The following is a 72,089-nucleotide window of genomic DNA, read 5'->3' on the forward strand; positions in this document are numbered from 1 at the left end:
TTTTTAAAATAAAAGTCATACTTCTTTTAATATCCGACGTCTATAATTAACTGATGGTGTAAAATCGTTTTACACTGACAGTGTATTTCAATTAATCTCTATTTTGAATATATAAATATTTAATATTTATCTGACTTTAAGTTATACATTTAACATGATTATGTTATTTGAGTTTATTATTATTAAGTTTTATACAATAATATTTTTTTTAATCATACAATTTATCTAAATTCATAAAATTTATGTTTTGTTATGAATTTATTCTCACACTAAGGACTTTCAAGAAATATTGTTATTATTATTAAATAACATCCTAAATGAATACGACCTACATTTGTTGGTAGTGTCTTGTAAATTTAAGACTATTTTCATTGAATTTATTAAAATATCTAGTAACTTTGATTGAGTTGATTGAAGCAACATGTTGTAAAAATAACATCTATTGTGTAAATTTGATTCAATTGAAATTATAAAAGATATAATGTGTAATTGTTCATGCGAACTGTTATTGTCGGTCAAAAGGAAGACATTGTTTGGTCGAACAATTACATATATGTGATGGTAAATATGTACTCATTATTAATTTTATCCATGTGTGTAATGATTGATGTCAAAAACATCTATTATCTGACCAAACTTATTACTAATGTTTGATAATTGCGTAAGAGTACCGTTTACATTTAATTTTTGCAATCAAAGATTATGAATTAATGGTGTATTGTTGGAAAAAACCAGAAATGGAGTGGTGAAAAACAGTGTGTTTGGGAAAGATGAAGATGATAATGTGAATAGAGAGAGATAGAGAAATAGAGAAAGATTGAGAGAATTGAATCATATGGCATTAACCTTTCAACTATGACATACAATGTCTATTTATAGGGTACAAATTGGAACCCCAAACAGGCCCAAGAATAACAGAAAAAAACAGAATTGCAAAAACAGCTTATTTCCAAAACAACTTATCCAATAAGTTGTTTTCACTGCAGTGCTTTTTAAAGCTTCTATCAAGCATTTGAATTATTAAGGACTTCCAATACACCACCTTAATTCAAATGTTCCACACTCATCATGCTTAACTTCTTCACAAGTCTCTTGAACACATCACTTGTCACGCCTTTCGTTAACAAGTCCGCGACTTGTTCTTCGCTTCTGCAGTATCCTAAACGCAACTGTCCGGAGCTCACTAATTCTCTCAAATAGTGGAATCGCATTTCAATATGCTTGCTCCTCCCATGTGCTATGGGATTCTTAGCAAGGTTTATCACTAAAATGTTGCCCACAAGTAGCAAAACAGCCCCATTTCTACTGCTGTCCAACTCCTTACATAGATTCACCAGCCACACAGCTTGGCATGCACACATCGACGCTGCTATATACTCGGCCTTGCAAGAAGAGAGGGCTACAACTGGTTCCTTTTTCGAACACCAAGAGATTGGTGACTTACCGAACATAAAGAGATACCCCGCCGTAGACTTTCGATCATCCTTATCTCCGCACCAATTGGAATCGGTGTATCCGAGTAACTCATAACTTCTGCCCATGTCGCTTGCCGAAAACAAAATTCCACAACCAAGAGTACCTTTCACATATCTAAGGATCCTCTTAACTGCTGCCAAGTGTGATACCTTCGGCCTCTCCATGAATTTACTCGCAATACCGGCACTAAACGCCAAATCTGGCAGCGTATTGCACAAGTAACACAATGATCCTATCAATCTCCGGTATTGAGTAGGATCCACATCTTGTTCTTCTTCATTCTTGGACAGCTGTAATTGTGTCTCGGCTGGTGTTGTGGCAGCATTGCAATGCTCCATATCACACCTCTTCAGAATTTCCATGGCATACCTTCTTTGGTGCATGAGCAGTCCCAATTTTGTCCTTTGGAACTCTATGCCTAAGAAGTATTTCATGATACCAAGATCACTCATTTCAAATTCCTTCATAAGCTCTCCTTTGAACTTTGAAATGTTCTTTTCACAGTTGCCGGTAATCAATAAATTGTCCACATAAAGACAAAGAATGATTACTCCCTCACTTGCATCCAGTTTCACATAAACTCCATGTTCGGATACGCATTTCTTGAAACCAACATCGCTAAGAAATCCATCTATGCGTTTGTTCCAAGCTCTTGGAGCTTGTTTCAAACCATAGAGTGTCTTCCTCAACTTATAGACCTTTGCCTCTTGATTTTTGATCACAAAACCAGGTGGTTGTCTCACATATACCTCCTCATCAAGTGGACCATTCAAAAACGCAGATTTGACGTTCATTTGATACAACGGCCAGCTGTTGTTATTTGCCATCGCAACAACTAACCGAATGGTTTCATGCCTTGCAACTGGAGCAAACACTTCATCGAAGTCTATCCCTTCCTTTTGCAAAAATCCCTTCGCTACTAATCGAGCTTTATGCTTGATTATCTCGCCTTTCGGATTCGCTTTCACTTTGTAGACCCACTTCACACCTATCGCCTTTTTACCTTTCGGTAAATCAACCAACATCCAAGTACTGTTCTTCTCAATCGAATTCAGTTCTTCTTTCATCGCACACATCCACTTTGGATCGCTTAATGCCTCCTCCGTATTCACCGGTTCGGATTCGGCCATTAGAGCGAAGTGAATAAGATCACCCTCATTGTTGATCTCGCTATCTCGGAATAATTCACAATCACTGAGTCTTTGAGGCAATCCTCTTTGCCTTGTTGGTCGTCTACTTGATTCACCTGTTTCGGTTACAAAAGGTTGTTGTACAGTACCTTCAGCAGGCTGAGAATTCAAATCTTCCTGCATGAAATTGATTTCACCTTGAGGCAAATCGATTTCAACCTCACTAGAACCAGTTCCAGCAGCTCCAGAATGCTGATTTTCCTGCATGAAATCGATTTCATCTTGAGGCAAATCGATTTCCTGAACTGATATGGCAGATTTTCTGCTGTCAAACTTCCGAAACTCGTCCACGATCACATCTCGACTTATCACAATCTTCTTGTTACTCATATCAACCAGCTTGTAGCCTCCGGTAGGATGATAACCAACCAACAACATCATTTCACCTTTGTCATCTAATTTCTTTCGAATCTGACCCGGAATATGTCGAAACGCTACCGAATTGAAAACACGCAAGTGACTCAAACTTGGCTTGTGTCCACACCATACCTCTTCTGGAGTAACCTTGTCCAGCTTCTTTGTAGGACACCTGTTTATCAAATAGGCAGCAGTAGAAACAACTTCTCCCCACAACTCTTTCGGAAGATTTTTCGCTTTCAACATGCTACGCACCATGTTCATAATCGTCCGATTTTTTCTCTCGGCAACACCATTTTGCTGAGGCGTATAGGGTGGTACAACCTCACGCACAATACCCTCATCGTCATAATAACTCCCAAATTCCCTCGAAGTAAATTCTCCTCCTCCATCGGTTTTGAGAATTTTGAGTTTGTGACTACTTTGTCGCTCAACCATGGATTTAAATCATTTGAACATATCAAACACCTCATCCTTAGATAAATCCACAGCTTCCTACTGAAATCATCAATAAACGTGACAAAGTATTGGTTACCTCCATACGAATTGACTTGCATCGGCCCACACACGTCCGAATACACCACCTCAAGAAGATGCTTGGTCCTATGACCTGTATCCTTGCTGAAAACACTCTTGTGTTGCTTCCCTTGAACACATTCAACACACAACTCAGCTGGAACCACGATTCTTGGCAGCCCGGTCACCATACCATGTCTATGCAACGCGTCGAGGTCTCGAAAATTGAGATGACCAAGACGGTAATGCCATAACCACTCCTCACGACTTGCCGCTGTAGCTAAACATCGATGCTCCATTACTTTCAATGCTATCTTGAAAGTTCGATTGGCAGCCATCGGTACTTTAAGTACCAAAACTCCCTTTCGGTCCAAAACACGCAATACCTTGTTTTCCATGCGAATAATGTAATCTTTCTCGAGTAGTTGGCCAATGCTCAAGAGATTACATTTGATTCCTGGAATGTACAGCACATCCTTGATCAATGAACGACCACCATCTTTCTTCACGATCAAGACATCTCCAACGCCATCGGCGGATAACGTCGTATCATCGGCAAATCTCACTTTGTTCTTCGTGGCTTGATTGATCTTGACAAACCAATCCTTTCTTCCCGTCATATGAGTCGAACAACCAGAATCCAAGTACCGCTCATCGCTACTTTGAATTCCATCTCGAACCGTTACCATTGCGTTTTTCTCCGAACGCGTTTCTGCAGAATTGTCTGCACTGCTGCCACTGTTGTCCAGCCCTTATCTCATGCCATAATTCTCTTCCGTAATCATCACAAGAAGCGTATTATCATCATTCGCTTCTTCCCTAGCAAACTTCGCCTCATCCGCGCGATTTTCTCTTCGTTTCGCGTGGCAATACTTTGCGAAATTCCCAAGCTTTTGACAATTGTAACACTTCACGTTACTTTTGTCGAATGGCTTGTGGGTTCCTTGATCACCCTCCTTGGAGCTTCCCTCACCTTTTTGCCCCTTTGAATTTTGTGAATCTCTACCACCAAAATTCTGGAAATTGGACTTCCCTCTCGGATGCCCTTTCCTCTCCGATCGTTTACTCTTCTCATGAAGTCGCGCTTGCAATGCTATTTCCGACTTTGCTTTATCGTTTCCCCTCTCATCCATTCGTTGTTCATGAGCTTCTAGTGAGCTTTAAAGCTCCTCCTTCGACAACGACGATAAATCCTTCGATTCTTCAAGCGCAACGACAATGTTGTCGAATCTTGGCGTTAAAGAACGCAAGATCTTCGACACAACATTCTGCTCTACCGTAGTTTCCCCGCACGACTTGATTTGATTCACCACACGCGTAATACGCGTCACATAATCGTTTATCGACTCCTTGTCCTCCATTTGCATTAACTCGAACTGTCGCTTGTGAGTTTGTGACCTCACCACTTTGGCTTTGGCAGCCCCTGCATAAGCCTTCTCAAGAATCTCCCACGCTTGCTTTGCGGAATCGCAATCGCCTACTTTTTCAAAGTTGTCACCATCGACACAAGAATGAATCAAGAACATCACTTTGTAATCCTTCTTCTTCTCTTCTTTGAACGTAGCCTTTTGAGCATCCGTAGCTCCTTCGACGAGAGACGTAACACCATCTTTGATCACCTCAAGAACGTCTTGATAGCCGAACAAAACCTTCATTTGCTTCGCCCATTTGTCGTAGTTTTTCGAGTCAAGGATTGGAAGATTGGTAGGTATTTTATCGTTTGAAACGGACATGATTGCAGCGGAATTGGATCAGAACCAGGCTCTTAATGCCAAATGTTGGAAAAAACCAGAAATGGAGTGGTGAAAAACAATGTGTTTGGGAAAGATGAAGATGATAATGTGAATAGAGAGAGATAGAGAAATAGAGAAAGATTGAGAGAATTGAATCATATGGCATTAACCTTTCAATTATGACATACAATGTCTATTTATAGGGTACAAATTGGAACCACAAACAGGCCCAAGAATAACAGAAAAAAACAGAATTGCAAAAACAGCTTATTTCCAAAACAACTTATCCAATAAGTTGTTTTCACTACAGTGCTTTTTAAAGCTTCTATCAAGCATTTGAATTATAAGGACTTCCAATATGTATTTGGTATCTTGTTTGAGTTCTTTAGTTTATAAGTAAAGATGAATGTCTATATAATAATTTATTCACATATTTATAATGATGTTGTATGAGTGTAAATCTTTCAAGTGTTTATTTGATTGCACTTACATATATAATGCAAACATGTTACAAATTTATTGTTTATAAGTATTAATTGTCAGTGTTTGATCATTGAGAATAAATACTACTAGCAATTGATTTTATTGCCTAAAAATTTAATATCATAAAGTATGACATTTCCTAATTTTTGGTATTATTTAAAATGACACAATTTTTTTCAATTTTTTTTTGTTTAATCTAAGGCATTTCAAAAACAATAACGAGACAAACTCTCATTAGAGTGATGACTTTTCATTATGATTATTAAGCAAAGAAAATATTAGAAGTGCATTATGAAACTATTTAATCCTGCTAAAGCGCTATAGTTTCGTCAATCAGGTGACTTTGTCGGAAATTTAGCGTATGGTATTCTCTTTGCACAATTAAGTTTATAAATATTAAAGTTAGAAATTATTATTTAATAGAATAACTTCATAAAGTGTGCAATAAAGAAAAGATTGAAGTAAGAGAAAATAAAATAGTGTTCATTAGGTAAATACCTCAAAGGATAAGGACAAATAAAGAATAATAATAAAATAGGATTTGAACTGATAAATGTTCAATGGTGTTGAAAGATACATCAATTTAAATGAGACAAATTTGGGAATAAAGTTTTGTTTTAATATAATAACTTCTTCTTTTATTTTTAAATAACAGATTCAATTTTTCTTTTAAATTTAAATATTATTATAGTTAATTTAGTCATGACTTGTGACAATCTAGAATTGTTGAAAAGTTTGAGAAATATAAACTTTAGTCCCAAGTTAAAGAATATTTTGAGATAAATATTGTAATGTATCTTGAGAATATTGAGTTTGGGGAAGAGATATGGTTAAAGAACAAAATTGAGTGGGAAAGAATTGGTTCCAACTCAATTCACATAGTTGATATTTATATAGCAAATTTGAACCCTCATATGGATATTATGGTTCTTCTAGTTTAATGAGTCGATTTTATTTTATTTAGTCAGTAATGATATATGATTGTTTATGTGAAACCGATAAATCTCTAACAAAAGTTTAGCGATGAAAGATCTTGAGCACATCTCTTTTATATTAGGTATTTAGATACTTAGAGATTATTTTCAATGTATCATTCGATTATCACAAAAGAGTTATATATATATATATATATATATATATAAAGTTGAAAATAAAACTGACATGAATGACAATAAATTAGGGTATGTCTCAATTATCAAAGAAGACTATTGAGTCTCTATCATTGTCCAAAATAAAAGAATCTGGAAATTTAGAAAATTAAGTTTTTTTATACTTTTTCGGTTTTGGGGAATCTTATGTATATGCATCTGGAGTAAGCGTATATATAATGAGATCATTTGGCAGATACGAAAATTCAAAATTTAAATTGTTGAAATGGGGTAACCATAAGGATTGTTATAGAGAACAGAAGAACTTGTGCTCACATATTAGAGATCGAATAATTTGGAGAACATTAGAATGTTCGACTCTGATCCTTTTGGATGTTTATATATAATGGATATCCTAACTCAAGAAATGACTATAAGTATTTATGTCACTTGGTTGCATATATTAAAAGGTTTTTAAAGACAACTCGGGCTATATTATGACATAAGTCAGTCAGATAATGTTTCAACAACTGTTTTATAAATTTCATTGCCTTATAAGTTGTTGTTGTTGAATGATAGAATATATATATATATAAATTTTCTGCTAGCTGACTTAAAAATCAAAGGCTTGACATATAAGGTCTTTCATATGATTGTTGTCATTAAGGATGTCCTAGATTAGTGGGAGTCACTCCTTCTTTATGTTTTATAATATTGTTTTGATATCGGTACAAATTTTATGTTAAGATTATCTATAGAAATAAAGTTTATGAGGTTATTATTGTTATAACCATTTATGTATGGTTTGTGCAAATATTGAATTTGCAAACTTCAGTTTGATCTTAATAAAGAATTCAGTTGGACCAGTTAAAAATAAATATGGTTCAGAGATCACATTACATGAAATTTTCATGTCACTCACCCATATTGATCTATATTATCAAGTACATTGATATGGTGGTCGTTGGGGTGTCACCGATAGTGTAAATAATAGATTTAACATTAATTTTTTAGAGATTTAATACCTAATTTTTTCGGTGTTGTTGCTACCGGTATTGTAAGTATGATTTTGACACCGATTTTAAAAAATGTATGGTAAATCGATTTAACATCGGTGATAAACTGGTGTTATAAGTGTTACATATTGGTGTTAAAACTAAAATTTGACACCTTTTTTCTCTTCAAAGAGGTGTAAACACTTATAAATCGTATCTACTTTTTCCAGAAACTGATGTTAAAGTTTAATGGAAAGTAGTTTGATTAGAAACCAACTTATGACATCTGTTTTTACATAAAAAAAGATGTAGAACATATATATCATATCAATTTTCTTCAAAATTGGGTGTTAAAAATTTAACGGAGTTATTTGGTCAGAAACTAACATTTCACACCTGTTTTTCTTCTTAAATTAGGTGTATAAACTTTTATTATAATGTTTATATAGTGTATGTATCACACATGTTCTTTATAAAAGTTGGTGTTATAAATGACATCAAATGTGATTTGATTTTAAATGAACCGTCAACAAATATTATTCTCTAAAATGATGAAAAAAAATGCATAACATAACTGTTTAATCATAAACAAGTTGAGGTCACATATTACATATGCAAAGTTTTTATTATTGTTTCAACTGATCAAAACTAAACTCACAAATTTCAGTTTAAATTTAATAAATTATACCAAAGAGTGTAAATCAAAATTCAAAAACAAAATTATATTTAAGAACAATTTTAATTAATAATTCAATATTAATTCTTATAAAACACTATCTTTTATAGAATTCCCTGTTTCTTTCTCTTCAAGTTGATGTTGTTCTTCAACTATTTGCAAAAAGAATTGAGTTCAGCGTCGTCGAATATTATCAATAACATCATTGTCATATGATGATGGATCATCATATATCTACAAATACAAATAATAAAATAAATTAAATGAGAACATGTTAAAACATGAGTGATGTGATTTATATATTAAACATTGAAATATAAAATATCTACATATATCTACATATGTGATTTCATATAAAATATCAATAAATTTAAGACAATTAACTTACCTTGATAGATATAAAATTAGGTTTTTTATTCATAATATAACCTCTTAGAATGTTATAACCATTCATAGCCCTAATTAAAAAAAATATTTAATAAAAATCTAATTATATTTAGTAAACATATAAAGCTAAACAATAGAGAAATCTCAAATAAATTTTGAAAAAGACATTTTACCTTAGAAGTGTGTCCTTAAAAAACTTGCATGGTTGATTTCCAAGCGAACAAAACCAATCAACATTATTATTATCTGGACAAATTACAAATAATTGCCAGTGATTACTGTGATTTTACAAATAGTAATGTCAGAAGCACATATAAATAAAAATATAACATGCAAACAATTTGACAATCTAATTAATAATTTATAAACAGTTATGAAATTAATTCGGTTAAGCATCTTTTGGATCAACAGTTTAGCATTAAAGATTTAGGCAAGCTGAGATATTTTTTGGGCTTTGAGATTGCTAGGTCAACTAAAGGTATTTTCATGAACCAAAGGAAATATACCCTCCATCTGCTTGAAGACACAGGTTATTTGGCAGCCAAACCATCCTCTATACCATTTGACCCCAATCTGAAGTTGTCTACTTCAACTGGTCAACCTCTTGCTGATCCATCCTCTTACAGGAGACTTATTGGTCGACTAATTTACCTTACTAATAGCAGGCCTGATATATCTTATGTTGTACAGCATTTGAGTCAGTATGTTGCAAAGCCTCTTGCCCCTCATTACCAGGCTGCCACTAGAATCCTAAGATATCTCAAGTCTGCACCTGCTAAGGGAATTTTCTTTTCTGCTGCTAGTTCTCTCAAACTATATGGTTTTGCAGATTCAGATTGGGCCAGATGCCCAGAAACTCGAAAATCTATTACAGGTTTTTGTGTTATCTTTGGATCCTCACTCATTTGCTGGAAATCTAAGAAACAAAACATTGTTTCTCGTTCTTCCACTGAAGTCGAATACAGAGCTTTAGCCTCCTTATCTTGTGAACTGCAATGGCTTCAATTTCTTTTTCGTGATTTCCTCATTGAGTTTCCTCAAGCTGCTTCTGTTTACTGTGACAGCAAATCAGCAGTGTATCTTGCTCACAATCCTACATTTCATGAAAGGAGTAAGCACATTGAGTTGGACTGTCATGTCATTCGAGAAAAGATTGTGTCCAAACTCATTCACTTGATGCCTATCTCTACTAAAGAATAATTAGAAGATGTGTTCACTAAGCCTTTACACTCTCCAACCTTTACTTCTCTTTTATCCAAGCTTGGTCTTTGTAGTATCTAAAGTCCACCTTGAGGGGGATATTAGAAATAACACATTATATTGTACAGAGCACCCACCTTAGCTTACACTACATAGCACTTTCTTGTATATATAAACCATGTTGTAATCATTATTGATTAATCAATGAAACAGTATTTTCTTTTTCTTCTTCCTCTTGAATGTAACTAACTTCTTTTTCTTCTTGATGCATACCTAACTGTTTTTCATCTCCCATTCATGATGAACATTTGTTCCATTGACACAAACGTTGTCCTAAAAAACATTTTTTAAGATGATTATACATCTTATTTTGTATGAATGCTTCCATAGCTTCATCACTATGGCCACCAAATTTGTTATTAAATATCCTAAAAGGATCAAAGAAACCACATTTTTCGCTAGAGAAATTGGAGATACACCAGCGATGCAGATATGTAAATTGTTGAAATAAATATAAATATAAATTTATCAATAAAGAAAATAAATAAATAAATAAATATATATATATATATATATATATATATATATATATATATATATAATTTTATCAATATAGAAATGTCACACACCACTACATTGCCATCAAACATTTTTATCAACATGTTTGCATTTTTAATACCTATTATTTTCTATAATATTTGTTGTAGACAATAAGAAAATTTAATAGGATTTAATTCTTATTATTATCATTATTATTTTTGGTTTCTATTTAATTATTTTTTCAATGAGACAATAATTAAGATTAAATATATGTGGCTAATTAAAATATGAAATTAATTATTGGTATATTAAATAGTGTGTAAGTCCAATGTTTCAGACTCCTATATTTTTCTTTGGAGGTAGAGTCCACAATTATATATAACATAAATATGAAAAAATAATTAATTATTGAAAAAGACAATTAGATATTATTTATCTAACCTAACAATTTTAATTTAAATTATTTTTATTTGTTTAATTGAATTATTTATGAATTTTTATTTATTATATAAAAATTTATGTTATTAAGAATCATATCAACTCAAATTTTTGTATATGAAATTTGAAACTAAAAAAATAAATAAATAAAAGAGTTTAAGTTTTAATTAAACCATAAAAATAATATTTTAGATAAATTTATTAAAAATAAATATAAAAATATACTTAAAAAATTTAAATAATTTTTCCGCCTAATAAATAAGTTAAAAGTGTAGAAATTAACGAGTATAGATATAAGTAAAAATAAAAACAATAATTTATTAGTAAAAATTAAAGATAACAAAGGAAATCTAAATGATATCTTATTAATAAGAATTGTATTATTTCCCATTAATAAGAATTTTAAATAGTATTGACATAATAATATTATCTTCCCATTAATTATATAACAATTAAAGTTATTGTATAATAATTAAGGTTATTGTATAACTTGATTAAATTTTATTTTAGAGCAACAATTTTTAAATAAAGATGAAATTGGTTGATTTTATTATTAAATAAATATTAAACAAATTGATAATGATAAATTTTTTAGTACGAATTGATAATTTTAATTTAATAAATAATTTTGGATGTTAATTTTTATTTTATTTTTTATTAATAACTTCAATTTTTTAAATAATAATATGTTAAACAAATTTATGAAACTTATTTCTATACAATTTTTATAAACTTTTTGCATAACCATTTTTAAAAGCTCAACATGAACCGGACAAGGGATTTCGTAAACTTTTTATCTATACAATTTTTTGCTACAAATATGAAATAATTGAAAAAATTATATTTGACCCAATAAAGAAAAGAAATTATTAAATATCATATGTCAATTCAAAAAGGAGGTCTAAACCTGAATATTTTGCATAACCATGTTTAAAACTCCATACCTCGCGTGTTCGTTCAAATTGACAATTTATTTCTTTGATACTTCATTAGATATGTGACGAACAAAATGAAGCTTCATTGTAAAAACAAATTAAAATAAAATAATTATCACAATCCATGACATATAGATTTCAAATTAGTAAAACACGTTATAATGAAAATCAAAATATGTTATCCTTGCTTAAGAACTAGTCAGAACAAACAATACCTAAAAATCAAGTATCAAATAACATATTCAATATAAAATAATAGAGTTATAACTTTGAATCAAAGTGATATAAAATTTTATTTTCAAAGAACACAAATTAAATAAAATTAACTAAATTAGAGTGAGGGTTTAAGAAAAATAATCATAAGTCAAAGGACATACCACAAGGATCTTAACACGACGGCGTGTGACAAGCGGAAGGGAACACCGATTTTAATTCAATTGAAATCTAAAAGAAAGGGGTTGCGTTTGTGATTATTCAAAATTGATTTAGAGAAAGTTTTTTATTCTAAACATTTTTTGAGATAATTTTTCAAGTTTGATTGATTGAGAGGAGAATTGAGAGGGAAGATGCAATTGTTGTGAAATCATAATATATTCTACCAGCGTAAGTTTTACAAGCAAACTTTTCTAAATTTTAGCGGCAATTTTAATTATTTATTTATTATGTATATAATTTTAATTATTTATTTATTGTGTATATAATTTTTTCAAATCAAATTAGGTATGAAATTAAATTTTGGTATCATATTTAATATTTCTAAAAGCAGATATGAATTTATATATATATATATATATATATATATATATATATATATATATATATATATATATATATATATATATATATATATATATATATATATATATAATATATATATATATATATAATATATATATATATATATATATATATATTATATATATATATATATATATATATATTAATATATAATCATTTTATTATTTTATACTTATTTTTCTTAAAAGTAGGTATCTTACCTTAAATCATTTATTTGTAATAAAAGTAACTTACATTAGACACTAGATTTTTTTAAAATTGGGTATTAATGATTAACATTAAAATTAGAATTTTTATTTAAAAAATTACCATTGTATATAAATTTTATATCATTTTTTTAATAAAATATGTATTATATCAATAATTCTAATGTTATTTCACTGAGAACAACCGTGGTGATCCCATTATTGATGTATGAGATGAACCAGATTGTAAAGTTAAAATCTAAAGATAAATAATATTTAATTATTATATTCTAATAATTATTATGTGAGCATATATATTTTAATTATATTACCTATTTATTAAATTAAGAGCCTTAATTGATTAAGTGGTCAAATAAATTTAAAAGGTTTTTTAAATTTATATTTAATAATTAATTAATTGGATATGAGCTCAAATATGAGTGGGTGTCAGGATGATCCATTTCAGAATAATGAGAACTCTAATTGATCATTATCCTATATATAGGCTATGATCCCCAATATACCGTGCACAAGCAATTTATCTCTTTTCCCCATCTGAAGAATATTCAAGGTATTAGGAATACCGGTTGAAGAAGAACCATACAAGCCATCAGGTGTTCGTTGTTTGTCTTCTAACTTTCAAAATTACCGTAATTTTTCTCTCAATAGATCGAGGTATTTTTGCAATTTCTTCTCTCATATACTAACATATCGTAAATCCTCTAATTATATACATATTCGTATTATCTATTATATTCCACACTAAAGTATATGACATAATAGGTAGAACATGTATATGTGATTAATTGTTATTGATTAATTCCAACAAACCCTTGAAATTATAGTGAAACACTTTCACCAATACTCCAGTGTGCTATAAACTTGGAAATATATGTGAAATATCGTTTAAGCCATGATCTTCATCGTTATTCAAGAATTTTGAAAGGGGCGATGAACATAAAGTTGGTATTATCGTTCGACATTTCTTATTAGGGTTTTACAAACTAAATAAATTTTAGGGGAATAAGATTATTTATATCCTATGAATGAGTTCCTTTGATATATAAATAAAGTAAAGAGAAGATTTCTCTCATTAGCTTGGAAGTGCGACAAAATTTGTAATGGTACCAAAAAATAAATAATTGCAAACGATAAATTGTGTAAATTACAATATGTTCTATAAGACTCCAACGACTATATTCTCAACTCATATATCATCAATTATATAGAATGAACTTCACTACAAAGAATGATGTTGACGAACATTTTAGAGAATAAATGTAAGTTCTTATGAGATGTTTTTCCTGAAGGACCATGATAGAAAGAAAAGAAAGAATGAAGAAAAAAGACAAAGTCAAGTTGATTAAAGAAAGGTTTACAAGTCACTCATTTTGAGCAGTCAAAGTTAAATAAATTTTAAGACAACATGATGTGATGCCCCTCACCAAAATCTGCGATGAAATTTAGGCATCACATGCACTATATGGTTTATATCAATTAGAGATTCGTAAAAGGAGTATCCCATCCAAGATTCGAGATTTGTTATTATAATTCCATTTTAAAAATTTTAAATTTCGTGTTAAGACATTCTATCAGTCAACGCATAATAGAATATGTGTTAAGCCAATGGAACATTTAAGATGTCGTTAATGTGAACGGTTGAGCAACGATGAAAATGAAAAATGTTTCAAAATATTTTTAGATGTGGAATTTTAGCCAAAGACTTGAAAATTGAAAAAGTGTGAGATTTTGTTTTGGAGATTAAAAGAAATTAAAAGTGATTGTGATAGAATAGAATATTTTGTTATAATTAGTTTCATATAATTATGTTGTATCATAATTAGATAGTTGACCAAATGTTACACATTGATGTATATATATTCTATTCAGATCAATGAGAAGGACACGATTTCCATTATCTTATATGATATCAATCCTAACTGATCCATCTCTTTAAAAAAAAAGCAAACGCAGAAACGTGTTTCTTCTTCTCCCTCATTACAGTCTGCCGCTGCATGCTTCTTCTCCCTCCTTGAAGTCTGTCGCCGCAACAGGACTACCGTACTTTGTATCGCCACCGTCGAACACGAGAACACCCTAATCTCTCGCCTTCCACCTCTGTTCACGCCGCCACCGTCGCACCTGCAGCCATGTGTGAATCAGACCATTCAGAACATAGTGATGTCGATACCCACAAATCCACTGATACCCACAAATCCGCCGATACTGGTGATTCCGGTCAACCCAAGAACACCACGTTTCGAGGTTCCAAATCGGAGTTTCATCCCGCTCTAGCCGTATCCAATATTAGGAACCACATTCCTATTATTCATGAGATGGAAAAAGATCAATATGGTACCTGGGCCGAGATTTTCCGCGTCCATGCTCGCTCACATCGAGTCCTGCATCACATCGTTCCATCTATCTGAAAAGAGTCACCAGCCATTACCGGCACCAACCATGAACAATGGTCCACTCTTGATGTCACTGTTCTTCAGTGGATTTATTCCACTATTTCTACCGATTTGCTGACCACTATTCTAGAACCCAACTCCACTGCAATGGAAGCATGAAATCGCTTGGAAGATATTTTTCAGGACAACCAAAATGCTCGAGCTGTCACTCTTGAGCAAGAGTTTTCTAACACTCGTATGGAGGATTTTCCCAATGTCTCAGCTTACTGTCAGCGTCTTAAGATGCTTTCTGATCAGTTGAGAAATGTCGGCTCCCCTGTCAACAATCATCGTCTGGTCCTTCAGCTGATCTCTGGTCTCCCAAAAGCTTACTGCAGTGTTGCTTCTTTGATTCGCCAGAGCAACCCTCTTCCGACATTCTATCAGGCTCGTTCTATGCTCACTTTGGAAGAAGTCGGTATGGCTAAGATGGAAAATACATGCTCTCATGCTGCTATGCACACCACTCAGTCGAAACCTACTGAAGACACCTCTCAGCGTGGCAACCGCCGCCCCCGCAACCGTTCTCGCTCCCGTGGAAACCAGGGTCACGGAGAGGGACGTGGTAACCATAGTGCACCTCAGTCTGGAGCTCCCGACGCTCCCTCACCTTGGTCTGCTCCTCCTTGGCAACAACAACAATAATACCCAACTTGGAAACCATGGGGTTGGACTCCAACACCATGTATTATGCCATCGTGTCCGTATTCCACCTCTCAGTGGACACGCCCTGCCGATCCTTCTAAGCAGTCAGGCATTCTAGGACAACGTCCTCAGGTGTTTGCAACCTCTACCTCATATCAGATACCGACAGAACATTGAGACCACAATGTACACCATGTCACTCCACACTCCTGACAATCAGTGGTACATGGACATGGCGCGCAACATCCCACACAGCCGCATCACAAGGTAATCTCCCGTCTTATTTTCCAGTAAGTAATTCAAATCATAAAGTTAGTATAGGCAGTGGCCATGGAATTCCAATTCACGGCACTGGACACACACAAATAACCATATCTCACCAACCATTTCACCTTAACCATGTCCTGTATGCCCCGAAAATTATTAAAAATTTAATTTCTATGAGACGACTCACCACTGACAATAATGTTTCTGTTTCCTTTTATCCTTTTGGTTTTACTGTCTCTGATTTTCAGACAGGGATCACCCTTCTCAGATGTGACAGTCGTGGAGATCTTTATCCAGTTACCACTCCTCCCAATTTTGCCGGTCTCACATCCAGTCTTTGGCATAATCGTCTTGGTCATCCTGGCGTGTCTGTTTTGAATTCCCTTTGCAAAAATAAGTTCGTATGTTGTGAACCTTTTAATTCTTCTGCGGTTTGTGACTATTGTGTTTTAGGCAAACAAGTTAAATTGCCATTTTCTTATTCTCAAACTACGACTTTGATGCCTTTTGACATTTTACATAGTGATTTATGGACGTCTCCAATTTTAAGTTCTGCTGGTCATAAATATTATGTCTTATTCTTAGATGATTTTACAAACTTCTTATGGACTTTTCCTATTAGCAGAAAATCTCATGTGTTTGAAACGTTCAAATCACTTACTCAACTCATTCAAACTCAATTTTTGCAAAAAGTCAAAACATTTCAATGTGACAATGACGGTGAATATAATAATGAGTTTTTTCAAAAATATTGCACTGATCATGATCTAATTTTTCGTTTCTCTTGTCCCCACACATCCTCGCAAAATGGGAAAGCAGAGTGTAAAATAAGAACCATTGATAATATGATACGCACTATGCTAGCTCATTCTTCTGTTCCCCCCTTGTTTTGGCATCATGCTCTCCACATGGCAACTTACCTGTTAAATATTATTCCTTGTAAAACACTTCATAATCAGTCACCAACACAACTCATGTATCATCGTGATCCCACCTACACACATCTCAGAGTCTTTGGTTGTCTATGTTATCCATTATTCCCGTCATCTACCATTCATAAGTTACAACCCCGCTCTACTCTGCGTGTCTTCTTGGATTATCCGCCGAATCATAGAGGTTATAAGTGTTTTGATTTTTCTAATAGAAAATTAATAATTTTGAGGCATGTTATCTTTGATGAAACTCAATTTCCCTTCACCAAGATACACTCCCCTTCACCTCACTCTTATCAATTCCTAGATGATGACCTTCACCCATACCTTATACATCAGTGGAAAAATCAAATTTCACCACCTGTTGCACATAACCAACCAACACCCATAATTCCAATTGACCAACCACTACCCTCAATAAACCAACAATCATCATCTCATACCTCTTCGATCAACACACCCATTACAATAAACTCGCCATCACCACCATCAATTCAACTACATCCACCTCCACCTACACGAACCATCACCACCCTAAGCATGAAAGGCATTGTCAAACCTCGTGCGATATTTAACTTATCAATCTCTCACTCTGACCACACCATCTCTCCTATACCTAAAAACCCCAAACTAGCCTTATCAGACCCGAATTGGAAATCCGCAATATAATCTGAATTTGATGCTCTTATTCGAAATAAGACGTGGGATTTAGTTCCTCGTCCTTGTGATGCTAATCTTATTCGATGTATGTGGATTTTTAGGCATAAGAAAAATTCGGATGACTCCTTTGAACGTTATAAGGCTCGTCTTGTAGGTGATGGCAGGTCACAGGTTGCAGGTGTGAATTGCAATGAGACTTTTAGCCCCGTGGTGAAACCCGCTACCATTCGAACAATGCTTACCATTGCTCTCTCCAAATCCTGGCCCATTCATCAACTGGATATCCAGAATGCCTTTTTACATGGTGATCTTCATGAGACTATTTACATGTATCAGCCATTGGGTTTCCGCGACCTCCATCATCCAAATTATGTATGTCGGTTGAAGAAGTCATTGTATGGTCTCAAGCAAGCGCCTAGGGCATGGTACCAACGTTTTGTCGACTATGTCGCTGCTATTGGCTTTCTCCATAGCACATCAGACCACTCTCTCTTCATATATCGACAAGGTTTAGACATGGCTTACATTATGCTATATATAGACGACATCATCCTCATCACCTCCACTCAGGTCCTCCGCCAATCAAATATGTCACTCTTAGCATCTGAGTTTGCAATGAAGGATTTGGGCCCTCTGAGTTACTTTTTGGGTATTGTAGTATCTCGTCATCCTGATGGCATATTTCTCAGTCAAAGTGCTTATGCATCAGCGATCATTAAACGTGTTGGCATGGCGTCCTATAAACCATCAACCACTCCTGTTGACACCAAGCAGAAACTCAGCACCTCCTCCAGCACTTCTTATGAGGAACCCTCCTTGTATCGGAGTCTTGCAAGGCCCCTACAATATCCCACCTTCACTCGACCTAATATATCATATGTTGTTCAACAAGTTTGTCTTCATATGCATGCCCCTTGCACGAAACACATGCTTGCTCTTAAGCGCATTTTGCGATATGTTCAGGGCACCTTACATTTTAGACTACAATTATCTCCATATCCCATTACAAAGCTTATCTCCTACACTAACGCTGATTGGGGTGGATGTCCTGACACCAGACGTTCTACATTTGGTTATTGTGTTTTTCTAGGTGACAACCTTATTTCTTGGTCTTCCAAAAGGCAGACAACTCTCTCCCATTCCAGTGCTAAATCCGAATATATGGGGGTTGCCAATGTTGTCTCCGAATCGTGTTGGATTCATAATTTTCTCTTGGAACTTCATTTTCCTATTCCTCAAGCTACTTTGGTGTATTGTGACAATGTTAGTGCCATCTATCTATCTGGTAATCCTGTGCAGCATCAGCTCACTAAGCATATTGAGATGAACATTCATTTTGTTCGGGAAAAGGTAGCTCGTGGTCAGGCTCGCGTCTTTCGTGTTCCCTCAAGACATCAAATCACATACATCTTCACCAAAGGACTTCCTCACATTCTCTTTGATGATTTTCAGACCAATCTAAGCGTCCGTGAACCTCCCGCTTCGAATGTGAAGGTGTGATAGAATAGAATATTTTGTTATAATTAGTCATAATTAGTTTCCTATAATTATGTTGTATCATAATTAGATAGTTGACCAAATGTTACACATTGATGTATATATATTCTATTCAGATCAATGAGAAGGACACGATTTCCATTATCTTATAGATTGAGGTTGAAAACTAATTCAAATAGATAATAATTTGATACTACCAAGAATGTATACATAACTAAAGGATGGGCCAAATAAATTTAAATATATCATGGATGTCGGGAGTATGTCAATTGTGGTAGATAGTAGAGGAAAATGTTTTTGGATAAGAGGGTGAATGACTAAGTTTGGCAAGTGCCCAACAATGACAAGTATGTTCTTGGACTTGAGGTAGATATTGTAAAGGCCGATATTAATAACAAGAGATTGAATGGATGGCAACATGTTTAACATATCATATTCTCGTTCTCCGATGTAGATGGATTTATCAAATTCTCGTTCTCTGATGTTAGTGGATTTTTCAAATTCTCATCCTCTGTCGTTGTTGGATTTTGTGATATTTACTAAGATAAAATTTCTTCGTTGAAAAATGGTGTAATTCCATGTAAAGGATTAGCACGAGCTATCCGGGGAGGGTTCCGGCAAACGATGATTGCGTAAGGGCGCGATTTTAAAGTGTTGTTGTCCATTTTCGTTGTAAACATGGCTTCTCCGTCTGATGAACATGAAATGACTAGAATATTAGAATTTTGAATTTTAGGGAAATAATTGTGATTAAGCACTTGCGAGAATTTGAAATGTTTTTGCTTTTTACATCCTTCTTTAGTGAGGAAAACTTTATATATGGAGTATACTAGTGTTGTAGTAGTAGTTATTGTTTTGGATTTTTTTAACCTTTGTCAAATATTTAAATAAACTATATCATGTTAGTCTTTTTTATATATTTTGCAATATCATTTTATAATAACTGTGTATACATTACCACAAAGAAGTGATTTGCCATATGTTAGAAAAGAGTTTTTATCTCAATTTATTGTGCGAGTAAAAGAAATGTGTTATGGAAAGTGTTTCACTTTTTCTTTCTATTGATCTACCAACCGAAGAAAAAATTTAATTGATCATGGGTTTGATCTTTAGCAACAGTATTTTTATTTTCTTGAAAACACGTTACTTTACTCCTTAGTTATCAAAAAATCATAAAGATCAAATATGGTGTAAGTCTAAAAGATTTGTTGTAAGTCTAAAAGATTTATTGACATCTGGTGTAAGTCTAAAAGATTTATTGACACGTTACTTTTCTTTTTATATATATAAGGATTCATTGACATCTGGTGTAAGTCTAAAAGATTTACACCAAATCTCAATCATTAAAATGACTAATCAAAGAATCATATTAAATGAAATAAAATAAATAAATAAAATATATGATTCATTATTTTTTCTAAAAAATAGGTTATTTATATGACCGTTTGATTGAGAACTATTAACGATTGAGATTTATTGTAAGTCTTTTAAACTTGCATCTGGTGTCAATGGATCTTGAATATATATATATATATATATATATATATATATATATATATATATATATATATAACTTTACATTAATTATTTTTGTTTCAATCTACAAGTACAAATTTGTTAAAGAATTATGATGCTTCTTCGACATCATTCTTCTAGATCTTGATGAAGATCAAATGATGAATTTTGTTGCATACTCATATGTACACAATATATTCTCAATGCCTTTACATGCATTTATTTCTAATATAAAATTTGCAAATGTTAGATAAGGAAACTAATTTATCATTTTACAAGAAGAGATTATGTAAGAAACACCATCCATAAACTAATACTTTTTTCTGCTCTTGCAATCTATCAGAGATTATTTTCACGATTCTTTAAGTTTCACTTTTTTCAATCCTAATGTTTCCAATTTTGTCATTCACAACATAACATCCAAGATATATAATTTTGTCGTTCGCATTCTGATTGGCTTGTGTGAGGGTTTCATGCAGATGTTCGCACGTGATTTTCGCGCAAACAATCTCTAGCCTTCATATTAGGTTTACTTGCAGGACCGACTACAAAGTTATAGACTAATGTGTCGAGTATATGGTATGTTTTGGTGAAATGTCTGGGTTAATAAACAATCGGTGAAAAATGCTTGTAAACATGTGCCAAAAATAAACAGACAAAAACAAGATAAAAATGTAAATAACAAAGCAAATAAAATGACTTGTTAAGTTAAATTGCTTGAAGACAAATGTGGAAGCAATTATACATTTTTGCAGGAATGAACTCTTTTCTCTTAGACGCTTGATACTTTGAGTGTTTTCCTTTTGTAATGTTACAAATGCCACCCCTAAAACTGGATATTAAATATACTTAAATAGTAATAAAAATAACTTCTATATGGTTATTGGCCATTCATAATGCGCCACACATCTGAGCCTGTAAATCCACTTCTTTTGCAACTTCTCCATGTTCTACTCAATTAATTATATCAACCCTTACTTGCTTGGTGTCGACTTCGACAAGCTCACCTGCGTCGACCTTCTTTCGACCTGACATATGACCTTCTTGATTGTCGAACCACTTCGACTACATTCATTCCTCTAACCTTCGCCTTATGATTTCCATCCCTCTTGCTTCAGTTTTTCTTCTTCAGCATAGTCGAAATTTGTTGGCTAACAAATTTCCCCTTTAAAAGCCAATTTTGACTGAGAGACATTTCGACCGAGAAACTTGGCGTTTTGACTTTCCTAAATTTTGGCTGGATGTCTAATCGTTGATGATGTTCTACACCATGATGATACCTTTTTGCGCCACGATTTCCAAGGAAAAAATGCCATCATTTGCAGATACTTCCTAGGTCGTGGATTTTCAACTACCTCTACTAACTTTCCCACTACCACTGACTCAGACAGTTGTCGCCTATCGACTGACTCTTGTTTGCCACTTTGTCTGCTTATAAATACCACTTTTCTGCATTTTCCATTTTTCTCTCTTCTTCTTCATTTGCGCATTTTTCTTGCAACTTTCAGAACGATAATCTCCTTATTCTTTTCTTTCCCACATTGCAATGACTTCTTCTGCTAATGCTAAGGATGTAGTCACCTTCGACACTGGTAATAACCCCATTGCTTTCCAACTTACTAAAGAAGAAAGTCTAAAACTCATTCCTCAACCAACATCCACTGACGAAGCTGTAGGGAAGATTTAGCAACGCCAAATGCTCATTCCCTTTTTTGAATCAAAACTTTATCATAGAATTTACAAGTCAAATTCAAAACTTTATTTGATGACAACAAATTATATTTGAATTAGATCTAAAATTTGTGATATATATCACAATAAAATATTTAATTTCAAATAAAAAAACTTTATTTTTAATATATTTTTTTGGTTTTTATTTTATACAAAATCATGATCAACATAAATATTTAAGATTATAGTGCAATTAAAGACCAAACAATTGCAATCATCCATGAAGAAATATTAATATATAGAAGATGTATAATCATTTATTTGAAAGAACATAAAATAATATGCGTACATATTAATTTATATGGAAGAACTTAAATATACATATTGTTTCAAAACAAATATACACAATCATAAATTTTGAACTATCACAATCGTTTAACAAATAAAAGAAAACATCCCCAAATATTATCATAAAAAATTCGTGTCTTGAAAAACAAAATTCACACAATCATGAATTTCAAATATATATTTCATAAACTTCAACTATATGTTTCATAATCGCATATCCACAAAAAAAATTTGAAGTTTAGTTGACAAATCTCAATAAACTTATCACGTAGATCTGCTCTGATACCACTTGTTGGAATTAAATCAATAATAATTAATCACATAGAGATGTTCTACATATTATGTCATATACTTTAGTGCGGAATAAAATAGATAATACGAACATCTATATAATTACAGGATCTACGACATGTTAGTATATGAGAGAAGAGATTGCATGAATACTTGGATCTATTGAAAAAGTTTTTTTTGTATGATAATTTTGAAAGTTAGAAGACAAACAACGAACATATTTTGAAAGTTAGAAGACAAACCACGAACATCTGATGATTGATATGATTTTTCCTCAACCGATACTCCTAATGCCTTGAATACTCTTCAAATGAGGAGAAGAGATAAATTACTTGTGTATGGTATATTGGAGACCATAACCTATATATAGAATGATGGTCAATTAGGGTTCCCATTATTCTGAAATGGATCACCTGATCTCCACTCATATTTGAGTCCATATCTAATTAATTATTACTTAATAAAAATTTAAATATATTTTTAAATTTATTTGACCACTTAACCAATTAAGACTCTTAATTTGATAAATAGCTAATATAATTAAAAAATATATATCCACATAATAATTATTAGAATATAATAATTAAATAATATTTAAATTATAAAATATTTCAACATGATCTTCCTTTAACATTCTTATAATTAGTAATTTATAATACTATCATACACAATTATTATAAGAGTCTAGATACATATATTTTAAATGATATTTTAAAATGGATAAAAAATACTCACAACCTAATTTATTCAAATAAAAAATTCAATATAACTTTTTTATTTTAATATTAAGTGATCAAAATAAACTTTAAAATTAAGTTAAAAAACAAATAAATAAATTATAGGGCTTATAAATATCAAATTAATAACTATATAAATTAATAGAAATTATTAATAATTAATAATGATATATGTTGACCAAAAATAACCATTTTTTCTTGAATTTGTTTTTAAAATAACCACTATTTTCAAATTAAATACCGAAATAACCATATTTTAAAACTAACCACTTTTCAAACAAAAAAAGAGAGCATGCGCCACAGGCAGTGACGCAAGCATGTTTTTTGCACTAAGGCGCCAATCCTAATGGCGCATGCATTCATGATCAATTAGGAGATAGATTTGAAATGATGAAAGTTCATCCAGTACCAATCCATACATCATGAACAAGATGGACACAAGTCATCAAATTAATCAAAGGAAAAAGAAAGAGATGAAGAAGAGTGACACAAGAGAAGTTACACCCAAATTGGACAAAAAATTGGATAAAGTCATCATCAAAATCAATCATCCATTTTGGTGGATTAGAGTTTTCACCCCACCAACACCCAAGATCCATTGAGTTTAATGAGACTTAAAGTCAAAATCATCATGATTCAAGTCCAACAAAAGTTCATAAGAGTCACATCAAAAGACCACTTAATATATCTAAATTTATAATGAGGGTCAAAAATCACTCCAAATAGAGAAATTGATTGATGTTCTTTTCCTCTCCCCAATATTTATCGTACTAACGCTTCATCTCATATCCTTCTGAGGCTAAATCAGAGTTCAAGTTCTTAGATGCTTCTTGAAGCTCACCAAAAACAAAAGATAACTTATGGAAAGTAGTGTGCAATGTTTTTTTGCACTAAGACGTAAATCCTAATGGCGCATGCATGCACATGATATAATAAGAGCAAACGCCACTACTAATGATGCGTGATTTGTTTTTTTCCCCTAAAATCATTTATTAAAGGAGACACCAGGAGGAGTGACACATACATGCAAAAGACTATTGAACATATGGTAGGAGGAGTGACACATACAAACAATATTGATTAAAAGCAATAGATAGTGACGTCAGGAGGAGTGACACATGCATCTAATATTAGCGTTTTGCATGCATGCGCCATAGACAGTGACATCTTAGTGCAAAAAAACATGCACGCGCCACAGACAGCGGCGCATGCTCTTGCCGTATAATTTTTTTTTGTTTGAAAAATAATTAATTTAATAAATAATTTGAAAATGTAATTATTTTAATATTTAATTTAAAAATAATGATTATTTAATTTTTTTTTTCTTTGTTCACATTTGACAAAGGTTTAAAAAAACAAAAAAAACTCCATATATAAAATTTGAAGGGTGTAAAAAGCAGAACCATTTCAAATTCTCGCTAGTGCTGAATCGTAACGTCATTTTTCTTCCCCAAAAATTCAAAACCCCAGCATTTCCGCCATTTCCTGCTAGACTAGTCGCCATTTCCGCCATGTCTACGACGAAGAAGGACAACAGCAACTTAAAATCGTGCCCTTTCACCGTCACCGTTCGCCGGAACCCTCCCCGGCGAGCTCGTGCTACTCCTTCCCACGGAATTGCACCGTTTCCCAACGAAGAAATTTTGTCCGAGCAAGTATCACACATTCCATCAGCAACGTCAGAGGACGAGATTCTGAAAAATCCATCATCATCCGAGAATGAGAATCCGATAAACCCAACTGCATCGGAGAACGAGAATCTGATAAATCCAACTACATCGGAGGAGAACGAGAATCTGAAAGTTTTTCTCAGAATCCGTCCATCTCAACCTCCAAATCAAGCTCAGCGCGTGAGAGCCAAAACCGCGTGGCCGAAAAAGCAAACGAAGAATGTAACTAACAATTTGAAGAAGAAAAGCTCCTCTTCGTGCATATCCATGAACGATTCACAGTCAGTGACGTTATTAGTTCCTTCGGATTTGCAAGATGCGAAGAGAGTAAAATCAGAAACATACGGTGGTTTCAGTCACGTTTTTCCTTCCGATTCCTCTCAGGTAGTGATAACGTTTCTTTATCGTTTATTGCGTCATTCACGGTTTTTTCACTTTCAGTTTCAGCTAACAATGTGATGTATTTGTCTGTTTCAGTTGGAAGTTTACGAGAGAATGGTGAAACCTATGGTGGATGAGTTTATGAAGGGTAAAAGTGGAATGTTGGCTGCATTAGGTCCCAGTGGGTCTGGGAAGACTCACACGGTTTTCGGAACCCCGAGGGACCCTGGAATGGTGCCTCTTGTCCTACGCCATATTTTCAAGGAGACTGAGGCTTCTAGGTATTCTTGTGCATTTCAATTCACCGTTGTTCTTATATATACATTAGCTGCATTTGATTAACCTATGCATCTGACTTCAAGTTTTTCTTTGTTCATTGGGTGCACTTTATTAGTTTTAGTCTATTATTGCACTGACATTTTCAAAATCAGTTATGGAAATTATTTGTATCAAGTGAGTCCTTCATTTATTTAGACCTAGTGTAGATTAGCTTTTTAGCTTTTTAGAGCTTATAAGTTAATATAAATTTATGTTTCCTTTCCATGAAAGTCTTTTACAAGTTTATGAATGTTTATAGACTGTAGAGTAGTCAAGTGAAAGAGTTTCTAGGAAATTTGAGATGCAGAAAGAAATTTCAACTTACAGAAGAAGTCGTTTTTGAAAAAAGTCTAGTTAATGCTAGATTCTTTTGATAATTTATTTTCTTTAAGTGCTTTTTCAGTAAGTTTATCTTAGCCGGTACGTTGTAAATCAAATGCACCACTAAGCCTAAGTTAAGCTGTAGTGTGCTGTTATTACTTGGATATACATTGTATTTGGATATGTTGATGTGTAATCAAACCTTACATTTGAGTGTTTGAGAAGAGCTGATATAATTGATAAAATATGCTGGATTATATTTCTAGAAAGAGTTGCCGAGGGGTTACTCCTTCTTCTTGAAGTTTAGGAAGCATCGTACATGGAGAAAATGTAACTCAAGTGATTTTTATATGTTTAACTGTTCTCAGTAATGACAATGAACATGACAGCATAGTGACATTTGCAACTGTGTATGTGTTTGATCATTTATTTATGTTGTTTAACTGAATGAAATGTCAATTTCATCCCTTGGCACGACTCACAGATCCTATTACGTAGCTATATTCGAGATATATACTGAACGGGGAAAATCAGAAAAACTGTTTGATTTATTACCAGATGGCAGTGAACTAAGTATGCAGCAATCCACCATAAAAGGCCAGAAAGAGGTTTAATGCTAGATCTGTTTATTTCCCTAGATGTGTTTGATGTTGTTGGTATTTTATTTTGACTTCCTGCATTTATGTAAACAGGTTCTCATCTCTAATGCTGAACAGGCAGAATCCTTGATAGCACAAGCTGTGATAAAACGTGCAACTGCAATGACAAATACCAACTGTCAGTCTAGGTGGGTTATAAAATGGGAATTTATGAATGTTTTCTCCTTACCTAAAGGATAATCCTTTTGTTGTTTGATTAATGATTCTTCCAGTAGAAAGTCTTAAATACTGTAACTTTATAAAGAGGTTGTTTGAAGTATGTGATGATTTTTCGCTTGAGAGTACCTCTACTAATGAACTAACTAGGAGGCTTGTGCTACAATTAAAATATATGTGACATTTTTTAGTAGTTGCAGCATGTAAGCGATTGTTCTGTATTTAGACCCTAGTACTTGGTTTGCTCTTTGCTACTCATAAGGCTTCATTTCTTCCAAAAAATGGATAGAAAAGGTAAGTAAAAAGAGAAGAAATTATCTACCTTGATATGCTGCTCAGCATATTTTGAATAAATCTATGGTAAATAGTTGCTGGTTTTGGTAAGTTTTCTTATAGAAATCACAATTTTTTTGGGTACCTTTCGCTACATATTATACATCTAATCTTTTTATGATGAGTAAGGTCTGATTCTTTGGTGCCTTTCTCTAATAATTAATATACTATGCATACAGCTTTTCTTTTTTATGATCATTAAGGTCTGATTCCTTCTTTGTTTGTACCTGTAGCCGGTCACAGTGCATCATAAACATTCGCGACGTTCCTAAAAAAGGTAAAGGAGTGGTCAATTCTAAGTCAAGCAATGCTGTTTTGACTATCATTGACCTTGCTGGAGCTGAAAGAGAAAAAAGAACAGGAAATCAGGTTTTCATTCTCTTTTTCCATTATGAGACTACCAAACTTGGTTTGAGCATTTGATGTGTTGAACTTTAGGATGCACTATGTGATCAAAAAGTAATCTCAATTCTAGGAGAATTGTGCACAAAATTTTGATACATGGCTAGATGTCATAATTTCTTAATCTCATAAACAAGATTGATTACACTTGTAATTGGATTGATGATCCATGCAGAGGACCCACGTAAAGGAATAATATTTTATTGTTATTTTAAATCATCTACTTTTACCCTCATCTCAATTTTTCTGTGATGTTGTAGGGGACAAGATTGGTTGAAAGCAATTTTATCAACAACACGTTGATGGTGTTTGGCTTATGTTTAAGAGTATGTAGGCCATGCTTCAAATTACGAATTCAAGTCATAATGCCTTTGATTACTAGAACTTAGTTGCTTTTTGCACTGCATTTGAAGTTTGAGAATTGTTTGATTTTTTTTCTTCTCTCGTTCAGTTCCGCCTTAACCTTCTATAGATGGCTCTTATTTTGTGTATGCTACTAATTTTTTTTTCAGTCTTTATTGGAGCACCAAAAAAATCCCAAGAAACAATTGCAGAAGCACTTCCAAAATTCTATGGTATTGGTTTTACTATAATTATATTTTGTTGCTGGGTTGACTTTTGTCTTTGTCACTATCTCTTATAAGCCAACTTTCTAATTTGTTTTATCATAATCTTTCTAACTTTGAAGTTTGTAATGGGAAAGGGTTACAAGTTTAAGTCTGTCTACCACTATTGCAGTTAACAAGGTATCTGCGAGATTATTTGGAGGGCAAGAAGCGCATGACCTTGGTATGTAGATACTACTTTGCCATATGGGAGTTTTTCTTTTTCATGAGAATCACATGCCTTTCTGATGTATATTTGAGTTTATTTTTCCAAATATATTAATCTTGCCAATAACTCCTAATATTAACTTTACTTTTTAACTCTGTTTGCAGCTTTTAACAGCAAAGTCAGGAGAGGATGATTATCTCGATACGTCTCACCTACTTAGACAAGCTTCTCCTTACATGCAAATCAAGTAAAATTCTTCATTTTCATCTTCACATATAATCTAACTTGAATCCCATATTTACCCAAGATTGATTTCTAAGTATCTCTGTCCATTCTTGTTAGGTATAATGAAGTTGAACCATCAATAAATATGGTTCCCAAAAAAAGGCATCACCAAGCTTCTTCCATAATTGATTGTGCAAAGCAATCACCTTCATTAGCACATTTAAAGAGAATGAAACTCGTTGGTGAACATGCTGTGCAGGTTCACTTTCACTTCCTATCTTGTTTATAGTTCTAATTTTTCATTTAAATGTTTCATGCATGAATTGCTATATGACCATATAGCATTAATATTCTTTATATTGCAAATGGATGTAATATTGGCTTGCATTTGATTACTCTTAGCATAAGCTATTGGCTTGCATTTGATTACTCTTAGCATAAGCTATTTGCTGTATGAGCGAGTAGTGAGCTCTTATAAATTTATGGTGTCAAAAAGACAATTCACAAGTGTGTACTGCGAGAAGTATGCATGAAGGATATAAGGGAATTTCTATTTAAACTTTGATAATTAAAGATGTCTTCTTAGTAATTAGAAAGACAAGCAATCCATTTATTTTGGAAATGAGAAATTTGGGATTTGACAACCTAACTTTGCTGAAAAGTTAGAGATACACCTTTTTCTTTGAATTTGGAAAATTAAAAGCTATGGTGCGTTTAGAAGCATAATTTGATGTATAAAAGTGAGGAAACTATCACACTTAACTAAAAGTAAATAGTAATTCATTCATAACATGGTGTTGTCTTCATGATAAGTAATTATAAACTTTTGATATGGACTGTTGCTATTCAATAATCGATTTATTCTTGGAAAATTAAACTTTACAAATTGGCTATCTTCATATTAATTTGTGTGACAATAGTTTAGTATGTACCATTGGTAAATCCCTAACGTTTCTTTTTCTTCAGAATGCTGAAAAGAGTGTTGAAGAATGTGACACTTCGAAGAAAGGTCATTTTAGACATTTAAAAATTGTGCTAAACTTATTTGTTCTGTTTTTTTCCTGCTATTTTGACTATGATTTTATGACAGATACTTCAACAGTGTCTAAATTCGATGATAGCAGTTCTGTCCCTTTAAAGTCAGAATGCAATAGCCATGCCGAGAGTGAAAGAAGTCAGATTATAATGAGGAATTTTGCAAGAGTTCTATGGAATGTATTGAAGGAATCTAATTCCAAATTAAAGGTAATGTTTTTTTTTTTTTTGCCTTCAATCACTAATTTCAAGACAGTAGTTTATTTTTTTCTCATTCGTTATGGTTATTTGTACAATGCTGTCCATACATAATCAAATTATAGGCATATCATATTTACACTTTTTTTACAATCAGGCTGCGGAAAGTGAAATACTCGGTCTCAAGGAAATCATAGGATATGAAAAGGAAAAAAATCTAGAGTTGGAAACGCAGCTGAATGCCTTCAGGGCTGCCTGTACGTGTTGCGGAGGAGGAAATGGAAAAACCAATATTGAAGATTGTTCATTAGTTGATCTTGATCACCGGCATAATTTGGACCAAGAGGTTGAGTATTGCACTCATATATTCATGTTTTCTTGTCTAAAGGTCATTGATGATTCAGTTGATGCAACTTAAATGCTCATTAATCTTTATACTTATTAGTTGGCCAACCTGTACAATAACTCCTAATATCGTCTGACATATAGTTATAGTTACTGCTTGAATTTGGTTTTAATGTTCTTAAATTGATTAAAGTAAAGGTTGTGTTACTAGAGGCATCCCGTCCAATGTGTCAGCTGACACATTTGTCTTATGTATTGAAGTGCGTCACGAACTCCTGTTTTCCTAACATATTGTTATTGCTGAATTTTGAGGTCCAACGTCTTGATTGTTTATAAATTTTGACTCATCTAATGTCTGACATATTTCACATTTGTGTTTTGTGCTCGTTTATAAGAAATGGTTCACCAACTTGTTTATCCTTAAAAAGTGCATTGAACTTCTGATTGCATTATTATTATTTATATTGTCTGGCTATCCACTATTTCCAGGAATTTAACGCAGAGTCATCATCATTTGAGCCGAGACTTGATCAGTCAGATGCTGAGCATATGCCTTGTTCTACATGTTCAGAGCTAGATTATGAAAAATCAGACAGGTCTTGTGATTACTGATCTTCCACTTGTGATTCTGGTTTAAAATTCCTATTCTTTCCGTAATTCTTGCTTGGTGTGATAATACAGGAAACTCTCCATCTCATTGTCAAAGTCAGGGCATCATAATGCTTTGGAGGTTGATGCTATGGACAAAATGCCTTGTGTGAGTTGACTTTCCATTTGCTGATTGTTAGAATTAGTCACATATTTATATCCTTAGCTGTACTATGTTGCTGATTGAGAACAAATTAAGCATTCAATCAATTTAGCATTCAATGTGTTTATTGTAATTACATTATTAATACAAGTGAGGTGTGCTGTTTTAGACACAATTAGAAATTCCACAAATAAATCAGTCTAATTGAACTTTATTTATTAGTCCATTGAGGGGAGATTGCTGGTTAATCGAGTTCATATCTTGCATTTCAAATATAAGTTAAGCTTTGAGAGCACTTAATTGACAGAGTCGGTGGGATGTAAAATTAATTGAACTAGTGGCAATTAGTTATTGCTGGGTTTTGGGGTTTAATTTTTTGATACCATGTAAACTTTGGCTTCAATAGGTTAATAAAACTGTTATACTCGTTTAAGCATCCCATCTAATATCTGAATTGACATAATTGTGTTTTTTCATTTCGTAAGAAATGGTTCGCCGGCTAGTTTGTTCTTCAAAATGCAGTATCAACTTACATATTTCATTCAGCTTGCAGTATCCAATTTACATTTTATTTGCGTGTCCATTCCTTCCAGGAAATATTTCATTCAGAGTCATCACTTGAGCCGTCTAATGAAGAGCATATGCTTGGTTCTACCTGCAGGGCCTTAGAACCTGAAAAATCAGATGGGTTAGTTTTGTGACTAATGGACTCCCACACGTGATCCCTGTTTTTTTTTATTAGGGCTTTGGTGTGTGTTCCTTAATTCATGTCTGGTGTGATAATTCAGGGAAGTCCCAGGATCGTTATCAAACTCAGGAATTCATAAGGCTTTTGAAGTTAATGCTGTGAGGACCGTACCTAATGTGAGTGGACTTTCCATATGTTTATAAAATGAATCAATCTGCTTAAACTTTATTTATTGCTTCATTAAAGGAGAAATTGGATTTTAATCAAGTTCCAATCTTGTCAGTGCAATTGTAAACTAAGCTTGAGGGTAGGTGTGCATTTAATTTGCAGTTTTATGTCATGAAATTTAATTATAGTGGTTGCCTGCCGAGTTCACTTAAACCTGATAAATATTAATCGCTAACTTGTTTCTCGAATTCCTATTCTCCTTTGACATATAGTTATTGCTGGGTTTCAAAGTTTAATGTCATGATTGCATGTATATTTGTCTTCAATAGATAAATAAAACTATTATGCTAGTTGAGGTATCCCGTCTAAAGTCTGAACTGCCATAATTTTGTTTTTCTGTGCTTTCATGAGAAATGGCTTACCAACTAGTTTTTCCTTTAAGTGCACTTGAGCTGAACATTACATTATATATATATATATATATATATATATATATATATATATATATATATATATATATATATATATATATATATATATATATATATATATATATATATATATATATATATATGTGTGTGTGTGTGTGTGTGAGAGGTATTTGATTATCCATTCTTTTCAGGAAACTTTCAATGCAGAGTCACCATATAAGCCTATAATTGACCAGTTAGCTGAAGAACATATGCTTGGTTCTACCTGTATGAAGTTAGACTCAGAAATATCAGATAGGTTAATATTGTAACTAATAATCTTATTATTATTATTATTATTATTATTATTATTATTATTATTATTATTATTATTATTATTATTATTATTATTATTATTTATTTATTTTTCTTGGCTTTGGACAAATATGTCTGCTGCTTACTTCCCGTATGATATAATAATGTAGGGAAGTCTCAGTCTCTTCATCAAAGCCTGGGCATGATAATTCTTTGGAGGTTGACGCTGTGAGTTGACTTTCCATCTGCTTTAACATATTACTTTGTTTAAAGGATAAATTGTGTTCAATAGATAAATAAAACTGTTATCCTAGTTGAGGCATCCTACCTAATGTCTGAACCGCCATAATTTAGTTTTACTGTGCTTTCATGAGAAATGGCTTACCAACTAGTTTTTCCTTTAAGTGTACGTGAGCAGAACATTACATTATATATATGTGTGTTAGGTATTTGATTATCCATTCTTTTCAGGAAACGTTCAATGCAGAGTCACCATCTAAGCCTATAATTGACCAGTTGGGTGAAGAGCATATGCTTGGTTCTACCTGTTTGAAGTCAGACTCAGAAATATCAGACAGGTTAGTCTTGTAACTGATAATCTTCTGCATGTTATTATTATTCTTATTAATATTATTGTTATTATCATTATTATAATAATAATAGTAATAATAATAATAATAATTATTATTATTATCATTATTATTATTATTATTATTATTATTTATTTTTCCTGGCTTTGAACAAATATGTCTGTTGCTTACTTCCCGCTTGGTTGGTATAATGTAGGGAAGTCTCAGTCTCTTCATCAAAGCCTGTGCTTGATAATTCTTTGGAGGTTGATGTTGGAATTGACCGGTTGGGTGAAGAGCAGATGCTTGGTTCTAACTGTACGAAATTAGACTCTGAAATATCAGATAGGTTAGTCTTGTAATTAATAGTCTTCTGCATGTTATTATTACTATTATTATTATTATTATCATTACTATTATTATTATTATTATTATTATTATTATTAGTATTTATTTATTTTCTTGGCTTTGAACAAGTATGTTTGTTGCTTACTTCCTGCTTGGTATAATGTAGAGAAGTCTCGGTCTCTTCATCAAAGCCTGTGCATGATAATTCTTTGGAGGTTGATGCTGGAATTGACCAGTTGGGTGAAGAGCAGATGCTTGGTTCTAACTGTACGGAATTAGACTATGAAATATCAGATAGGTTAGTCTTGTAGCTAATAATCTTCTGCATGTTATTATTATTATTATTATTTATTTGGCTTTGAACAAATATGTCTGTTGCTTAATTCCCGCATGGTATAATGTAGGGAAGTCTCAGTCTCTTCATCAAAGCCTGTGCATGATAATTCTTTGGAGGTTGACACTGTGAGTTAACTTTCCATCTGGTTTAACATATTACTTTGTTCTTTGAAGGATAAATTGTAGTTGAATTCAAGTCTGAGTTAATAAACTAAGTTTGAGAGTAAGCGTCCATTTATTTAGTTTAGGAAGTCTGACTGAAATGAAATAAATTCAATTATTAACTTTTGGTAAGTTTAAGTTAGCATGAACCTATTAATTGGCACACCTGTTTCCTTAACTTACTCTCGCTGTACAATAGTTATTGCTGGTTTTTGGGTTTAGTAGCTTGTTAATAAATTAAAACGAAAACTGATATGCTACATGAGGCATTCATCCACTAGTTTGTTCTTCAAAAAGCCTCAGACTGTAAATAAAGTTTTTGAAAGATTCAAATTGTTAAAATTATATGTTCATTATTTGCTCATCCATATTCATTCCAGGAAACATTTCAACCACAGACATCATCTGAGCCTATGACTGGTCCTGGCAGACAGTTAGATTCGGAAAAATCAAATAGTTTAGTCTTGTGAGTAATACTTGAGCGTGATTCATGCTCTGTTTTTCTTAGTTTTTAGTATTTATGGCTGTGTTCCTTATTTCCTGCTTGGTGTAATGCATTAGGGGCGTTTTGGCCTCCTCATCAAAACCAGGGGATCATAAGGATTCGGTAATCGAAGCTAAGAGCAAGATTCTGAGTGTGAGTAGACTTTCCATTTGCTAATATGTACACATACTTTTTCTTGCATCTTTATAATTTATATTCAGATAGTTATTTGAGGAAATTAAAATTAAGAGATAATGTGTTTATGTATTACAAATCACCAACTGTACAAAAATTTTATGCCATTGGAAAAGCTCTAGCCCATCTTTATCTTTTACTTAACTTTCATGCATGACTTGGGTCATTGGGATGGGGAAAGCTGAGAATGGATTCTGTCTTGGAGAACAAAAAATTGTTTTAACAAAGATGCTGATAATTGATTGCCATCTTTTATAGAAGCTAAGTTGTTAGCCAAAGATTCAAGAGCCTTTTAATAACATGAATGAAAAATAAGTTTGTGAAATCCTTCTATCCATCTGCTTACTGCTTCACATAATAATTACTGTTCATGTTACCATGCTAAGCCTACAGGAAGTTTGTTTCTGCTTTCCTCTTTCATCTTGTTAAGTCACATTTCAGGAATTGTTAGATTCTTCGCTGTCAACAAAAGACGGCATTTTGGATCCTTCATTGCCCAAAAATGTCTTATCTACTGAAACCCAGAAAGATAAAGGAGTCAGTAATTCCTCCCTCAAGCCGCCTCCTAGGTCGAAAAGGTGGGCGGTTTTTTTATCGTAAAAAGTACTGAAGTGGTGTTTTTCCTTCCATACTTACCAGTTATGGTTTTTATGTTGAAATCAGGACACTTATGCCTTCCTCATCCATGTTATCAAGAAACTTGAGCACCTTTGATCTTTTTGACGAATCTGAGAAATTAAAGGTACTAAATAATACTTAATTTTTTTTTTGGATCTATGATCTTTGCAGTACATCTGCCTTTACGGAATTGAATGTTGCCGCTTCAATAGAAAAACACGTGATGTTAAGTATTAACAGTATCTATCTGGTTTGCAGGAGAACAGGGGCACAAGGAAGTTAGGTGCACGCGATGATCCTAAAAGATCAAATGGAAGTATCTCTCTGCTCCACATGCTCCATGGTAGAAAAGGAAATATTCGTCACTAGGGTAGCCACCAAACCCTCCTTGAAGAAAATGCAAAAATGTTATGCTTTGGACAAGGGATAGATGTCTTTACTTCCTCTGTGGTTGGTTACGACATTTCGTTTTGGAGAATATCTTATGCCTTAGCTACATGCTTTGGTTATTTGAATTTAATAGTTTATGCAAACAATTGTTTACTTATTTGTAAGCAATGCTTTGGTTATTTGAATTTAATAGTTTCTGCAAACAATTGTTTACTTATTAATTAGTAAGCAATGCTGCAGTTGTAGTGGCCTAGCAGAAATGTTACTGCTGCAGTTTTACCTTTTATGCAAGTAATTCTGCATTTTTAGTGGCATAGCAGAAAGTGTTACAACTGTAGATGGATTATATAAATACACGACCTCCTAACATAGAAATGAAATCTCCTTCTATTCGTTTCAAGTCACTTTCAAGTCTCCTTCTATTCGTTTCAAGTCACTTTTAGTTATTAGTTACTTTTGGGATTATTATAGGGTCTAGTCTTTATAAAATTATCGTGCAAGTAGTTTTAGTCTGCTGTTATTTTATATTTTTGATTGATTTTTGGCTAGCATGTTTAGAATATACAATTACAAAATTAAAGTAATCTCACTCTAGCAACAACATACTATTAAGTCAACATCATTAGAGCTCAAATTAAAGAATGCCAGAAGGCCAACTCTAATTCTAGATCACGAACCAAGATACCTCACTAATTCAAAAATGACTAATTTCATAGGTAAAATTGAATCCCAACTCAATGACTTTAAATTTCGTAGGTAAAATTAAATCTTAACTCATAGGCTAATATTAAATGGAAGGAAATCTCCCTAAAACTGAGACTGCTATCAGATAAGAGCCCTTCACATGTTATAGGAGTATTTATCTTGCCACATCCATATTATATTTTCTACATCTCAAAATTTTAATATTCCTAAATATCCTTGTTAATATTTACACTTTAAATTTTATTTTTTCTCTCATAATTTTCATTTTTTTAAACATACAAAAACGAAATTTCTGATAGTTGTCTTAAAATTTTGATACGTCATTTTTTGCATTTTCTAAAATTCACGCATTTATACTGGAAATCTGGAAAAATCCAGAAAAAAATAGCGAAAATTTAGAAAATTATGGTACAAATACTGAAAATTCTCAAAATATCAGGAAAAAACAAAAATTACTGGAAATTTCGAATATATTTGAAATTTTCGATAGCAGAGCAGAAATTTTAAAAAATGTTTTATCTGTGTGGTCTAGAGCCGGTAGAGTCATCTATCGATTTGTGTAGTGATTGTACGCAGCTCTTCATCACAGACAAAATATATTTTCTATGTAACAAGTTTAAATTAAATATTTTCTCGCCCTTATATGATATTGATAGTATACTTTTTTTCTTATGTAAATGAAATATATTTGAGTCCCGATCTCAAGTATTAGTCTATGCATAAAATATTGACAAACAACATGGTATTATAGTTGTGACTATTCATTATGATACTGCAAATGACCAACGAGGTAGGAAAAATAAATTGATTTTGGATTGTGAGAGAGGAGAACATTATAAAAGGAAGAATACACCTGAAAATGATAAATCCTCATAGGACACTTATAGTATGAAAGTGAAATATCCTTTTAGGCTGAGACCTGCGCTGAGTGGTAGCGATTGGAAGATGATGGTTAGGTGTGAGTTTCATAATCATAAACTATCTAAGGATTTAGATGACTAAGACATATTAGGTCGTCTAAAAGTTCATGAGAAACAGTTTGTTAATGAAACAACGAAGTACAACATGGCTCCATTGTACATAGTTTATGCATTAAAAGACAAAGATCTAGGAAACCTCATTAGTGTTACCCAGGTGTATAAAGCTAGAGCTACGTACGATGCGAGCAAGAGAGGTTCATTGACGGAAATGCAAATGTTGTTAAGTCTTATTCATAGAGAAAAATATATGTGTTGGACAAAAAATATGGAAGAATCAAATGTTGTTGTTGATATCTTCTGGACCCATCCTGATTCAGTGAAGTTGTTGAATATGTTTCACTTGGTGTTGATTTTTTACTATATATACAAGACAAATATGTAATGTGAATCATGATCATACTTTGATATCATTTCAACGTACTTTGATTTATCATATTTTTGATTATTGGCATCGTGATCATACAGGTACCAGCTACCACTGCTTGAGATTGTTGGTGTTACGTCAATAAAATTGTTGTTTTCGGTAGGATTTGCCTATTTGGAGCATGAAAGGGAGAAAGACTTCAAATGAGCATTGGAGAAGCTCAAAGAGTTGTTCTCTTCTGAGAAATTGCTACCGAATATTGTGGTGACGGACCGAGAACTTGCATTGATGAATGCAATTGAAGTCATGTTTCCAAATTTAACTCATGTCAATCTTAGCATGAAATATAATTAGTATGTTAAATCATAAAGACATGAGCATATGCCATTGATCTATGGAACAACATCATGTATGCTAATAGAGAAATTAAGTTTGTCGCACACTTGGAGCACTTTGAGATTGTTTGTGTTGATATTCCTTTGTTTGTAAAGTATATGATTTAAACATGGTTGAAACCTTATAAAGAAAGGTTTGTTGTTGCTTGGACTAACATAGTCACTCATTTAGAGAACATAACAACGAATAGGACGGAGTCTGCTCATTGGAGACTAAAAAACATGTTGACTACAAGCCGAAGGGATTCATGCCGGAGTTGGGATGTTGTGAAAACCATGTTGAAGTTGTAGCTTGGTTCAATCAGTGTCTCGTTCCAAAAAAGTATTGCCAATATTGAGCATCGATATAACACTCCATTCTATACCAACTTGCACAGTTTTGTTTTAAGGCAGTGTATACACCATATAGGGAAGGAACTAGAAAGGGTAAAATTTGTTGGTACAAGCAAAAATGCTTGTGGTTGCTTTATTAGAACAACATATGGTTACCTTGTGTGTGTCAACTTTCCGGTTTCTAAATACAAGGAAAACATGTTTTTTTGGAAGAAATTACACATTGAAGAGCATGATGTCAATCATGAAGATAGTGGTACAAAGTTGGATTTAGAAGTAGAGTGTGAAAAGTTGAATATATATTTCAATTATTTGGATATTGTAGGCAAGATGGTGTTGGAAAAAAGGTTAGGGAACTAACACATCCATCCACAACTTTGATGTGTCCATTTTCGGTCAAGTATAAGCCCCGAAAAGGGGAATTAAAAAGAGCAGAAAGGGTGAAGAGAGTGATGTGCATCGTGATCCTTCATAGTGGGAGTATGATGAAGGCTCGTGTGGGAGTCAGATTACAAAGAGATCATGCACGAAACCAACAAGAAGTCAACCATCAAGTCTGCTAGGTCAAAGTCAACCTTCATAGTGAGAGTATGATGAAGGCTCGTATGAATACAAGAAGTCAACCATCAAGTCTTCGAGACATATTTACTTGTCTCAATTTCCTAGTTTCTTGCATTCATACACTGATGACATTGTTGATGTGGGTGACGATGGAAGTCGTAGTTTTCAAGCTTAGGGCGAAGAGTCATGGTCATTGGTTCAGACGCAGTTAGTTACTTAAGTTCATCAACACCCTAAATTGTTTTATAATTTGTTATATGACACAGTCTCTAAAGTTAGAAATGCCTTAAAAGTAGAACACTTGGGTGTGCATGGTCAAGATAAATGGATGACGATTCCTGATATGGGTTACCCTAGTGCTTGTAGGTATAATGCCTTATTTGTCTCCATGTCAAAAAGACTTAACATATCCTTTTTCCCTCTTACATTATCTCCACCTATGTATACGAGCATGCATACAATCATCGCTGTTGGTTTTGTCAATGACAATCATTGGGTTCGGGTAAAATTGAAACCTGATAGTTCATTACCACATGTCACATACCATTGGAGACAGAATTGTACTGAAGATGCAAAAGCATAGGAATCAACATATGCAAGACGAATTAGGCACTGAGAAGATGAAGTTAGGAAGTCACCTAAATAGTTATGTAATCTTGTATATATAACAACTTTTGTGGTAAATATGTATCTATTATATGTGATGAATTTTTAATCGAACCATTTATGGAGACGGTTGTGTCAAAAAATTGAAAATTCATGTTTATGATAATTTTGGGGTCATACCAGAAATTTGACAATTTTGAAATTTCTGGTATTTCGGAAATTTAAAATTTTCGGGATTTTTAAACATTTTACACAAAATTCATGATTTCCGATATATATTCACCGGGAATTTTGAAAATTCTGGTATATTTCATTCAAAAATTTGAAATTTATGGTACATGTCTTACGAGAGTGGTAAAATCCAATAAATTCATAAAATTTCTGATATCCACTTCAAATTTCTGATACGAAACTGGAAATTTCAATTTTTTTACAAGGGTATCAAGATAAATTTGCTCAAATGGGGGGGGGGGGGTATCAAGTTAAATGCTTCATTTATAGAGGTTGTGTTTGTCAAGAGAAAGCAATAGTTTTAGAGAAAGCCCATCTTTTCAAATAAGGGGCAGAACCTTGTTGAAATCAGGGGAAATGAGCCTATCTTTTTCAAATAAGGGGCATAAACCTATTTAGACAAGGGGAAAGGTTTCCATAAAATAATGTTGGTTAAATCAGAGAAGAATAAGTTGTCTTGACAGAGTACACCTCATCCTTACTAAGAGACCACCACCTAATATCATCCTCAAGACAACATTTAAAACTTTCAATGGACGAAACCAAGCTATTTAAAAGCCTTCCTAAAATTGAGACTGCTCTCACATGAGAGCCCTTCAAATTCCCTAATAACATGACATTAAGAGAAGTTGTCCCTGCCAACTGCCAAGAGAAGACAATAACCTTAGACAAATCCCATCTTTTTCAAATAAGGGGCATAACCCTATCGAAATCAGGGTAAATGTTTCCATAAAGTAAAGTTGGTCAAATTAGAGAAGAATAATTTGTCTTGACAAAGTACATCTCATCCTTACCAAGCGACCACCACAAAGTATCATCCTCCACCTAGCATCTAAAACTCTCAATGGACGAAACCAAACTACTCAAAAGCTTGAGTTCCCAAACAAACAAATACCCCTCTTCCACTGTAAGACCAAAATCAATATATTATTAACCATATAATGTGAATTATTTGTTAAATCAAATATGATTAAGAAACCTTTCAAAAATGTTGAAAGAAATACAAATCTACTTTATCTTGTACATTCAGATTTGTGTGAATTTAACGACATGTTAATCCGTGGGAGAAATTGATATGTTATTACATTCATCAAAGATTCTTCTAGATACACACATGTATATATTTTGAAGCATAAATATGACGTTTCTAATGCATTTAAAATTTACAAAGCAGAAGTGAAAAATCAATTCAGTAAAAGTATCAAAGTCCTTAGGAGTGATAGGGACGGTGAATAATTTTCTACTGAATTTGATGCATTTTATAAAGGACATGGCATTATACATGAATGTTTCGCACCTCACACACCATAAATAGCCGAGAGAAAGAATCGAACATAACAAGAGATGATGAATGTGATGTTATTGCATTCTGAATTATGATTCAATTTGTGGGGTGAAACCTTATTGTCCGCTTGCCACATAATTAACAGAATTCCTTTAAAGAAAACATGTATTACTCCATATGAGGTATGGAAAGGCAGAGCATAAAATAATGGTTACTTTAGAGTGCGGGGGTGCGTGGCCTACTATAAAAACATGGATCCTAAAAGAACTAAATTGGGTCATCGAGGGATAAAACGCGAATTTGTAGGATATGCACTAAACAGTAAAACATATAGATATTTAAACTTATAGTCTAACGTAATTGTAGAATCATGAGATGTATAATTTTTTGAAAATCTTATTACTAAGGATAAGGAATATGAGTTTCCTATAAATAAAGAATCTTGTGAAGAAGATTCTTCTCAGATTATAGATATATAACCTGAAAGTACTTCTCAAATTATTGAAACACAACCCGAGCCTATGATAAGCAAAAGAATCCGAAAAACAAAGGCTCTAGGACCGAATAAAATTGATCCTCGACTTATTTACTTTTATCTAGTTGAAGGAAATTGTGAGGATTATGTTCAGAGCATTCTTATTATTCTTCAAGTAGAGGATGATCCTAAAACCTATAAGGAAGCAGTGGCTTCAAGGGACTCTTCTTTTTGGAAGGACGCCATCTAAGATGAAATGGATTCAATTATGTCAAATCAAACTTGGGAACTTGTTGATTTACCAAAGGGATGAAGGTTCATTGGATGTAAGGGTGTTTAAAAAAATTATCATGGTGATGTTGCGTATCACGTACCACTATTGGAATTCTTGAGCTTCAGGAATAAGATTTCCTTCTTCTGGATGTTACGTAGCACACACCAATCCCCTTCGTATTTAGAATGTTCTTTTAGGTTCAGGATCTTCTCTGTATTCTGAGGATAACAACCTGCGCATGCAGATGCTCTACATTTGTCGTGACACAAGAGTACAAAAAACGGTAAAAAGCTCAAATGCTAGTTTCAAACAAAAATAATCAATATAGTAGTTCAAAATACTTCTTGGCACTCCCCGACAATGACATCAAAAACTTGTGTGTAAAAATTATTATAGATGTCACATGCAAGTATACATGTATGTTTTAATTGCAATAAGTGGTAATAATAAGGATATCATACCCACAGGGAGTGGAAGAAGTTTAGATTGAACTGTTGTAAGTATTCTTGTTTAAAACTAACATGAGCAGAGTAACAAATAATATTTGGAAAGTAGAAGTTTAGATTGTCCACAACACATGACTAAATGCAATAAAGTGAACGTTTGATTAAATCAAGAGAGAGAATGTTGAGCTATGAACCATTAATATGCATAGTAGCCGAAATGTGTATATGATGAGATGTGTTGTGCCTCACAAAGGCATAACGTGATCTTTATGTGTATCTCCACAACATCAAAACATGCATTAATAAGGCAAGGGAACAAATCTCTAAGTCTCACTTATAACCCTAAAATACATCTGGCTTATATTCTGAAAATCCTTTATGGTTATAACTTCTTATCTCTAAGCAAGCTAATTAAGTTAATATCTCTACCTACTTGTTTTAACCACTTTTGTTATGAAATCCACTTGTTATTGGATCTCTCACAACAACAAGATTTTATCTTTTTCTAAGTTGATCATTCAAAAAAACAAATTTATAGTACAAAAACACATAACAAAATAAGATACTAACATCACATCATTTTAACATAAAGGCAATATTCTATTAACTTCACATTGCTCAACAAATAAGGGTTTAGCTCATGGTGAGCTTAGTACAAACTAATGAACTGAAACTGATAGGGAACATACTTAAACAAAAGATGTAAAAGAAATGACAGCCTACTAGTAACTTGAAGATCTCTTGTGTTGAATAAATAACAAGTGAAGACTCCAACACGCCATCTCCCAGCAATGAGTACATGAACGGGTGAGAAGAAAAACTCTACCCTTTCTCATAAAACCTTCCACTAAATATTCTTAAATTACTACTAAGAATATTGAATTTTTTTCTTGGTATGTGTGTGTATGTAACTCCTTTCTTCAATTCCTAAGGTCAACTTTTATAGGCACAAATGTGGATGTGAAAGATGGAAGGCCTCAGATCATGGGCTTTTTATGTAAACAAGGTTAAACCATATTTTAAATCAGCATATTCCATTTTTTCTTCCATTCTTCATGGTCCCCACCATACCATTTATTTGTCTCTTTGTGCAATTAATCTTATCCATTTGATTTGATATTTCTTCCAAGCACAAATCTGCCATGCAAGCCCTAGAAATATGCATTCCTTATGCTCTTAGCCATTATCTTCTTATAAACTTCAGTAAAATTTCCATTTTCCTTTCAGCTCTCTCTCTTCCAGACCCTGTCTAGATCAGTCACGCCTCATCTTGCCTTAAATTGCCTTGAAATTCAATAACAAACACATGAAAACTACAAAAGGAGCACCTATTATGCTCCAAACAAAATAAGCTAAAAACATTAAAACTTAATAAATAATCATTAAATTCATCACATAAACATAAATGAAATGGGATAATAATAACACACTAAAAGTGGATTATCAATAAGGACGATTCGAGGGTTGTGTATAACGGAGCTCTCATATTCAAGGAAGAAAATTATGTGTATTAGAAAGAATGCATGTATGTACACTTTATATAAGTTGATAAAATGTTTTGGGTTTTTATCGAGGATGATCCTTTTGTCCCCAAAAGTATTGTCAATAGCGTTTTGATTAATATAAGAAAGCCTCTTATGATTCGAAAGCAAGAGATATACTAATTTATTTCTTGTGTTAATGTGTATTTCTCGATTTCATATTTGATCTTCAATTTTTAATGAGAGAGATAAAAACTTCGAGCAATCTATAGTTAACACTTTGCACAGGAGTATGAACTCTTCCATATGGAACCCGAAGAATATGTGGCTTTCATACATATGTGGTTCTCCATATAATCTATAAGATAGAAAATTTGGAAAGGACTTTATCTAATCAATATTGTGCTAACAAAATATTAAGGTATATGCACAGACAATGACAATCAAAGGTGACTTCTATAAAATAATCCAATGATCTTAAATCACTAGACATATATAAACTTTTTCGAAAGCTTATCGAGCACATACAAGAGTTAAAAAGACTCGAAGAAAATTGAGCAAATGTGAAAAGAAATATAATGAGAAAATAGAAGCATCTCTTTGATGAGCTCCACTTCCAAGGGAAAGTTAGAGGAAAATGAATATAGTAGTGATAAATACTCTTTAAAAGAAGAAGATATGATTTTGTTTGTTACAAGCTAAAAAAAACTCATAAAGAGAAACAATATAAATCATTCGGATGAAAACTTAGTAAATCTTAGAAAAGCTAACCCACTAAGGAAATAGGAAGATAGAAATCAAGAATAAAGGCAAGTGATCTGCTTTAAATGTTGTAAAATCAGACACTACAAAAATGATTGTCCAAGTTTGACAAAACACAAAAGCAAACAACAATCTAAAATTCTAAGAGTCAAGGAAAGAAAATGTAAAACATACCTTGTTTGGGAAGAAGGTGAAGTTACCTCATCTTTCGATACAAGTTTAGATGAAGAAGTAGCTAATTTTAGTTTGATGGTGTGACATAAGCGAAGAGACTTGTAAGTAAGTAATTCAGAATTATATTCTTTACCTTCTTATAATGAGTTGTCTGGAGCTTTTAATAAAATACATGTTGAAGTCTTAAATTTCTTAAAAAAAATATCCTTCCAAAATAAAAATATTTTAAAATTTGAGGAAGAAGCCTTAAAACTAGGCATGACAACATAACCTGTATCCACGGGTACCCACCCGAATCCGCCCCAAAGTTGATGGGGAAAAACCTGCTTTGACTGAGTTTGAGTTTGGGTTTTCCCCGATTATAAAATATGGGGAATGGTCAGGTAATGGGGACACTAGTACCCACCCCGAACCCGCCCCCGAACCCGCCCGGCTTATTTCATTATGTACATTATTATTTATTTTTGATGATTTAGAATATTAAATAAGTGGCAAATATTTTAATATTTTGATTTGTATTAATTATTTAAAATATTTAAAATACATGTATGGAGTTTTTTCTAGATTGTTTTATTTTATTATTTGTAATGTAATTTGATTTTAAAATAAATAAATATTTCTATTAAAAAAATTGATTTTAATAAATGGATGGTGGATGTAGTCGAGTGTGATACTTGTCCTAATTTAAAATTTAAAATTGATAACTTATAAGAAAAATTAACACATCTTAATAAATAACCTAATATTACTTCTATGAGTTTAAGTGATAAAGGGAAAAGTTTTACAAAATCTAATAAGAAAAATGTATATGTCACTAATAAAAATAGAAATAATATTTATCCTAGAATGATTATTTATTGTTGTAAAAACGATCATATATGTCCTGGTGTCACACGAGGAATGTTGAAGTTCTGAGTGGTCTCATGAAATGAGTACTTAAAGACCCTAAGACTAACCCATAAAAACCTAACTCCAATTGAATACCTATGTTACTTCACTAATATCTAGTGCAAGAATATTTGAGAATAACAAATAGGACAAGTGTTCATAGTTAGTGGATCCTCAAGACAAGTGAAAAAATATGTATCCAATCATATTTGATTCTATGTGTGATCCTAATGATTTTGTGCCATCTATTATATAACAATTTTCTTGTGCATAAAGTTATGTAATAGATCATCTTAATTGGTATGATCGTTGCAATTTCTAAATCTTCTTATTTCCATATTTGATTTATCTTAATTATGAGTTTGTCTAATATGTTGATGTGTGATCATTTTATTTTACTTTATGTGATCATTTGATTATTTTATATGTATATATAATATCACATTGCATCATGATCATTCATTATTTTCATTTACATCAAAATTATTTTTCATCTAGATAAAAATAATTTTTCATATGCATAAAAACAATTTTTTAGTCAACATTAAATTCTTTATCTTTATCTCATTAAATTTTTTTCATTAATTTTTTTCTAATGAAAACTTAATTTTTTCTATTTTGATTTGTTTGATTCAAGTCCCAAAAAATCTTGATTCTATTCAAAAAGTTTTTTGGCTTTGTGACTCGAGTCACAAAACCATTGATTTAGAGTCAAACAACATTTTGTAAAATATCATTTCACTATTGGATGTGTGATTCGAGTCAAATGTATTAGAAGTAATTCATATTTATTAGTTGTACTATTTTCTTAGCCCCTAAGTTTGTTAGAGGGTATTTTAGTATTTTATCCTATTCTAGTAACCCTAGTTTTAGCTTATAAATAGGGTGGCAATCATTGTAACTTTTATCATGTTTTGTAGCCGTCATTCTCTTAATAGAATATTTCCGTTCATCATTCATTCTACCTTTGCACCAACAATTGGTATCTAGAGCTCCGGTTCGGATTCATTGGAAAACACGGGAAACACGAGTGAACGTGAGGTCTTGTGTGTTTGATTTTGATTCTTAGATTCGTGTTGAATCTTGAACAAAATCTGATCAGAATTTTAATTCTGTGGGTTGGGAAACACTATGTGAGAAATCTGAGTGTACTGTGCAAGGTAGAAAGATGAACGGAAACGGCAACATGAACACCAAACTTCCAGTATTTGACGGTAAAAACTGGAATCGTTGGATGATCCAAATGCGTGTACTGTTCGGTGCTCAAGATATTCTAGATCTTGTCACTGATGGTTATGTTCCGGTAGCAGCAGATGCGACGGATGAACAGAAAAACGCGCAGAAGGAAGTAAGGAAGAAGGATCAGAAAGCATTGTTCTTCATTCATCAATGTGTTGATGTAAATGTGTTTGAGAAGATTGCAGATTCAACGACAACAAAGGCTGCGTGGGACACACTGGTTAGATGTTATGGTGGTGACACATCAGTGAAGAAGGTGAAGCTTCAGTCCTTGAGAAAGCAATATGAGAATCTCAACATGAAGAATAATGAGAAAGTTTCTGAATACATCTCCAAAGTGATTCTGATCACTAATGAGATGAAAGCGTGTGGAGAAACTCTTTCTGAAGAAACAATCATGGAGAAGGTATTGAGATCCCTTACCTCTCAATTTGATTACATTGTGGTAGCAATAGAACATTCCAAAGATCTGAGCACCATGAGAATTGAAGAGCTGCAGAGCAGTCTAGAAGCGCAAGAGTTGCGTTTGACTGAGAGAACTTCTGAAAGGGAAGTAGAGTAGCAGACTCTGAAAGCAACTTCTGATAGGAGGTATCAGAAGCAGTCAGAAGCCAGGAGAAGATCTGATGGTGGTCAGAAGTCAGAAAGCTCAACCTCTGATAGACAAAAGATTGCTCAGAAGGGAAAAGAGAAGTATGACAAGAAGAAGATCCAATGTTACTGTTGTAAGAAGTTTGGTCACTTTGCTAGAGACTGTTGGTCAAACAAGGAGAGAAAATCAGAAGAAGAAAATATAGCCAGAAGTTCTGATGACGAATCTGTGCTATTGATGGCCTCTGAATCTGATGATATGGATCTGATAGACTGGTGGTATATGGACACTGGCTGTTCAAATCATCTTACTGGAAACAAGAAATGGCTGGTTGACTTTGACTCTGAAAGGAGGACAAAGATCAGATGTGCTGATGACAAATATCTTAATGCAGAAGGTATGGGAAATGTCAGAGTGATTCTGAACAATGGGAAAACAACATTGATTCAGAACGTGTGGTATGTACCTGGCATCAGAAGCAATCTGATGAGTGTGGGACAATTAATTGAGAAAGGTTTTTCAGTTACCATGAAGGACAATCTTCTGAAGCTGTATGACTGCAATCAAAAGTTGATTATGGAGTCAGAACAGGGAAGGAATAGAACATTCAAGGTGAATGTCAGAACTGCAGACTCAGAATGTCTTAGTGCAACAAGTGTTGAGAAGGAGAGTGAGCTGTGGCACAGAAGATTTGGTCATTTGAATTTCAGAAGCTTAAAACATCTGAATTCAAAGAAGTTGGTACATGGAATTCCTGCAATTAAGAAGCCTGAAAAGTCATGCAAAGTTTGCATGGAAGGAAAACAACCACGATTGCCATTTGCGTCAGAAACTGCTCCAAGAGCAAAACATGCCTTGGGAGTTGTACATTCTGATGTGTGTGGTCCATTTCCAGTAGCATCGATTGGAGGGAATAAATACTTTGTGTTATTTGTTGATGAATTCACAAGAATGACATGGGTATCCCTTATTAAGTTTAAACACGAGGTGTTTGATGAATTCAAGAAGTTCAGAATGTAGGCTGAAAATCAGAGTGGTCAGAAGTTGAAGATTCTTAGAACTGACGGTGGAGGTGAGTATAACTCCAAAGAGTTCCAGAAGTTCTGTGAGGAGAATGGAATTGAGCATGAGGTTACTGCTCCTTATACCCCTCAACACAATGGTCTTGCTGAAATAAGAAACCGCACTTTGCTTGATATGGTGAGAAGCATGCTAAAGGAGAAGAAACTTCCTCAGAAGCTCTGGGGAGAAGCTGTTGCCACTGCAACGTATGTACTCAACCGATGTCCTACGAAGAAGTTGAAAGAAATAGTTCCAATACAGAAGTGGACTGGAGATAAGCAAAGTGTTAGTCATCTGAAGGTGTTTGATTCTGTTTGCTATAAACATGTTCCAGAAGCCAGAAGACAGAAGCTGGATGATAGAAGCAAAGTGATGATTCTGATAGGGTACCATAGTACAGGTGCATACAAGCTCTATTGTCCAGAAACCAACAAAATTGAATTCAGCAGAGATGTGATTGTGAAGGAATCAAAATTTTGGAATTGGGATAAGTCTCAATCTGATTCTGATGTTAGAACTTCTGAAGAAAGGTCAGAGTTAAGAATTTCTGAAGTTGGAGTAAACTCTGACGTTGATTCTGATTCTGATAGTGATTCTGACTCTGGAGAAGACTCAGAAGATGAAGGTGACTCTGATGATCCAGACTCTGATGGTAATCCAGATTCTGGTGGCAATTCAGACTCTGGAAATATGCCAGACCCTGAAGATGGTCAAAGCCCTGGAGGAAGTCAACCATCTGAAGCTAGAAACTCTGAAGCTCAAGACTCTGAACAAGTTCAGAGACCACAAAGAATCAGAAACATCCCCATAAGATATGCAGAATTTGACATGCTGCAAGACACTGAAGTAGACTCTGAAGGAGAAGTTATTCAGTGTGCCATGTTAGTAGACTCTGAACCCATAAGTACAGAAGAGGCTCTTAAGCAGAAGCTCTGGCTGAAGGCCATGAAAGAAGAACTTGATGCTATAGAGAGAAACAAGACTTGGAAGCTGACAGAACTTCCAAAAGACAAGAAAGCCATCAACGTCAGATGGGTTTTCAAGCAGAAGTTAAAGCCAAATGGTTCAATTGGCAAACATAAAGCAAGGTTGGTAGCCAGAGGATTTCTACAGAAACCTGGGCTGGATTACTCTGAAGTGTTTGCACCTGTAGCAAGACATGAAACAATCAGAATGGTGATCGCAATAGCTGCTAACAGGAATTGGCCTCTGATGCATTTAGATGTAAAATCTACATTTCTGAACGGTCCATTAGAAGAAGAAGTTTACGTGTCACAACCTCCTGGATTTGTGAAAAAGAATCAGAAAGGGATGGTGTACAGATTATACAAAGCTCTATATGGATTGAAACAAGCACCCAGAGCTTGGAATCAGAAGATTGATTCATTTTTCAAGAAGCAAGGTTTTCAGAAATGTGAGATGGAGTACGGTGTCTATGTTCAACATACTTCTGAAGGAAATATGACTCTGGTATGTTTATATGTTGATGATATACTGCTGACTGGAAGTTCTGAACAGGAGATAGCCAAGTTCAAGAAAGTTCTGATGAATGAATTCGAAATGACTGATCTAGGCAAAATGACATACTTTCTAGGGATGGAGTTCAGATACTCTGAGAAAGGTATTATTTTGCATCAGCTCAAGTATGAATTAGAACTTCTGAAGAGATTTAATCTGAAGAATTGTAAGATTGCTGTCACACCTTCTGATACAAATCAGAAACTTGATTCTGACTCTGATGGAAAGGATGTGGACGCTACAACCTTCAAACAGTTGGTTGGTTCTCTGAGGTATTTGTGCAATATCAGACCTGATATTTGCTATTCAGTTGGGATGGTTAGTAGGTTCATGAGTAAACCTAAGTGGTCCCATTACCAAGCTGCTGTCAGGATTCTGAGGTATATCAAGGGAACTCTGAAGTATGGAGTATTATTTCCTTCTGGAAGAAAGGATGAGTCAGAACTTCTGAGTTATTCAGATTCTGATTGGTGTGGAGACAGAGTTGACAGAAGAAGTACGTCTGGGTACTTATTCAAATTTCTGGGAGGTCCCATTTCTTGGTGTTCCAAGAAGCAACCTGTTGTGGCGTTGTCAACTTGTGAAGCTGAATACATTGCAGGTGCTGTTACTGCATGCCAAGCTGTGTGGATTCTGAATCTATTGCAAGATCTGAAGATTAAAGTAAACAAACCTCTGAAGCTGATGATTGACAACAAGTCTGCAATCAATCTTGCCAGAAACCCAGTGTTGCATGGGAGAAGCAAGCACATTGAGACCAAGTATCATTTTCTGAGACATCAAGTTCAGAGGGGAGTGTTAGAAGTTGTACACTGCAGTACTCAGAAACAGTTGGCAGATGTTCTGACGAAAGCTATCAAGACTGATCAATTTCTCAGATTAAGGGATGAAATTGGTGTTACAAGTTTTGATGGAATATGAATTAAGGGATGGTATTAGAAGTAATTCATATTTATTAGTTGTACTATTTTCTTAGCCCCTAAGTTTGTTAGAGGGTATTTTAGTATTTTATCCTATTCTAGTAACCCTAGTTTTAGCTTATAAATAGGGTGGCAATCATTGTAACTTTTATCATGTTTTGTAGCCGTCATTCTCTTAATAGAATATTTCCGTTCATCATTCATTCTACCTTTGCACCAACAAAATGCTCCCTAGAATCGAATCAAGATGATTATTCTTAGGGTTTTAAGTGTGCTTGTTACGAATCAAACATAACCTTTACTCGAATCAAACATTTGTCTTTTTGTTCGAATCAAAACCTTTCTTGACTTGAATCAAGCATTTCAAAAAATCTCATTCATTCAAACCTTTCATCTTCCAATATCAACCATTCATTTCCTAACTATATATTTTGTATTTTTACCATTTATTTTCATTTCATTCACTCAACTTTTAAAACTTGTATGAAGCCAAACGACCAAAGCTAATCAAGTTCATCTGAATCAAAATCCAACATTTATATGAGCTAGTTGTTAAACATTGTTCAAGTGGTATCAAGTTCAAAAACTTATGATTATTAAAGGTGTTTGCTTGATTTTATGTTTGTGGGTTATGATTGTTCAAGTTCTCTACTCATCATCATATGTGTTTCAAAATGCATTCTAATCCTTTAGTTGATTCTCGTCTAAAGGAAAAAAAGAAGAGATATGAAAGGTCAAATAATAAGACAAAAGGTGAATCTCCAAATCTAAGTATTAATATGAAAAAGGCTACCTATTTGATTAGTCCCTTGACTATCAGAGGTTCACGGTCAAATGTTACAACAAAGAGACATCTCCATAATATCTCATTACTAAACTGGATGTTGATTCTGTCTACGTGGACTTTATTTTGAGAAACACAAGCTTGAGAAATTTTTGGCTTTGAGTGTTCAATACAATGTCAATCACATTAAGGAATTTTAGTTCAATATTTATAAGGATAGGTTCGATGATGATTTGTTTTGTCAAATTAGGGGAATATTGGTAACGTTTACCAATACTATTTTTTTGGAAGCCTTAGGATTGGAAAATATAGGTATATATGTTGATCCCTATGAGCTCTCATCTTAGTATCAAACGGTTCCTTTTATTCAATCCATCTTAAAGTGTATATTTCAAGGAAGATTGGATTATGTTCACTTTCACATTAGCCAAATGAAATGTGAAATAAGGATGATCATTGGGTTGTTGTGAATATTTTGTACGTGAAAACATGAAATTGGGCCAGAGTTGATGAACTCGATCTTTTCTTGATGTCAATTTCGCTCACCAAGGACAATGTCAATTGGATGAAATACATCACCGATCAAATTATGTTATGTAGGGATTACCAAAAGTGTCCTTTATTCAACACTTATCTCCTATAGACAATTTTAGAAAGAATGGTGTGTTATCTACTAAAGTTGACCTCTATGAAGTTCCTAAAGACTTTGATGATTATGCAATGAAGCAAATGAAGTATTATCATGATGAAGAAAATGTGTAATTCTACATGGAACGCTTCTGCCATGTTTATTAGGACAAGTTCGTTCCTACTCCTGTTGCACCTCTTGGCTATGTCCCTTGGAAATGTGATCCTTCTACTGCTATTGAACATGAACTTGTTCCTCCTTCTGCTGCTGATGGATTGACCCCCACAATCTAAGTATACATTGATGGATATGTTAATGAGGCAGTTTCTCGGGTGGTTTATGATGCTAAAAAAGAGAAGAGTGTTAGAAAGTTGTTGCAAAGGCGAGAAAGGATCACAATATACCTTTGTTGACTTCTATCAGAGTCTTCGTCAACCCAAACACTGGTCTAACCATTTATCTCGATGATAGTTTTGGTTTTAGGTTCTCAGATGTAGACATATACCATGCTTGACATCCCCCTCCAACTTGATGTTATTTCCCGTCTTCCACCATGTTTTATCTGGTGTAATTGTTTTGGATGATTATGATATATTTATATATGATTTTTGAATTAATTATGATGTTTTGTTTTTGTGTTTTACTATTGAATTCTTGTCTTGTCAATATCTTCATTTTTTTTAAATTATGCTGCATGTTTGTGTAATGACATTATGTGCTTGTATGCTTCTGATATGTGCAAATTATTAGTGTGTGTGCTATTTGTTTATTTTGCCATTGCTTGCATTACTTAGTCTTATTTTTGCCGCTCTCTTATTAATTTTTTGTTAGAGGGTGAAAAGTTTTTGAAATAAGTTTAAATTCCATGTGAGTAAGTTATGAATTTAAGGAGGAGCTTAAGTCACCATGTGAGGAACTCAGATATCTCAAAATTTTCCAAACATAAAAAAGGGGAGACTGATATTGCTTTGTTAGTAACAAAATTAATTTAATCTATTTTGAGGTTTTTTCGCATATTATTTTATCGTATTTTGAGTCTCTCACAATTGTCCATAACTCTCTCATAGGTAGAAATTCTATTTCATGCTTTAAATATAAAATTTTACTAGAGTAAATGCAACATGATTTGAATAATAAAACTTGTGTTTTGAATCAAGAAACTCATGCATGCATGATTTGAATCATGCAAATCCCTGACTTAAATCATGAAGTTTTTATTTCCTAGAAATTTTATTCCAGAATCATGACTTGAATCAAGAAAATCCAACACTCAAGGCTTTCTCAAATATTATCATTTGGATATGCAAGTTATGTAAGGTTTTGAACTGGTGTTGAAAAAATGAAGTTATTCTTGAACCAATTCCAATAAATTGAAAAAAGTGATCTTCTCTTTCAATGTACAATTAAAATATAACAAACTTTTAATGCTCAGAAACTTCTTGCAAATATATGACAATTTATGCAAAAAAGTGTTTCAAGATTTTTGGAAGAATAATTCACATAAAAACAGATTTGAATTGTACGTAAATTTTGAGCGAAAGGGGTAAATCTGAATTTTGAAAAAGTATCTCTTAAATACTACATGAAACAATGTCATGAAGATATTTATAATATTTGAAATTTATTCATTAAGCATTGTAAATACTCTTGACATTTGAAATAATGATTCAATGCAAACATTCAGATTTTTGAATTAATAAAACAATGCAATGATTGTGAAAAACTTTTGAATTTGAAAATTTACATTTTTCCAGGTTGTTATTCGGATACCATATATGGTATTAGAATGCCACATCAAGAAATATGTTGAAAAAGCAAAGTTTGACACCTGGTATTCGGATACCATATTTGGTAATTCCAAAATACCACATTAAAAATCTGGAAAAAATTGAAGTTTGTTCATCTGGTATTCAGATATCATATATGATATTCGAATACCACTTCAAAAACGTTTAAAAGTTCAAAATTTGAAAACTGATATTCGAATACCATATATGATATTCGAATACCATTAGCATTGGTATTCAGCTATTATAAATGATGTTCGAATACCATTAAGCTAATTTTACTTGTATTTTAGCAATAATTGAATACTAGTATATGGTATTCGAATACCATCAATAATTTAGCTAAAAATTGACTTTTTAATGAATTTTTTCATGCATTTAAATGCAACATGTTTAGGAAGATTATAGATAAAGTTTGATACATATATCTGAGCATTCAAAGTGATATAATGTGAATTGTAATGTACTTTTAATCATGATAACTTACTTGGTTCTTCACTTTGTCATCTTCATCATGGATAATCCTTTGACATCCCATTTGTATTCTTTATCTTCCTTGATAAGCTTTTGTCGTCATCAAAATTCAAACTAGGATAGATGATGAACAACTTCTTCACAAAGATGATTTGGTAATTCATGAAGAACAAACTCAAGATCCTTAAGAACGAGTGTTAAAAGAAAAAATACCTTTGCAGAGATCCATTAGAGAAAGGATAAATAATACTCCAGATTATTATATAGTCTTTCTCCATAATCATGAGGAAAATAATGTTAAGATATAAGCTGATACAATCAACTTCCGCTAAGCCATGCATGATTCCAATTCGGAAAAATGGATTGAAGGAATGAAAGAGGACTATAAGTCTATGCAAGACAATAAGGTTTAAAAACTTGTCCTTTACTAGAAGGTGTGAAACTAATTGGTTGCAAATGGATTTTTCAGACCGAGAGGGATTCTAAAGGTAATGTGAAGAGGTATAAGGCTTATCTTGTGGCTAAGGGCTATACCCAAAAGGAAGGGATTGACTTTAAATAGACTTTCTCTCTGGTTTCATCGAAAGAATCTTTTAGGACTGGTTCACAAATGTAACAATTAAGGTGTTAGGGCAAATGTTTAATTAGTTAAGACTTAAAGGGGTCTAATTAATATTAAGTAAGTCCGTGACTAAGAGCATAAATGTCATGAAAGGTAAGGTCATTGTGAAGATATCATAAGTCAATATCTAATTTGATGAATGATCAAATTAGAATGTTGAAAACTAAGAAATAATCTTAGAGTTATTTATATGGGTTATGGTCCTAATTTGTAGAGCAGACAAAAAAACACGGTTCATCAAAATTTTCTCCTCATCCCCGTTAGAAGAGATTTAAGTGTAGGGCTTGGGCTCCCTTCCTATGTGGAGAATGGATTAAATATGATTCGCCCATTTGTCTGACTTATTTAAGTGGAGAGGATCAATTTAGGGTTGAGAGAGATAGAGATAAAATAAGGATTCAAAAGAGAGGAAAGAGGAGAGAAACTCATTCCCATTTTTCTATAAATAGTCTCACTAAATCGACGATCCCTAATTAGTTAACTGTCGGATCGAGCTCAAATTTAGTGGGCAGGTTTGTAACAAATATCTATAACTTTGGCCATTCAGAATTTAAAAACAACGCTTGAGGTGAGAGTTATCCACTTCTCATTGAAGCTGTAGATTTGGGAAATTTTTCAGCTTTTTGATTCTTACTTATAAACTAGTTTGCTTTGTGATATGCGGTTGTTAGTACTAGTTTGTGAATCACTTTAACACTATCTTGTACCCTTAATTAATTATAGTGGAGTTATATCTTTGGTCTGGACGCCTTGTGGTTTTTAATCTCATATTGAGGGTGTTTTCACGTTAAAAATACCAGTGATCTTTTGTACCATTATTTGTTCAATTGAAGTATTATATTTGTTATTAATCCTTAAGGTTCCTATAAGTATGGGGAATTTTATATCCGTTGCATATTGGTCTGTTATTGTATCTTAATTTCCCATCAGAGTGGTATTAGAGCTCTTAGTTAAGGGCTATTTTACATCTTTGAATGATGGAGTCAAATACAAAGATGAAAATGGTATTGTTGAAGGTTTATAATTACCATTTATGGAAGGGAAAGATGAAAGACTTACTATTTGTGAAGAAATTGCATTTACCGGTTTTTAGTTCTACAAAGCCAGATTCCGTGTATGATGAAGAATGGGAGTTTGAGCATCAACATGTATGTGGTTTTATTCGACTATATGTAGAAGATAATATTTATAATCATATTGCTAATGATACACATGCAAAAAATTTATGGGAGAAGATAGAGTCCTTGTGTGTCTCTAAATCAGGGAATAATAAATTGTTCTTGTTGAATAGCTTCATAAGTTTGAAGTCTCAGGATGAGGCTTCCATTTCAAATCACTTGAGTGAATTTCGAGGGATCCTTGATCAGATGAGTATCGAATTTGATAATGAACTTTTGGTAATATTTCTATTGCTATCTTTACCAGGGTCTAGGGATACATTTCGGGTTTCTATCACAAGTTCTACTCCTAGAGGCGTTGTTTCTTTGGAAATAGCTAAGGTTGGTATTCTTGTTGAGGAGATGAGAAGGAAGACACGAGGTTCTTCATCTTAATCTGAGGTACTTGTCACCGAAAATAAGGGGAGAGATTATAAAAAGGAACTGAAAAGTGGTGGAGAGAATATCAAAAGCAAGTCTAATCCGCGTTACAAGAATCTGGAGTGTCATTATTGTCACAAAACAAGACACTTACTTGCTATCAATGGAAAAGGGATAACAAAGGCAAGGAGGGAAAGTATAAACAAAGAGACTATGATGATCATGATGATGATCATCTTACTACTGATACTAGTGATGATCTTGTTATTCTCCATGATCATGAGTTTATTAATCTTGTATCAGACAAGAACATGTGGTGCTACATTGCATGTTACACCAAGGAAGGATTTCTTCGAATCTTATACTTCTGGTGATTTTGGAGTGTTGAAGATGGGTATTTATGGAGTATCTAAGGTAATTGGCGTTGGTGATGTTTGCTTGCAAACCGACATGGGAATGCAATTGTTACTTAGAGGTGTCAAACATGATCCAGATGTCAGCTTTGATTTGATCTCTGTGTGTATGCTAGATGATTATGGTTATGATAATCACTTTGGTTCTGGAAATTGGAAACTCAACAAAGGTAAATTGGTTGTGGCTAGAGGGAGAAAGCTTTATAAACTGTATTGGACAAAAGCTTTGGTTGCTAGGGGCAGTGTGAATGGTGTCGACATAGAAGCATCTTTGTGGCACCGAAGACTTAGTCATATTAGTGAAAAGGGTTTGAATGTTTTGGCAAAAAAATATGTTCTTCCTGGATTAAAAACTGTAGATTTGGATAAACGTTCTCATTGCATGGCTGCTAAAAAAATAGAGTATATTTCAAGAGACATCCTCCCTCAAGGAAGTCAGAGTTACTTCAATTGGTACATTCTGATGTTTGTGATCCATTAAAGGCAAAATCCTTTAGTGGTGAATTTTATTTTGTTACCTTTATTGATGATTGTTCCAGGAAACTATGGGTTTATGCCTTGAAATACCAAGTGTTGGAAAAGTTCAAATAATTCCATGCTTTGGTTGAGAGGAATACACTTGAGTAGTTGAAATGTGTTCGTTCAGACAATGGTGGAGAGTATTGTGGACCATTTGATTCCTATTGCAAGCAACATGGTATTGCACATGAAAGGACTCCTCCTAAAACTCCTCAATTGAATGGTTTAACAAAAAGGATGAATCAAACACTAATTGGGAGAGTAAGGCGTGTGCTCTCTGAAGCTAAGTTTCCTAATCATTATTGGGATGAGGCACTTTACACGACAATGTATGTTCTTAATCTCACTCCTAATGTTGATTTGAACAGTGAAGTTCCACACAAAATTTGGTTTGGAAAGAATGTCAAGTATGATCATTTGAGATTCTTTGGTTGTAAGGCTTTTGTGCATATTCTAAAGGATGAAAGATACAAGTTGGATGCAAAGTCAAAACAAGTATCTTCATAGGCTATGGGCAAGGTGAGTTTGGTTACAGGTTGTATGGTCCTATAGGGAAGAAGCTTATCCGAAGTCACGATGTGGTGTTTATGGAAGACTAAACTATTGAAGGCATTGATAAGGTAGAGAAGGCTACACCTAAAAAAATATCAATTTGTCTAATGTTGATATAATTTGGTTACATAGTCATAATATGGATGCTATTGGTGGTGATGATCACAATGGTGAGCCATATGATTATGTTGACAATCAACAACTTGGAGATGAGGTGAATATTCTAACTAATGATGGTGAAGGGAAGATCGATATGTCACATGATGAGAATCTTGGTGAACCTCCAAAATCATCTCAAGTTCAACTTAGGAGGTTTAACAGGCAAGACAACCTTCTATAAGGTATAATTCTGATGACTATGTGACCTTGACTGATGAGGGTGAATCCAAGTGGTTTCAAGAGGCCATGGAAAGTAATTAAAATCCAAAGTGGATGGATGCAATGCATGATGATATGAAATCATTACAGGATAATCACACTTATGATTTAGTGAAGCTGCCTAAAGGCAAAAGGGCTTTGGAAAACAAATGGATTTATAGAGTTAAACATGAAAGCAACTCTAAGTCTCCAAGATATAAATCCAGATTAGTGATGAAAGGTTTTTGTCAAAGAAATGGTGTTGATTTTAATGATATTTTCTCATCTGTTGTAAAGATGTCATCAATTAGGACCATGTTGAGTTTGGATGTTACTCTTGATTTAAAGGTTGAGCAAATGGATATGAAAAACGGATTTCCTTCATGGTGATTTGGAGAAAGAGATCTACATGAAACAACCTGATGGCTTTCAAGTTAAAGGCAAAGAAGATCATGTGTGTAGATTGAGAAAGAGTTTACATGGGTTGAAGCAAGATCCAAGGCAGTGGTACAAGAAGTTTGAGTCTGTTATCTGTGATCAAGGATACTAGAAGACTACTTCAGATCATTGTGTTTTTGTTAGAAAGTTTTATAACGACGACTTCATTATCCTGTTGTTATATGTTGATGATATGCTTATTATAGGGAAAAGTAATAATAATATTAACAGGTTAAAGAAGAAATTTGGAATCATTTGTCATGATAGACATGGGAGCATCTAAACAGATTCTTAGCATTAGAATCATGTGTACAGAAAAGAGAAACTTTGGATGTAATAAGAATATTATATCGAAAGAATGTTGCAAATATTCAAAATGGAAAGTTCTAAGGCAGTAAGCATTCCTCTCGCTACTCATTTAAAGTTGAGTTCTAATCAAAGTCCTTCAAGTGAAGATGAAACATTTTATATGAAACATGTTCCTTATGCGTTTGTTATGGGTCATTTGATGTATGCAAGGGTGTGTACAAGACCAACTATATCACATGATGTTGGTACAATCATTAGATTTTTGTCAAATCTAGGTAGAGAGCATTGCAATGCTGTAAAGTGGATTTTAAGATATCTTCACGGTACTACTTCTGAGAGGCTTTGTTTTGGAGGAGATAAGCATACTCTAGTGGAATACTCTGACTCTGATATGGTTGGAGACATTGATTCCAGAAAGTCCACTTCAGGCTACATGATTAAATTTGCAGGGGGAGTTATGGCTTGACAATCTAGATTGCAAAAGTGTGTAGCATTGTCTACTGCAGAGGATAAGTTCATTATAATTACCGAAGCATGCAAAGAGTTACTATGGTTGAAGAAATTTTTTCAGGAGCTTGGTTTTGTTCAAGATAAATATGTGTTATTTGTTGATAGTCAAATTGCTATTCATCTTGGTAAGAATCTGACTTTTCATAATAGGTCCAGACACATTGATGTGAGATATCATTGGATACATGATGTTTTGGATACTAAGTTATTGAAGTTAGATAAAATTCATACATATGATATGATGACTAAAGCATTACCAAGAGGTAACTTTGAAGCTTGTTGTGATATCGCAGGTTTGGCGATTTCCTCTACATAGTTGTGAGATGGAGATTTATTGGGCTTGAGCTCCATTTCTATGTGGAGAAAGGCCCAAATATCATTATCCCTTTTATTTCACTTATTTAAGTGGAGAGGATAAATTTAGTATTGAGATAGATAGAGAGAAAATAAGGATTCAAAAGAGAGAAAAGATTAGAACAACTCATTTCCATTTTTCTACAACCAGTATCACTAAATTGACGATCACCGATTCGTTAACCGTCAGATTGAGTTCAAATTTGGAGGGCAGGTTTGTAACACATATATCTAACGTTTGAACATTCATAATTTCAAAACAAGGTCTGAGGTGAGAGTTATCTGCTTCGCACTGAAGCTGCAGATTTGAGAAATTTTTCAGCTTTTAGATTCTTATTTGTAAGCTAGTTTGCTTTATAATTTGTGGTTGTTAGTACTAGTTTGTGAATCATTTTAAAACTCTCTTGTACTCTTAATTGATTATAGTGGAGTTATTTCTTTGGTTTGGACGATTTGTGGTTTTTACTCTTATATTGAGGGTTTTCCACGTTAAAAATATCAGTGTTCTTTTGTGCCTTTATTTGTTCCATTTGCCGTGTTATATTTGTTGTTCATCCTCACGGTTCCTACAAGTTTGAAGAATTTTATATTCTTGGTTTGTTATACTGTCTTAATTTTCCATCATTAAGGAATCTTAAGGAATTCTACAAATTAGAAGATCACATACCCACGATTGTAAAAAAAATAGTTAAATAATTTAAATAAATTCAAATTAATTTTTTAATTTAAATTTAATCAACTGAATTATTTAGATATTTATTTGACTTAATTATAATTTTCTCCTCTATAATATCTAACTCACGAAATTAATTTTCCAATTTTAAATTTAAACAGTTTAGATTCTCTTCTTATAATTTTGCACTTAAAATTAACGATGTTTAAAATGACAAGTTCTTGAGAAACTTAACAAATCATCTTATATAAATTTATTATGAAACTTAATAAATAAATATATAAGTTAAAAAAATAAATATGTCATCAATTTTTTATGAAAAAAATGTGAGAGAAACATCAAATTTTTTTAAATTTAAAATAGAAGAATTAATTTCGAAAATCATATAAAATTAAAGGATTAAACTGTAAATTAACCCATTTCAAATTTTTAATTTAAATTTGTTTATTTTGTTAAAAAAGTTTAGTTAACCATATTTTCACGCCAATAGAAATAAAACTAATCCATATCTAATTCCTAATAAACTCAAATAACTATGTCAACTTGGACAAATTTACACATAGCCAATCCTATTCAATAATGCACAGCGTCACTAGACAAATGCTATTTTATGATAAAGATATAATTATTGCAAAGTAATAATATAATTCTATTTATACACATATCTTTAATTTATATATATATTATATATATATATATATATATTATATATATATATATATATATATATATTATATATATATATATATATATATATATATATATATATATATATTATATATATATATATATATTATATATATATATATATATATTAAAAAAACGAAAAAGTACATTGGAGTAAAGTAAAAGAGTTCGTTCATTTTAACTAAATGACAATTCTTTCGTTCAGCAATATCGTTTTGTTGTGGTGTATAAACAAATGATGATTGATGAATAATTATTTGTGATGTTAAAAAATATTGAAACTAAGATGCCATATATTCACGAGCATTATCAATCAGTGTATAGGAGTTTAATAGAAGTGCCAAGATGGTTTTTTAATTTCAGCATAAAGCTCTTGGAATATATGGAAAACATCTGAGAGATTTTTTATTAGAAATAATTAAGTTCATTGTAAGAAATCATCGATGAAAGTTATAAAGTAATAATATCTTAAAGTTGACTTGACACAACTAGGACCCCAAATATTATAATGACTAACACAAAAGGTGATGCAACACTTTTATGTACTCGTTGACAATAAGTGAAATGAGTATGTTTGCCTAATTGACACGACTGACACTCAAATGATGAAAGTTTAGAAAACTAGGAACTAAAAGATGCATTTTATTAAGGCTAGGGTGACTCAAACGTTGATGTATAAGGTCTTGAGAAGCAATAAAAGCACATGCCACCGGTGGAAATAGATGATCTAATCCTCTGAACTCACTCCCAGCTCCAATCATCTTTCTTGTACGTCGATCTTGGACATAAACATAATCATCATTAAAAAGGACTGAACAATCAAGAGTACGAGCGAACTTGTTAATAAATATTAGATTAAAAGGACAACCAGGAATTTAAAGGATAGAGTCTAAAGACAAGTTTGGAAATGGGCGTGCTAAACCAATGCCTTGAACTTTGATTTTAGAGTTATCTACCACAGTGTCAGGAGGCAAAGAATCAGAATAAGACAAGTGAGATAAAATAGATTTATTACGAGTCATATGATCAGAGGCACCATAGTCAAGGATCCAATGACCAAGAGAGGATGTAGATACAAATGCTACATGATTACCAAACTGGGCAACAATAGTAGATGATGATGGTTGATGGGCTACTTTAAATTGAAGGAAATCATTGAAATCAATTACAGGAATAGTAATATCTTTAGTGATAGTCGGTTAAGCAACGTCATCGACCCGTGATTTTCGTTGTTGTTCTCTTGCGTTTGTACGACATTTAGCTTAAATATAAATGTAACGATTACAATAGTTACAACGAATACCATGGCGTTGACCACCACTTCCTCTGGTTCATCCACCACGACCATGGTAGTAGGAAGCAAAAACAAATGATTAAGTGGAAGATGAAGTAGAAAACGGTCCAAAAGCATGACGTGTAGCCAAGCGTCGTCGAAGGCGCGATTGGAGCGGTGGAGCGTTAGATCCTTGCACGGCAGGAGAAACGACGTGTGGGAAGGCGTGCGACAATGAGATTTTGGGGACGGACCGATCTGGAAGAGGCGATTCTGGCGGTATCGGCATCTCACTAGAAGGTCGTCGGGAGCTGCAGCGCTAGTGGCGACAGTGTTGATTGTGTCCGAAAAAGCGGAAGTGAAAAGAAAGTAAACCAACTCTAGATACCATGTTGTAATTGTGTTTTTGTGTGTCGAATATGATCACGTATGCTGCATATTTATATGCAAATATGGTTATATACAATAGAAAATAATCTAATTATACTTTTGACTAATTGAATATCAATTATTATTAATTGATTTCTAACTGATTCTTAACAATATTAATGGCGATTGATAAAAGAGTCATTTCATATGATATTATAAGAAACTATATTTTTTAATTAATAAGTATTCTATCAAAAGCAATGTGATTGGCACACGGTCCTCCACTCCCCCCTCTGTCTCATTTAACTATGGATATTCATGATTCAAGAACTAAATTAGATTGAACCACATCAATAGTTTGATACAATTTTGAGAGAGAGACTTTTCTCTTAGTTTTTTTAAAATTTATTTAGTCATGAAGAGGCGCCAATGCTTGTGACGCCTACATGGCCCTCCTTTGTTTGTGAAAAAATAATTCAATTTTGAATCCAACAAGAATCGAACACACAACCTTTTCATTAGGAGTCAAGCACATTACCACTGCACCACAAATCCTTCATATTAATTTGTTTCATCATTAATTTAATATACCGTGTATAATTACAATAGATTAATAAATTACTAAACCTTAGTTGATTTTTTTTTCACTTAGTTTTAAAATAATGTATAATTACAATAGATTAATTTTTTTCATCTCTATATATTTGTCTTAATTATTTTTACTTAGAATTTTTGTACCTATTTTAAAATTTTAAATTAACTAAATATATATTTAATTTTATTTTATCATTGTTTTAAAATATATAAGTTAAGAATATTATTTAATATTTGTATTTTATATTCTTAAGAGTACAATCACAATTTTATAATATACCATTAAATATAAAATATAGATAATATCCATTCGACATATTAAATACGAACGTAGATAGTTAAAATATTTATGTTTATTTAAAATTCATTATAATGAAATTAAATAAAATATATACTTTTTTATTTTATAAAAAGCATTGTTTAATAAAAAAGAGTATTGTATAAAAGAATATTTTAATTTTATAAAAATAAATATTAAATAAAATAATGGATGAAACATAGTGTAAAATAAAATTAAATATTTTAACTATGTTTTCCTAATCCCTAAACCCTAAATTAAAATATTTAGTCTATTTTTTAAGAAAAATAGCGTCGGTCAAAGAAAACATTAATTTTTAAGATTAAATAAATAATATAAAATGAACTTAGCGTCGTTATAATTAAATTATATTTAAAAATGAATATTAAATGAATAAATTTTAGTTAGAGTTTGTTTTTTTTACCGAAAATCAATACCATTAATGATGAAGTCAGAACTAATGTTAAAATATTTAAACTGAAGTATATTTTTCTTATTATATCGCATAAAAAAATTTATTTCACTTATTATTCAATGTAATTTCTATGTTGTAATCTAGTAGACTATATTTGTTTTGTTGAATATTTTAAATGTGAAATAAAGTTAAGCAAAACTAGGGGTGTTCACGGTCCGGTTTGGATCGGTTTTGAGACAAAATATCATCCGATCCAAAATATATAAAGCATACGGTTTGGTTCGGTTTTTGGATGACAACAAGAAAAATCCAATCCAATCCAATCCAATTTATACGGTTTACTTCGGTTCGGTTGAATCGGTTTTATTCGGTTTTTAAATCAACACTGTGAAATTTAAAACGAATATATTTCAATACCAGTTACAATTATGCCTCCAACGTCTACTAAGACAATATCTAATTTTCATATTATATGGCTATTTGATGTCATTGTTGCAAAGATTCATTATAATATATGGACAATATCTATCCCAACGAAATAGACATTGCTGTAATAAATATTTTATATGGAGACCTGCTTACTTAGTGCTTATAGGGAGACTTGTAATATAAATTAAATATATGACAAATATATATGACAGTAACATACCAAAGCTGCATTAAAGTGAATATAATAATAAAACTTCAAGAAAAATATCAATGACAGCATAATTGATAGTTTCAAAATCACAGCCTGCAACATTGATAGACAAATCTAAAATTTTCTAATTATCCTGAAATTGCTCCAGCTTCACAATAATTATCCTGCAATTGCTCCAGCTTCACAATCTACCCAATTCTTTCAGATATCAAAAGCTAATCAGAGTCTATAATTAATTTAATAGGATGAGTAAATGGAAGTAATACCGGTTCGGTTTGGACCGGTTCGGTTTTCATGAAGCCAACCGTAAACCGAACCGAACCGATCGGTTATGCAACATGGTGATCCAAATACATCCAAAAAAAATCGGTTTTTTTGGATTTCGGTTTTTTCGGTTCGGTTTTTGGTTTTTTTTTGGATTGGATTGGATCTGAACACCCCTAAGCAAAACATAGAAAGAATATAATTTGGTTGAAAACATACCATCAAATTCTTGTTTGGACCATAACTTGCTATTAGGATTAAATTTAATACATATTGATTACTACGCTTAATATAATGAAATTAATATTTTGTAATTATGAGTTGGAATATCCCTATACTCCTTAATACTAGTATAATTTTTCTTAAAACAAATAGAGGCTTAAAATACATTTTAAAATTAAATTAAGAAAAAAATACATTAAACCTAAATTATCACTTATTTTTTGTGATATAGATTTAGCGATAAAACTTAAAAATATTAAATATTAAAAAGTATATAGATAAAAACTTTAACGTACTCTTAAGAAATTAAAATACAAATATTAAATAATATTCTTAACTTATATATTTTAAAACAATGATAAAATAAAATAAAATATATATTTAGTTAATTTAAAATTTTAAAATAGATACAAAAATTCTAAGTAAAAATAATTAAGACAAATATATAGAGATGAAAAAAATTAATCTATTGTAATTATACATTATTTTAAAATTAAGTGAAAAAAAAATTCAACTAAGATTTAGTAATTTATTAATCTACTGTAATTATACACGGTATATTAAATTAATGATGAAACAAATTAATATGAAGGGTCTGTGGTGCAGTGGTAATGTGTTTGACTCCTAATAAAAAGGTTGTGTGTTTGATTCTTGTTGGCTTCAAAATTGAATTATCTTTCACAAACAACGCTGAGGCGCCAGATGCATTGGGTCCTCTTCTTGTTGGACCAGGTAAGCGCTAGATGCATAGCGTCATTTAGACAAATGTTGTTTTAAAAAAAAAATCTTGTTTTGTTTATAAATATTAACTTGATATTTAATTTCTAACAAACACATATGTCTATGTCAAATTGGACAAATTTACACGTAGCCAATAATGCAGAGCGTCATTTAGACAAATGTTGTTTTATAATAAAGATATAATTATTGCAAAGTAACAATATAATTCTATTTATATAGATACCTTTAATTTAATGCATTTATATATACATATATCAAGACACTCTCAATGAAAATCCCAAACACGCATCTAGTACACCCACCCGGTATTAGACAAAAGTTAGGCAGCAAATATTAAATAATAAAAAAACTATAAAGATAATAAAGTACTAATTATATTAAATAACATCCTTTTCACATCATTTTTCCTCCTCTCACTATCTTCACCGAATAGTACTATTACAAAACGGCGTTAGGAATGGGAAACATCTGCTGTGGAAGTCTGAAACGGACCTGAGAAGCCGGTGATCGGACGGCGACGCCGTGCCAACAGATACCTCCCTTGCAAATGATCTCATCATGGATGTGACGAGGTGGATGGTGGCCGTTGAAGGCATCCGTGACTTTACGAGAAACATCCCACGCCAGTGTTGTTATTAGAATAAGGATCACCACGGTGGTTGACATCATCAGAATAAAAGCACCGGTGAAGGTTCGACCGGAGATAAAGCCGTAGAACTTGATACAGACGATGACTGCCACGTAGGTTATGGTAAGGTTGCTGAGAACCGCATCGAATACCGCCATGAAAAAGAGTGACAGTAGAGGTTTTATTTTCAAGCGGTTGGGTTTATATGTCGATGCCTTTTGCTTTGTGTTAATGCTATTTTACATCTATTTTCTATTTTTTTCATCTACTTTTTTTATATGACGAAATTATATGGTGTACTCCACCAATTGATTTTTGGAACATCAATTAAGCAGCTCCACGTGTTATTATTTTGGGAATTTTTATTAGTCTCCAATATAAAATATAGACAACATTCAGTTTTGCTGACTCAACTATTTATCCTATAAGAAAAATTAGAGTATTGACTAACAATGTTGAAAATAAAATAAATAATTTTTTATTGCACCGCTACAAGAGATCTTTTATGATTAGTATTTAATTTTGACAAAGATATTAGCATAAGAAATTTTCTGAGAAATTATGATTAATAGAAATGTCTCAATTTTTAAAAGAAAAAATTGAATATCACACACTTGAACACTACCGTATGTCTAAGATTGAATTTAAAGAAAAAATATTTTTATTATTACTAATTTTAATTCCTAACCATAATTTTTATTACCACTACCTGAACAACATGAAGTGAATCATAAAAATATATGATTTTCTTTAACTATTATATAGAGAGGAAGCAATACTTTATATATATCAAATTCATTTATACATGTATGCAATTAAATAATATTAAAAGAAATATTTTTAAAAATGTTTTAATACTTCATCTAAAAATTTGGTATTATAATATTAGATGTCTCATCTCTTTTGGTAGGTTCAAAATTAAAAAAAAGTGAGCAATCGCCCTATAATAAATCACGTCAGATCAAGTTAAAGAATTAAATTGTCTCATCTGACCCAAGGCTAGAGTAAAGGAGGTCATAAAATAAAGACATGTAAATGCATAAGATAATGCATTGAAGGTTAATTAGAAAACATTATGACTTAGAATATGGTAGATAGTTTGATTTCCACCATCATTAAGAGGTCACATTAGTCATGGACAATCACCATAAAAGGTTTTAAGTACAAAGAGTATCAAAACTACTATATAAGGAGACAATCGTCGAAGGAAAAAATATACTCAACTCATTGGAGATACGTAGGAGACTTTATTGAATCTCAATCGTCGAAGGAAAAGATATACTCAACTCATTGCGATGCCAGACTAAAATCATGCAGTATAGTATGTGTGATCTACAACAACAACATGCACGATTGGACGTGGTCGAGCAAGAAGAGCTCACGAATTCCCTACCACTGGATGCCAAAATTTAGGATGCTCTGGTTCCCCAAAATTTTAAATCAAAACCATGTTTGTTACTTAGATATATACATTTAGGGGATCTAGGATCTGGTTTTGTTATGTTTTTCTTATGGGTAGAGACAAATACTAAGCAACCAAAAACATTTGTGTTAGAGTAATCACTTGGGGTTTTGTGAAATATGTGAAAAGGTGTTTTGAATTTTAAGAATTTAGATGAGAGCCTGTTTATGAGGTATGTGGCTTGAGATAGGGCTTGAGCTCATATATTTTTTTGTAAATGGGATTGGAAAAGAAGGGCACGAGTAACACTTAAAAGGTGTTGATACTTTCTTTCAAAAATCGCATTTTGTTGGAGTGTGTCATGATAAGACATTTGATGTTGGATCTCATGCTTTAGATAAAAGAGTTTCATGGTAAATTCTAGGTTTATGAAATTGAGTTTGAACAAATTGAATAAAGGATTGAAATAAAAAGGATGTCTCAGATTTGAGTTTCATCAAATAAATCTAGCAGAATATGTTGTGATCATCAACAATGGTGATGAGGTATTTATGCCCTAACATAGACGGGGTTGGAATATGATCTCAGATGTCCATATGAATAAGATCAAAATAACCTAGAGAAGAACTAACACTATTATGAGAGGGTAACCTTTTTAGTTTAGCATAAAAACATGTGTCACAGACATAAATAGATTTAAAAGTAAGATGTAAATGGTAATCTTTATTGATATGGGTAAGATTTTCATTTGAAATGTGGTATACGTGACTAAGCCATAGGTTCCAATTATGAATTGTGTGATTACATGTAGTAGGATTATTATTATTGTTTGTAATATAACTAGTCATAATAGCATGATTATTAGGGTTCGTTGGGAAAGTAAGTAAGTAAAGACCATTGTGCGGTTTAGTTGTACCAATCATCTTCAACGTATTGTTCCCATGTATAATACATTTAGAAGATCTCATGATTACTTGTGGTTAGTAGGCCTTTTTTTGAACGGTACTCAGTCATACACATTTTCTCAATGAGGTCTTTTACTCGTGGTTCAATCATTTGGCGGATAGTACCTCCCGCGGAAGCATCCAATAACATTTGAGTTTGACTCTTTAGACCTTTGATGAAGTTTTGCATCTACTCAATATTATTCATGTTGTGATTCAGGCATCTTCGCAACAAAAGTTTGAATCTTTCCTAAGCGTCATAAAGTGACTCAATTTCCTGTTGCTCAAAATTAACAACTTATGCTCGACGCTCGGTAAACTAAGTAGTAGTAAAAAATATTTCAAAGATTGTATCCTCCAAGTCCTTCCAAGTACAAATTGTTCCATTCGGAAGGCAAAGTAATCAATCTTTTGCCCTTCCAATCAGTGAGAATCTAAATAACCTCAATTTAATACGGTTTTTAGTGACATCAATCGGTTGACACATTAAAGTTGTTTCATAGAAGCGTGCAAGATGCGACCATGGGTCTCTAATCGCGTTCCCGTCGAATGGATTTTCTCTTAAACCTGGAAGTACAAAAATTTTAATATCAAAGTTAGTAGGGTCAGCCGGTATAAATCCCCTAGAAACATGTCCTTCATCAGTCCGTTTACAGTAAACCTCCATAGTAAGGGATTGTGCAGCTAACACGACTTCTTCTTTAGAGTCAGAAGAACTTCATAGTCGCTCTTCTTCTGGTATTCCTCTATCCAGAGCTACTTCTCTAACTGCTTTTCTAAGAGCATGTGTGGTTCTTTCAATTTTTGGATCCATTGGAATTAATGGTGATCATGAACTACGCATGCACAAATAGAAAATACCAGAGTAGCACTATGATAAATAAGAAAATAAAACAAAAATTAAAAAGACTAAAAATAAAAAACAATTGCACAAACGTCGCCTTGTTGAAAAATCAACAATCCCAGGTGTCATACCCCAAAATTTGCCCCACCCTTTTTGTTTTTATTTGCCATTTGGTATTTAATTCATATGCATCCTTCTAGGCATCTAGGTCATTCTTTCATTTCATCTTTAAACAAAATCGTGGATTCAAAAGTCTTGACATCTATTACCCAAAACATTGAATGGCAGACAAGTCCTAAGCTAGGGTTTCCATGGAATTTGTTGATCAAGCTAGGGGATTTCATTATACTTCATCTTGGCTTTCTTGATCATGGAGTGAGACATGAAACCCTAATTCCTGGGTTTTGGTACATATGGCTCATTTGGTTTGCATCAGGGCATTAACTTGGTTTTGAATTACAACTTAGGTCTACCTTGCATCACCAATCGATCTCAATTCTTCTCTACTCTCTCTAATAAAAACCTCACATAAAGCTCTCATTGGAAGCCATTGGAGCTTCACATTGAAGCTCTAAGTTGTGCTCGAGCTATACGTCGTTCCCACTACCCTCGCGCCGATCACAAGACAATTCACAACAACACACACAAGAAGTTCCTACGGACTAAGGCGAGTAGAAGAAGAAGAAAAATTTAATCGTGTGCAAGGAAGAAGTCAGTTACCTTATTTGAGTTCCCTAAGCTTCTCATCACCTTCACTTTCACGATTTGCAACCTTGACCGGATTTTTCCGCTTTGTAGGTTGGCACATCTTCTTTGATTCATCATATTTTGATTATCAATTGATAGTAGTAGTGTAGAATGACCATAACCCTAAGGAATCAGAATGGAATCGAGCTTAGATTGCATTTAATTTCAAATCCAAAAGTTAGGGTTCTTGACTATTTTAGCTCGATTTGAATTTCTGGCTAGGAATTCGTGAAAATCAAGGTTGTATTGTGAGGGAGGATGGAGAGATGATTCCATTGCACTCATCTCATTATTGACTGCACCGAGTTCTTGATGTACACCCCCTGGATCACTTAGGGCCCTAATTGAACAAGCGCGATGGGTCTCTGCCTTGAGGCCCATTCTAAATTTCTCACTACATCACCACTAGGGCTTGTACCCCCTTCCACTTGTGATCATTGTTTAAACTTAATTAATTAATTCTTGATTAATTTCCTATAATTAATTTCTTGATTGTTAGGTTTTTAGG

General features: G+C 32.9%; 3 protein-coding genes and 1 pseudogene across 7 annotated transcripts; 2 read left to right on the top strand and 2 right to left on the bottom strand.

Moving 5' to 3' along the window:
- Positions 1–3,470: 3,470 nt before the first annotated feature.
- Positions 3,471–4,228, bottom strand: LOC127078565 (uncharacterized). Its single transcript, XM_051019011.1, has 2 exons — positions 3,608–4,228; positions 3,471–3,518 (listed from the first exon to the last, which is right to left on the bottom strand). The coding sequence occupies exons 1-2, from the start codon at positions 4,226–4,228 to the stop codon at positions 3,471–3,473; spliced, it is 669 nt and encodes a 222-aa protein (XP_050874968.1).
- A 10,919-nt stretch (positions 4,229–15,147) lies between these two features.
- On the top strand, positions 15,148–16,095 carry LOC127078567 (uncharacterized; annotated as a pseudogene).
- A 9,317-nt stretch (positions 16,096–25,412) lies between these two features.
- On the top strand, positions 25,413–36,668 carry LOC127084516 (kinesin-like protein KIN-6). 5 transcript variants are annotated; one of them, XM_051024977.1, is made up of 28 exons: positions 25,413–26,067; positions 26,161–26,345; positions 27,188–27,311; positions 27,396–27,490; positions 28,085–28,220; positions 28,514–28,579; positions 28,766–28,828; positions 28,992–29,042; positions 29,192–29,274; positions 29,370–29,511; positions 30,219–30,261; positions 30,343–30,497; positions 30,643–30,831; positions 31,320–31,426; positions 31,512–31,587; positions 32,175–32,269; positions 32,370–32,445; positions 33,060–33,166; positions 33,333–33,390; positions 33,634–33,740; positions 33,949–34,080; positions 34,246–34,377; positions 34,484–34,541; positions 34,958–35,043; positions 35,139–35,214; positions 35,698–35,834; positions 35,920–35,998; positions 36,133–36,668. In XM_051024977.1, exons 1-28 carry the CDS (start codon positions 25,525–25,527, stop codon positions 36,241–36,243), a joined length of 3,312 nt encoding a protein of 1,103 aa, XP_050880934.1. In that variant the 5' UTR covers positions 25,413–25,524; the 3' UTR covers positions 36,244–36,668. The 5 variants fall into 5 exon arrangements, with proteins under 5 accessions (XP_050880934.1, XP_050880938.1, XP_050880937.1 ...); XM_051024981.1 differs by lacking the exons at positions 33,949–34,080; positions 34,246–34,377; XM_051024980.1 differs by lacking the exons at positions 33,333–33,390; positions 33,634–33,740.
- A 30,497-nt stretch (positions 36,669–67,165) lies between these two features.
- LOC127078568 (uncharacterized) lies at positions 67,166–67,883 on the bottom strand (the record flags this gene model as incomplete). The annotated part of the gene is made up of 1 exon (XM_051019012.1): positions 67,166–67,883. A coding segment is annotated over one exon (429 nt), but the record flags the coding sequence as incomplete, so codon positions are not given.
- Between the last annotated feature and the right edge of the window lie 4,206 nt (positions 67,884–72,089).

This window comes from Lathyrus oleraceus, chromosome 5 (genome assembly GCF_024323335.1).
Source record: "Lathyrus oleraceus cultivar Zhongwan6 chromosome 5, CAAS_Psat_ZW6_1.0, whole genome shotgun sequence".
In the NCBI taxonomy this organism is placed as follows: domain Eukaryota; kingdom Viridiplantae; phylum Streptophyta; class Magnoliopsida; order Fabales; family Fabaceae; genus Lathyrus; species Lathyrus oleraceus.

What these genes read in the sequence shown, in the direction of transcription:
- LOC127078565 (XM_051019011.1), bottom strand. Translation starts at nt 4,228, where the DNA reads ATGGTAACGGTTCGAGATGGAATTCAAAGTAGCGATGAGCGGTACTTG. An exon ending in GGACCAAGCATCTTCTTGAG is followed by an intron (nt 3,519 to 3,607) that starts GTGGTGTATTCG and finishes TGATTTCAGTAG; the next exon opens with GAAGCTGTGGATTTATCTAA.
- LOC127084516 (XM_051024977.1), top strand. Translation starts at nt 25,525, where the DNA reads ATGTCTACGACGAAGAAGGACAACAGCAACTTAAAATCGTGCCCTTTC. An exon ending in ATTCTTTGGAGGTTGACACT is followed by an intron (nt 34,542 to 34,957) that starts GTGAGTTAACTT and finishes TATTCATTCCAG; the next exon opens with GAAACATTTCAACCACAGAC. An exon ending in CTAAGAGCAAGATTCTGAGT is followed by an intron (nt 35,215 to 35,697) that starts GTGAGTAGACTT and finishes GTCACATTTCAG; the next exon opens with GAATTGTTAGATTCTTCGCT.